This window comes from Plecotus auritus (assembly GCF_963455305.1).
Source record: "Plecotus auritus genome assembly, chromosome: X".
In the NCBI taxonomy this organism is placed as follows: Eukaryota; Metazoa; Chordata; class Mammalia; order Chiroptera; family Vespertilionidae; genus Plecotus; species Plecotus auritus.
In genome coordinates, this window is record NC_137784.1 from 59,128,864 (window position 1) to 59,200,952 (window position 72,089).

Sequence of the window (72,089 nt, forward strand, 5' to 3'; positions counted from 1 at the left end):
TTTTCCTAATATGGTTCGCTCGCGCAGTGAGGAAGTTCTACACCGGACCTTTCCCTATATGGGTTGTTTGTTACAGAGACAGCTCTGTAATGCCTCTGGCAGGTAGGGGAGTGGTGGTCAGGCAGAAACTATTTCTTTTATTTATGGAACGGGGAGTTCTATAGTGCCTGCGGGGGGTGACCTTTCCAAGTGGTTGTTTTAAATTTTTCTACTCTGACTCTAGACCCCGAGGTCTAGTCCCCTCCTGCCCTCCACACTGCATGTTAACAACGTCTGCCATGTTAACACTGCTGCTGGTGAAGGAGCAGAGGGGAGAACAAGAGAACCCTCCCCTCTTTCGGCTCCGCGGGCCGGATAGAACAGGCAAATGGGCCGGATCCTGCCCAAGGGCCATAGTTTGCCCACGGCTGCTCTAGACAAAAGAACTGCCCCAGCAATCAGCTTGGGTCCCTTCCCTGCATCAGGGAGCTTTTTGTAATAAAACTTTGCTTTCACTTATCTCTTTGTCCTTGGAACTCATTCTTCGATTTTGTGAGACAACAAACTTGGACCCAAACAGAAATTTTGGATATCAATTACAATTACCATTTAAAATTCCAGAAGCCAGGAGGACAGTAAGAGTTTCATGTTTTTATAGCCATTGTAGCTTCTATTGGAATTAATATAGTTAATAGTCTTTGTTGGACTAGGGGGTAAGCACATTATGATAATTAGGTTTTGGTGTTTATATATAAAACTAGAGGCCCGGTGCACAGATTCGTGCACATGGTAAGGAAATTAATTAGAAGAAATATTTTAGAGGCTGGGGAGAGACTGTAGGAGGACTCCAGGGCACGTCTGGCCTGTCTTCCCAGTCCTGATTGGCCGGACACCAGCAGCAAGCTAACCTACCTGTCGAAAGATCTGCCTCCTTGTGGTCAGTGCGTGTCACAGTGACTGGTCGAAAGGTTGAACGAATGGTGGAACACTTAGCATATTAGGCTTTTATTATATAGGATTCCTTTCTTTTCTTTCTTTCTTTTTTTTTTTTTAAATATATTTTATTGATTTTTTACAGAGAGAAAGGGAGAGAGATAGAGAGTTAGAAACATGGATGAGAGAGAAACATCGATCAGCTGCCTCCTGCACACCTCCCACTGGGGATGTGCCCGCAACCAAGGTACATGCCCTTGACTCGAATCAAACCCGGGACCCTTCAGTCCGCAGGCTGACGCTCTATCCACTGAGCCAAACCGGTTTCGGCAGGATTCCTTTCTTAACATTTCTTTTTTAGTAACTTTTTGCAATAACATTTTTCTAAAATATCAAGGAGAAACCATAAAGAATATTATTGATAATACAAAAAGTTATCTTATACATCTTCAATAATTATTAACAGTTGTACTATATACATAGGGTTTGAGAAAAGCCTAAAGAACAAACATAATAATAATTGTTAAGATTAGCAACAACATTAATTTGTAGGTATACAGGCCTTGTTGATGTCTCAGTATGGCTGTCTATTTCTGATGCTTGGGCTTTTCATCCTTGAAAAGTCTTTCATCTCTGTTGTAGACAGAGGTGAGTGTCAGAGACAAAGACAGATGTCCATTTGCACTTAGGCACCTGATAAGGTCCCTTCCAACAAGGTTGGACAGAGTCTTTAATTAATGTCTTTTTCAATGGACAAAAATCTCCTGGTTGTAAGTTGTGGTCATTGAACATTTTGCCTCCCGGGAGCACACTGTGAAATGAATGTTACTAATTTATCAGTCCCTATAAACTGGTTAATGAGCCATTGATAATAATGCAGAATGTCTCCTTTTAATTTTTCTTATATTTGGAAAACAAAAAAAAATTTTAAATCAGCAATACTTAAAACAGATTAATAAGAGAAACCAAGATGGCGGCATAGGTAAACACTTGAAATTGTTGCCTCTCACAACCACTTCAAAACTACAACTAAAAGACAAAACAGACATCATCCAGAACCACAGGAAGGCTGGCTGAGTGGAAATTCTACAACTAGAAGGAAAGAGAAAAGCACACTGAGACTCACAGAAGTAAAGTGAAGAGGTACGGAGGCACGCGCGCGTGTGAAAAGGGCTGCCAACTGAGGACACGGTTGTCTTTTTCAATCGGGAGGGAGACACAAGCTCCCGACTGCTCTGAACTCCAGTTCCGGGCGAGACTCTGGGGACCCAGACTCATATGGGGAGAAACTGGACTCTCTGGCTTCGGGCAAACTTGAGGGTGGCTTTCTCTTAGAGGTGCTTGCAGCGATTACTGCGGGATACTAAGACACTGGGGCATCTTAGGGCAGGGCTGAGGATCAGGCATAGCTGTTTGCTCCACCCTGTTGATTCCCTGAGACCCTGCCCCACCCAAGCTGTGGACAGAGGTTTTGCATATGAATGGCCTGGCCCTTTGCAATCTAAAATTACCTAACAAACTGCAGCTGGGTCAGAGAGACCCAGAACATCCAAAAGAAGGCCTAAGGCCCCATAGAAGCTTGCATTGCTTCACAGCTGGGCCTCATCTGGGCACCTCCAAACGCTAAACAAAGAAGAGAAATCTACAGATCTCTCCCGTAGCTCCTCCTGGGTGGCCTCAGACAGAGGCTAAATTTGCACCTCCTTGAAGATCAAAGAGCCAGTGTACCCAGGAGTCAGAGTGAGACCATCCAGATTACAACTCCTCAGATCCATAAGGGACACACTCAAGGGGCAGACTCAGTGAGCACCAAAGCCCCACTGAAGCAAGTCTTGCCCCATAAGGGTGTCTCCAGCACAGAAGTCCTCCCATCGTAGAGACAGCTGATCCTCACTGCCACTTGGCCTGGAGGTCAATTCCTCCCAGTGATATCAACAACAATCAAGGCCTAACTACAAGACTGTGCACACAGCCCACAAAGGGGTGCACCAAGAATGTCCACCTCAGGTAACTGGGGAGGTTGAGTCACTGGGCCCTATAGGACACCTAGCACGCAAAGCCATTCTATCAACACAGGGAAGCAGTCAAAATGTGGAGACAAAGAAACAGGTCACAAATGAAAGAAATGGAGGAAAGCAAACAACTGGATATAAAGTTCAAAACCACAGTTATAAGGTTTTTCAAGAATCTTCTAGAAACCGCCAATAAATTTAGTGAGATCTTCAAGGATATGAAAAAGGACCAACTAGAAATTAAGCATACACTAACTGAAATAAAAAATAATATACAGAGGTCCAAGAGCAGACTAGAGGATCACAAGAATCAAGTCAAAGATTTGAAATACGAAGAAGCAAAAAACACCCAACTGGAAGAGCAAAAAGAAAAAGAATCCAAAAATATGAAGATAGTGTAAGGAGCCTCTGGGACAACTTCAAGTGTACCAACATCCAAATTATGGGGGTGCCAGAAGAAGAGAGAGAACAAGATATTGAAAACCTATTTGAAGAAATAATGACTGCTGAAAACTTCCCCCACCTGGAGAAAGTAATAGACTTACAAGTCCAGGAAGCGTAGAGAACCCCAAACAAAAGGAATCCAAAGAGGACCACACCAAGGCACATCATAATTAAAATGCCAAGACCAAAAGACAAAGAGAGAATATTAAAAGCAGCAAGAGAAAAGAAGTTAGTTACCTGCAAGGGAGCACCCATACGATTGTCAGCTGATTTCTCAACAGAAACTATGCAGGCCAGATGGGAGTGGCAAGAAATATTCAAAGTGATGAATAGCAAGAACCTACAACCAAGATTACTCTACCCAGAAAAGTTATCATTCAGAATTGAAGGTCAGAGAAAGAGCTTCACAGATAAGAAAAAGCTAAAGGAGTTCATCACCGCCAAACCAGTATTATATGAAATGCTAAAAGGTATTCTTTAAGAAGAGGAAGAAGAAGAAAAAGGTAAAGATAAAAATTATGAACAACAAATACATATCTATCAACAAGTGAATGTAAAAATCAATTGAATAAAAAATCTGATGAACAGAATAAACTGGTGAATATAATAGAATCAGGGGCATAGAAAGGGAGTGGACTGACAATCCTCGGGGGAAAGGGGTGTGGGGAGTTCGGGAAAAGATTGGACAAAAATTGTACACCTATGGATGAGGACAGTGTGGGGGAGGTAAGGGCAGAGGGTGGGGTGGGAACGGGGTGGAGGGGAGCTATGGGGGGAAAAAAGAGGAACAATTGTAATAATCTGAACAATAAAGATTTATAAAAAATAAAAACTAAAAACAAATAAAAATCACACAATGCCTCACAAAAAAACCAGAGTAGTAATAATAATAATCCTTAGTTCATTTAGTCCCATAACCATTTTTTGTTTATCCTGTTATTTGCCAGTATTTTCATGAATTCACTTATTCCTTAGAGTTCTACAAATCTTCATTTAGTTCAAAGATATGACTTGCTTGGAAACCTATAATTTAGAATAATTCAGAGTCCTTTTCATGGATCTTGCTAAAGATATGACATATTTGCAAATGTATTAGAGTAAAACAATGACTATCAATAAATGAAAAAAACTGCCCTAGCCAGTTTGGCTCAGTGGATAGAACACTGGCCTGGGTCCCGGGTTTGATTCCAGTCAGTCAGGTACCTCAGTTGCAGGCTCAATTCTCAGCCCCGGTCAGGGTGAGTGCTGGAGGCAATCAATTGATGTGTCTCTCTCACATCAATGTTTCTCTCTGTTTCTCCCCCTTCCACTCTCTCTGAAAATAAATAAATACATGAAAAAACTTAAAGTGGCATAGTTAGAGATTTGCTTATTTTGCAATTGGTAAAAAAACATTACTTTTCTGTAAGATATAACATTCCAAGAAAACAATTTATTGATAAATAATAATTACTGTAAAATGACAGAGTGTTAAGGGCAGAAATAGAATATTTGGGGACCAGCTATAATTATAAGAAATATTAATCAGGCCGAAACCGGTTTGGCTCAGTGGATGGAGCGTCGGCCTGTGGACTGAAGGGTCCCGGGTTCGATTCCGGTCAAGGGCATGTACCTTGGTTGCGGGCACATCCCCAGTGGGAGGTGTGCAGGAGGCAGCTGATCGATGTTTCTAGCTTTCTATCCCTCTCCTTTCTTCTCTGTAAAATATCAATAAAATATATTTTTAAAAAAAGAAAGAAATATTAATCATGCTTGCTTTGTTCTGATTAAAGAAAGCACATTCTAACCTGGCTGGGAAGTGTAAGCCCTGGGATCTGGGAGCTCACCTGGAAATGTGGCCCATCCTCCTCACCCAAGAACTGCCTATTATTGTTGCAGAAGACCAAAGAAAACCAAGGATGCTTCTGAGAAAAAAAGGAGGGACACTGTTTAATACGCCGGCGGACTCAGGGAACAGCCTTCCAAATCTGAGTGAAGGAACACGCATGGGGCCCTCCTTATATCTCCCTCCCTGTGGTCTTTGTCCCACAAACATGGATTATGCTTCCCGTCCTTTTCACGGGCCTTGTAAGAAGGCACCCAGGTGTTGGGTGATCTCCAGGCCATATCTGATGGTCTGGCCTGGCGCTAGCGTTAATAACCCTCCCTCCTGGGCAGTGCACTGTTCACAGTAACAGGTTCTGCAAGACCAGTATCTGGGAAGGAGAGAGGGACTTAATTATAGGTTATCAGGAAAGTACACTGAGCTTGCTGGCTTGGATTCAGGTCACTAGCTCCGAATATCAGGGTTACATTGGAATTAGTCCTTTTAGCCTTCTCATTATCATGGGAAGATTAACAACCTTATTGCCCAAACTATAGAGTCCAGCCTGCATTGCCTGTAGTCTGTAACCATTATACCCATTTTTATTCCTTTTGCCTACTTCTCCTATAATCTTTGTCCTACCCAAAGAACAGCTGGCTTATGCCGGGGGGCGGGGGGGGGGGCGCAGGAGGTGTGTACAGAGAAGATTTTCATGGGATGACCTGATGCTCTCCCATACTGCAGTCAATATGGGAATAAACACTCATATATGATTTAACCCTAACTCTGCTAAATTGGCTCAAGTAGTGACAGGCAGCATGGACCCACTGGTTGTCTGCTTTCATATTCTGGTTACTCTGGTGGGACTGACAAGCCGCAAACTCCTCTGAAGTGAGTAGTGGGGATCTCCTTGCTGTTTGGACTAGGGGTTCCGGGGCTGAGGCCTGGACTCTTTTATTTGCAGTGCTGCCAGGAATTTTTCTGTTTTGAGTCCCAGCCGCAACCTCAGCAATCCCTGTCATCTCACCTAAGACCTAAAGTGAATCAACTGTTTTTGTATGACAGGCGAAAGCATTTGCTGCCTCTCGTCTGGCCTTCTTTGTAAGGCATGGGAAGCATTTACTGTGTATGGAAAGGAAGGCATTTACTGCCTCTCATCTGGGGGAGCCTGATGAGTTCTGGGTGGCAAGAGACCTCCAGTGGTCTTTACCTCTGGGACAAGAGACATTGCTCTGCTTCAGTGTTTTTTGTTTGTTTGTTTTCGTTTTTTTAATGCAGGGCATTCTGAGGTTTCAGTGGCTGGACAGATAAGAAGCATGGTGTTGTTGCAGAAGACCAAAGAAATACCAAGCACGCTTCCTAGAGAAAGGGAGGGACCCCGTTTATTAACACTAGTGGACTCCGGGAATAATTTCCAAATCAGAGTGAAGAAACACGCAGAGGGCTTCACTTTTTATAACCTTCTGGGGTCTTTGTCTTGCAGATATGGTTCCGCCTCCTTTTGTGGGCTTACAGGAAGACCCCCAGGTGTTGGGGGTCTCCAGGCCATATCCGATGATCTGTCCTGGGGCCAGCGATAACGACCCTCCTCCCCCCCCACACAGGGCAGTGCATTGTTCACAGTTTTTATGGCCTGACATGCCTTGCAAGACCAGTTTCTTCCTCAGCTTGATGCTCTTGCCCGAGGGTTGTGCATGCCTGTAAATATTGGATATGAGTGTCTCTGTTGATAGTTGTTTTATGACTCTGTTCTTTGGTTCAATTTGTTTAAAGATGGTCATATCCCACTTTGCTTGGGGAACCCAGCTTCTTGTGGCAGACTGAATCCCTGGCAGGGATTGCAGAAACTTCCCAGCAGCTGCCAAAAATTCAAATCTTGGGTGCCCCGGCCCGCGGGGCAGCAACGAGGGCACGCAGGAACCACCTAAGAGAATGAAACAAACAAGGAACGCGAAGAACGGAGGCAAGACAAGGTTCTGATCAAGCCTCGTTTTTTTATTCGAGTGTTGCGGTATATAAGCACTCAGGAGGGGAGGGGTAGGATAAGGAGTTGCCATGGGATGATTGGTTGGGGACTGGGTATCTGTCCTAGCTGATCGGTTATTCTGATGTGGGGGGTTCTTCTGGCCCTTGGGCGCGCGGGCTTTCTTTGTCCTTGCTCTTTGTCCTTGCTCAATCAGGAAGTAGGGCTGACCAGGAAGTAAGACCAAATTCTTCTTTTATGGCTCCCGGCACTTGGGGACCCTTTCTACTCTCCCTCAAGGCATCAGCCTCCTGAAACACTTCAGCTAGTGAGAGTTTTGTCTGTAATGTAACTTTGGTTACAGATGTTCTTTGCTTGCTTTTTTATCTTTTGGGGACTTAGTTTTATGAATGCAGGGAATCCTCTGTCTGCTGCTGTTTGAGCTTTGTGCCACTCAGAACTGAAGGTCATTTGCTGTGCTGGGTTAGTGTGAGATAAGATTCTAAGGATAATGTCCCAGTCCCTCCTTTTGAGAGTACTCATTTATTTAATTTATGGGTTGTTTTGTTTCTGTTTTGAAATAGGATAAGATCTCTTCTTATATGCAAGATTTCGTGTTGTTACAGTCTACTCAGAAAGAAAAATATGGGAAATAAAACCTAAACACCCCAAATCTTTCCTCTAGGAGGGCCAGATCTGCAGAAGTGCCTTGAGCAGGGACCACTTTCTTTTTTAAAGAAAAAAAAAATAGTAAAGTCTTTGGTAACTTAAAACTTTGGAGTTATGCTGGATTAAATAGTGAAAAATTATTAAGTATCTAGGTATTTTGAAATAACAGGATACTGAAATATTAATTTGAGTTTGCCTACTTTTGGCTTCTTATTACAGAGTATCGGGATGCATTTGAATTTGTTAATGAATATGACTTGCATTTTATTTCAAGTATCTCTTTTTAAAAATTTTATGTTTTTATTGATTTCAGAGAGGAAGGGAGCGGGAGAGAGAGATAGAAACATCAATGATGAGAGAGAGTCATGGACCAACTGCCTCCTGCATGCCCCCTACTGGAGATTAAACCTGCAACCTGGGCATGTGTCCTGACTGAGAGTCAGCCATGACTTCCTGGTTTATGGGTTGGCATTCAACCACTGAGCAACACTGGCTGGGGCTGAAATATATCTCTTAAAAAATGTGAATGTGGGTGGCTGTTACTCGGACAGGCATGGAGGAATGCGCATGCCTCTGCGGCTTGGGCCCTTCTCAAGGATGTCGCTGTCGCCAGCAGTGTCGGGGCACAGCTGAGAGGACAGCAGCTAGCTGGCCTGGCCCTGGCCCTGGCCCTGGAAGAGGAGCACGTCGAGGCGGACATGGTGGTGAGGTGGCTAGGTGCCCTGTGGAGAGCGGCGGGATTGAGCCCCACGCCGCCTCCACAGGCCCCGCACTGCTTGGTGCAGGACCTGCCTCCCCAGCTGCTGCTGCTGCTGGTGGAGATCTTCACCTCGCTCCCCAGCACTGGCACCGACCTGCCCAGCCTGGCCCATGCCTGCACCAAGTTCCACTGCATCCTGCACACCGACAACTGTTGGAGACGGCGCTGCCGGGAGGAGTAAGGCTTTTATGAAAACTTGTAGAACCTGGAGATCATGGGTGTGTCTTGTCGGGAAGTCTATACGAAGCTGCTGTACCCAGGCAGACACATTTTGGGATTGTGGCAGCCAGATATTGGGCCCTATGAAGGACTGCTGAATGTAGTGGTGGATGGCTTGTGCATTATTGGTTGGACGTACCTGCCTCCCCATGACCCCCATGTGGATGACCCAATGCAATTGAAGCCCTCGTTTAGAATTCACCTGATGGAGAGGAAATCGGCCATGGTGGAGTGCATGTACGGCCAGAGAGGGCACCACAGGGGCCACATCCAGATTAGGAAGGATAAGTTCTCCACCAAGTGCAACCAGACAGACCACCACAAGATGTCTGGTGGGAGCAGAGAGGAATTATGAACATGGCTGAATGAAGAATGGGGGCAGACCCTGGAGGACATTTTCCAGGAGTACAGGCTGCAGTTCATCCTGATGAAGTTCATCTACCATCTGTATGACAACTGCCTGACCTACCTCCGCATCTACCTCCTGCCCAGCTACCTGGATGACCTCATCAGGCCAGGGCTCTTCAAAGGCACCTACGATGCCTACGGCCTAAAGATGGGAAGCATGCCAGCGCCACCAAGATCACGGGAGACCCCAACATCCCTGCCGGGCAGTAGACAATAAAGATTGACCTCATGCACCGCATCCAGCTGCCAGTTTAGATTTTCCGCAACTTCAACAAGCTCTCCCGCATTGTCCAGGAGGTTTGCGAGCAGGTGATCCAGGAGCAGTAGCAGCAGCAGCAAGAAGACATGACTGAGAACTGCAAGGGCCATGGCTGGCAGAGCCCTGCCCAACCCAATGTCAGGGAGTCTGGGACTGCAGCTTTGGAGGAGCAGCCTATCCAGTTTGTTCTGCCTGTGGGCGTGAGCTCAATAACCAGGACTACACCCAAACCTTCAGGATGTGTTTCTATGGCATGGGCATTCTTGCTGGCCATGGCTTCACCAACCCCAAGCGCATCCCTGTAGTCATCATCCTGTTCGATGAGGACCACTTCGGGTTCATCTGGCTGGAACTGAAATGCTTTAGCCTGTACAGTACAGCAGAGTCCAGGTCACCTTCCAGAATGATGATGCACCATCCACACAGCCCTTCGAGGAGATGCTCAACATGCTCTGTCCCCACCTCCTGATGGCCCTTCCCCTGCCCAGGGGTGGACAGCAGGGAGAAGCAGCTCCAGATGGAGAGCAGCAGCATGCACTTTGGAGATTTGACCTTCTGATCAGATTACCCACCTTCTTCTTTGTTTTTTTAATCCTCACCCTAGGATATTTTTTCATTGACTTTCAGAGAGAATAGGAGAGAGAAAGACAGAGAGAAATATCGATGTGAGACAGACACATTGATTGGTTGCCTCCTGCACCTGGGCCCAGGCTGGGGAGGAGCCTGCAATGGAGGTACGTGCCCTTGACAGAAATGGAACCTGGGACCCTTAAGTCTGCAGGCCAATGCTCTATCCACTGAGTCAAACTGGCTAGGGCATACCCACCTTCTTCTTCTTTTTTTTTTTTTTTTTTTAATATATATATTGATTTCAGAGAGGAAGGGAGAGGGAAAGAGAGATAGAAACATCAATGATGAAAGAGAATCATTGTTTGGTTGTCTCCTGCATGCTCCCTACTGGGGATAGAGACTGCAACCCAGGCATGTGTCCTTGACTGGAATTGAACCTGGGATCATTTAGTCTGCAGGCCGACGCTCTTATCTACTGAGCTAAACCAGCTAGGGCCATACCCACCTTCTTGTAGGTGTCTCGGCCCAGCCACCTGATATACTTTCTATGGAGTGTGCAACATATACTGCATATTTGTCAGTAGCTGCTGAAAAGCTGAGCAGGGTATGTCTTTTTTTTTTTTTAATCCTCACCTGATGATATTTTTCCATTCATTTTTAGAGAGAGTGTAAGAGACATGAAAAGACAGAAACATTGATGTGTTGATTGATTGCCTACTGCATGTGCCCCGACCAGGGCCCAGGCCAGGTAGGAGCGTGCAACTGAGGTAGAATTGAACTCAAGACCCTTCAGTACGCAGGCCGAGGCTCTATCCACTGAGCCAAATCAGCTAAGGATGAGCATGTCTTTTTAAAAAGAAAGAAAAAGAAAAGGTCCTAAAATTAGATAGTGGTGATTATTAGATTGTACATCTCTGAATGCAATAAAAACCACTGAATTGTACATTTTAAAAGGGTGGATTTTATAGTATGTGAATTATTCTATACTAGAGGCCCAGTGCACAAAATTCGTGCACTTGGGGGGGGGGTCCCTCAGCCTGGCCTGTGCCCTCTCGCAGTCTGGGAGCCCTGGGGGGATGTCCCACTGACGGCTTAGTGGGCCTAAGCCGTCAGTTGGACATCCTTAGCATTGTCATGGATGTGGGAGAGGCTCCCACCACTGCCAATGTGATCGCCAGCCTTGAGCCCGGCTTCTGGCTGAGCAGCGCTCCCCCTGTGGGAGGACACTGACTACCAGGGGCAGTTCCTGTGTTGAGTTTCTGCCCCCGGTGGTCAGCATGCATCATAGTGACCTGTCATTCCACCATTCGGTCATTTGCATATTAACCTTTTATTATGTAGGATATGCTGTAGATGAGGCCCCCTAGAACCATAAGAAATGCAAAAAATTCACTGTTAACTCATTCTCGAATTGCCCCCATTTAAAATCAAATTGCCTCCCCTTTGGGGCATGTGCTGCACCTTGGGAACCTCTGGGCTTGACACTTTTCCTCTCTGAGCTTCATTTCTGAATACATACTCATATACCATGGGAATTGTAATCCCTTCTCCGCCTACCTCACTGGGTTGTCATGAGGAGGTTCTGAGCTAATAAACCTAGAAATGTTTCATCAAGTAAGTGGTGTCTAAATGGGAAGGGATTGTTATTTTTAAGCTCACCGGTACCCTCGCAGGTAGCAGGTGCTGATTAGGGAGGAGGGCATGATTGTTTCCTGGGACTGTAGCTATGGAAGCTTTGCAGAAGGTTCCACAGGCCTCAAAGGGGCGGGCTCTGGCCAGCAGCCCTGTAGCGGTGGTCATTCCTGGAGGGGCTGGCGGGGGGCAGGGTGATAGGGGGGCGTGAGGCCAAAGGGGGAGTGACTGTCAAACCTTCCCACTTGGTGCCATTTTTTAAATTGTATGTGGCTGTTTCGCAGCTGTACCTGCTCAGGGCAGGGCTCCAATCACCTGGAGTGGGGTGGGGCCTGGGCCAGGGCAGAGCCAGGCAGGCTAGGAGGGTTGGTTTAGCCATGCCCCCAGCGAGGTTCAGCGCACTTCAGCTGCAGAGATGGCGCTGCTGCTGTGGGGGCAGGGGGAAGAGTCTGACCCTGGGGGGCTGCTCAGGCCTGCCTCCACACGGGTCTGGAGTTGTAGGGAGGAGAGGTGTGCCTGGCTCCAGAGGAAGGGGCCTGGCAGCAGCGGGCCACAGGCCCTGGGTGCCTCAGGGGCGCTGACGGGTGGTTGCCAGTGTGCTATTGTTGTGGGCACCCCAGGCGGGGGTGGCGGGGGAAGAGATCAGGAGTTGGAGGTGCGGGCTGCAGCTACCCCTGAGGCTGGGTCTTCTCCCCATCTGATCAGCCTCCCCGTCCCCCAGGGATGCGGGGGCTGGGGTAGGGTGTCCATGCAGGAGGATTGGAAGAGCTCCCCATGTCTGCTTCCTCTTCCTTCTTTGCAGTCCGGGCTCCTGTCAGGCACTCTCCTCAGACCCCCAGGGAACTTGGCTCAGGCCACCCGCCCCCTGCTGTGCCCACAGCTGGTCTGTCAATATGCAAATTGGTTGTTACTGGGACAATGTAATGGACAATTAGGCTATTACCTCTTTATTTTTTTAAATTTTTTTATTAAGGTATTATATGTGTACATATCTTACCATTGCCCCCCCCCCACCCCACTCCCATACATGCATGCTCTCACCCCCCATTGTTTTGCATCCGTTGGTTACTCTTATATGCATGCATATAAGTCCTTCAGTTGATCTCTTATTTCCCCTACCTCTCCCTAACCTTCCCGCTGTAATTTGACAGTCTGTTTGATGCTTTACTGCCTCTGTATCTATCTTTTTGTTCATCAGTTTATACTGTTTTTCATTATCCCCAAATGAGTGAGATCATGTGGTATTTTTCTTTCATTGACTGGCTTACTTCACTTAGCATAATGTTCTCTAATTCCATACATGTGCCTACAAATGGTAATAATTCCTTCTTTTTTATGGCAGCATAGTATTCCATTGTGTACATGTACCATAGTTTTCTAATCCAGTCATCTGCTGATGGGCACCTAGGCTGTTTCCAAATCTTAGCTATTGCAAATTGTGCTGCTATGAACATGGGGGTGCATATATCCTTTCTGATTGGTGTTTCTGGTTTCTTAGGATATATTCCTAGGAGTGGGATTACTGGGTCAAATAGGAGTTCCATTTTCAGTTTTTTGAGGAAACTCCATACTGTTCTCCACAGTGGCTGCACCAGTCTGCATTCCCACCAGCAGTGCACGAGGGTTCCTTTTTCTCCACATCCTCGCCAACACTTGTCGTTTGTTGATTTGTTGATGATAGCCATTCTGACAGGTGTGAGATGATATCACATTGTCGTTTTGATTTGCATCTCTCCGATAATTAGTGACTTTGAGCATGTTTTCATGTGTCTTTTGGCCTTCCTTCTGTCTTCTTTAGAAAAGATTCTATTTAGGTCCGTTGCCCATTTATTTATTGGATCATTTATCTTCCTTTTATTAAGTTGTATAAGCTGCCTGTAGATGTTGGAGATTAAACCTTTATCAGTGATAACATCTGCAAATACGTTCTCCCATACAGTGGGATTTCTTGTTGTTTTGTTGATGGTTTCTTTTGCTGTGAAAAAGCTTTTTATTTTGATGTAGTCCCATTTGTTTATTTTCTCTTTGGCTTCCGTTGCCCTAGGGGCAGTATCAGTGAAGAAGTTCTTTTGGCATATGTCTGAGATTTTGCTGCCTGTGGATTCCTCTAGTATTTTTATGGTTTCCCGTCTTATATTTAAGTCCTGTATCCATTTTGAGTGTATTTTTGTGTATGGTGTAAGTTCGTGATCTAGTTTCATTTTTTTGCATGTATCTGTCCAATTTTCCCAACACCATTTATTGAAGAGACTGTCTTGACTCCATTGTATGTTCATGCCTCCTTTGTAAAATATTAGTTGCGCATAGTGGTTTGGGTTGATATCTGGATTCTCTATTCTATTCCACTGATCTATATGTCTGTTCTTGTGCCAGTACCAGGCTGTTTTGAGGACAGTGGCTTTGTAATACAGCTTGAAATCTGGTATTGAGATCCCTCCTACTTTATTCTTCTTTCTCAGGATTGCTGTGGATATTCGGGGTCTTTTTTCATTCAAGATGAATTTTTGGAGAGTTCTTTCTAGGTCTGTGAAATATGCCGTTGGTATTTTAATGGGGAGTGCATTGAATCTATAGATTGCTTTGGGTAGTATGGACATTTTAATGATGTTGATTCTACCAATCCATGAACATGCTATGTTCTTCCATCTGTTTATATCTTCCTCTATCTCTTTTTTCAGTGTCCTATAGTTTTCCGTGTATAGGTCTTTTACCTCCTTGGTTAGGTTTATTCCTAAGTATCTTAATTTTTTTGGTGCGGTGGTAAATGGGATTGCTTTTTTAGTCTCTCTTTCTGTAAGTTCACTATTGGTGTATAGAAATGCCATAGATTTCTTGGCGTTAATTTTGTATCCTGCTACATTGCCGAATTCATTTATTAAGTCTGTTAGATTTTTGATGGAGTCTTTCAGATTTTTTATGTACAATATCATGTCATCTGCAAATAAGGACAGCTTTACTTCTTTTCCAATTTGGATGCCTTTTATTTCTTCTTGTCTAATTGCAATGGCTAATACTTCCAGTACTATGTCAAACAGGAGTGGTGAGAGTGGACATCCCTATCTTGTTCCTGTTCTTAGGGGAAATGGTTTTAGTTTTTGCCCATTGAGTATGATGTTAGCTGTGGGTTTATCATATATAGCTTTTATTATGTTGAGGTATAATCCTTCTATTCCCACCTTGTTGAGAGTTTTTATCAAAAAAAAGTTGTTGGATTTTGTCAAATGCTTTTTCTGCATCAATTGATATCACTATGTGATTTTTATCTCTCAATTTGTTTATGTGATGTATTACATTTATTGATTTGCGGATATTGTACCATCCTTGCATTCCTGGTATAAACCCTACTTGGTCATGGTGTATGATCTTTCTGATGTACTGCTGGATCCAATTTGCTAGAATTTTGTTGAGGATTTTGGCATCTACGTTTATGAGAGATATTGGCCTGTAATTCTCCTTCATTGTGTTGTCTTTATCTGGTTTTGGTATTAGGGTGATTCTGGCTTCATAGAAGGAGCTTGGAAGTGTTCCTTCCTCTTGAATTTTTTGGAATAGTCTGGGGAGGATAGGTTTTAGTGCTTCCTTGAATGTTTGGTAAAACTCTCCTGTGAAGCCGTCTGGCCCCGGGCTTTTGTTTGCCGGAAGCTCTTTGATGACTGCTTCAATTTCTTCCATAGTTACTGGCATATTGAGCTGTTTAGATTCTTCCTGATTGAGTTTTGGAAGGTTATATTTTTCTAGGAATCTCTCCAGTTCCTCCAGTTTGTCCAGTTTGTTGGAATAGAGTTGTTCGTAGTATTTTTTAACAATCCTTTGTATTTCGGCGGGATCTGTTGTTATTTCACCTCTTTCATTTCTGATTTTGTTTATTTGTGTCCTCTCTTTTTGCTTCTTGGTGAGCCTGGCTAGAGGTTCATCAATCTTGTTTATCCTTTCAAAGAACCAGCTCTTGTTTTTGTTGATCTTTTGTATTGTTTCTTTAGTCTCTAGGTCGTTTATCTCTGCTCTGATCTTTATTATTTCCTTCCTTCTGCTTACACTGGGCTTTTCTTGTTGCTTTCCTTCTAACTCTTTGAGTTGTTGGGTTAGGTAATTTATTACCATTGTTTCTTGTTTTTTGCAGTAGGCTTTTAGAGTTATGAACTTCCCTCTCAAGACTGTTTCGCTGTGTCCCATAGATTTTGGATTGTAGTGTTTTCATTGTCATTTGTTGCCATGATGTTTTTTATTTCTTCCTTGATCTCTCTGGTAACCCAATCATTGTTTAATAGCATGCTGTTTAGTCTCCATGTGCTTGATTTCTTTGTTGTTTTTATTGTAGTTGATTTCCAGTTTTATGCCACTGTGGTCTGAGAAGATGCTAGATACGATTTTTATCTTTTGGAATTTGAAGAGACTTTGCCTATGTCCCAATATATGGTCTATCTTTGAAAATGACCCATGTGCACTTGAGAAGAATGTATATTCTGTGGCTTTGGGGTGAAATGTTCTGAAGGTGTCAATTAATTCCATCTGGTCTAGTGAGTCATTTAGGATTGATGTTTCTTTGCTGATTTTTTGTTTAGAGGATTTGTCCAATGGTGACAGTGGGGTATTAAAGTCTCCTACTATGATTGTATTGCTGTCAATCTCTCCCTTGATATCATCCAGGAGTTTATTTATGTATTTGGGTGCTCCTGTATTGGGTGCATATATGTTTACCAGAGTTATTTCTTCTTGTTGGATTGCTCCCTTTAGTATTATGAAGTGGCCTTCCTTATCTCTTGTTATGTCCTTCACTTTGAGATCTAATTTGTCAGATATAAGTATTGCTACCCCAGCTTTTTTTTCATTTCCATTTGCCTGGAAAACCTTTTTCCATCCCTTCACCATCAGTCTGTGTGCGTCTTTGTTTTTTGAGGTGGGTTTCTTGTAGATAGCAAATATATGGGTCTTGTTTTCTTATCCAATCCGTTACCCTATGTCTTTTGATTGGGGCATTTAATCCATTTACATTTAAAGTTATTATTGATAGGTACTTATTTGTCGCCATTTTTATTCTTTACCCCTGTGTTCCTTCTTCACTTCCTATTTCTTTTTTTCTTTTTTTACAGCAGACCCTTTAGCATTTCTTGCATTGCTGGTTTGGTGGTAATAAATTCCCTTAGTCCTTTTTTGTCCATGAAGCTCCTGATTTCACCTTCAATTTTGATTGATAGCCTTGCTGGGTACAGTATTCTTGGATTCAGACCCTTCCTTTGCATTACTTTGTATATTTAATTCCATTCCCTTCTGGCCTGATGAGTTTCTGTTGAGAAATCAGTTGCTAGTCTGATGGGGGTTCCTTTGTATGTAACTTTCTGTCTCTCTCTGGCTGCTTTTAAGATTCTTACTTTGTCGTTGGTGTTTGTCAATTTAATTATGATGTGCCTTGGCGTCAGTCTTTTGGGGTTCATTTTGCTTGGGACTCTGTGAGCTTTTTGGATTTGTGTGGGTTTTTTCTTCCCTATATCAGGGAAATTTTCTGTCATTATTTCTTAAAACAGGTTTTCTATTCCTTGCTCAGCTTCCTTTTCTTCTGGAACCCCTATTATGCGGATGTTGTTTTGTTTCGCGTTGTCCCAAAGTGCCCCTAGGCTCTCCTCCTGCCTTTTAATTTTTTTTTCTAGAAGTTTCTCTACTTGGGTATTTTTCCCCATCTTGTCTTCTAGCTCATTGATGCGGTCCTCTGCTTCTTCTAGTCTACCCTTGATGCTTTCTATTGAGTTCTTTACAGCAGCGATGTCATTTTTTATTTCTTCTTGGTTCTTCTTCATTTCCTCTTGGTTCTTGCTCATATTGTCCAATTTGTCTTCCATTCTTTTCAGCCACCTTATGACCATTTCTCTGAATTCTTTCTCTGGAAGGTTGCTTGCCTCCATTTCGTTTACTTCCTTTTCTGGTGATGCCTGCTTTTCTTTCATATGCGGGCTGTTTCTTTGTCTTCCCATGGTCTCTCTTCTCTGCATGTCTGGTTATGTAGTTCTCTCTCTCCTTATCCCAGGCGAAATCTGACCTTTTCCTGGTGGAGTGTAGAGCTCCTCTGAATCCGCGTGTTTGCGCCAACTGGGGACCGGTGTTCTGGGGCTCGCAGCTGTTCCGTGGGTGCCGTATTTGTGGATCGGCTATTACCTCTTTATATGTATAGATAATAAAAGGCTAAAATGCAAATAGACCGAATGGCGGAACAACTGAACAACTGGTCGCTATGACATGTGCTGACCACTGGGGATGCACGCAGAACATGGCAGGCATCAGCAGCAGGCAGCAGAGGGCAGAACATGGCAGGTGTCGGCCGCAGCAGGATGGTGGAGTAGGAGAGTGGGACACCGGCATCTGTCATTGGGGTGAGCCTCTGGTGGTTACTGAGAATTCTTTGCTCCCGCAAACTGCAGTCCTGCCTGGTGTGTGCACCTGCTGCTGGTGCCAGCCCCACTTGCACCCGCTGCTGGCACTGGAGTCACCACTCGCACCAGTTGCCGGCACCAGTTGCTCAGTGCCATCAGCAGGTGTGAGCAGCGGCTACTGGCCTCGATCGCATGTGAGGGCTTCTCCACTTCCCTCTGCTCCTGAGGGGCGATCAGGGCAGCAGCTGCCACTCTCAACTGCTGATGGCGCCAGCCCCGCTGCTGGCACTGGCCCTAATCACTCCACGCTGTCAGCAGGTGCAAGTGGGGCCAGCGCCGTCAGCACGTGGGAGCAATCGTGGCAGGAGTGGGGCTGCCAGCAGACAGGGGGCCAAGGGCTAGGTGGGGGCATGGAGGATGAGCCGAGATCAGCCGCCTATGCTCACTGAAACCTTGTGACCCACAGTTCCTTTCAAGGTGCACAAATTCATGCACTAGGCCCCTAATATCTCAATAAAGCTGTTATTTAAAAAAATGTGAATGTATTGCTAACTTGAGGAATGCTAAGTCCTTATTTATCACATAAAAATTAAGGTTTTTAAGAGTTAACAATTCTAATTAAATTGGAAAGAAACTGTGTGGTTTTGGTAATAGAAGGCATGAGGTATGGACTTGCATTTTGTTGTTTTTTTTTAATGTTTATTGTTGAGAGTATTATAAATGTCCCCCTTTTTTCTCTCCATTACCCCCACCCCCAAAGTGTATCCCACCCTGCCCCAGGCCTTCACCACCCTATTGTCTATGTTATAGGTAATGCATACATGCATGTAAGTTTTTTGGTTCATTTCTACCCACCCCTCACCCTCTTCCCTCTGAGATTCTTAAGTCTGTTCCATGTTTCCATACATATGGTTCTATTTTATTCATCAGTTACTTTTGTTCATTAGATTCTTTGCTTTTTTATTTTCATTTTTAGATTCAATTGTTGATAGACATGTATTTACTGCCATTTTATTGTTCATGTTTTTCCTTTTTTAAAATTTCTTTATTGATTAAGGTATTACATATGTGTCCTTATTCCCCCATTGCTCCCCACCTCCCATTCATGCCCCCACCCCCCTGTTGTCTGTGTCCATTGATTAGGCTTACATGTATGCATATATGTCCTTTGGTTGATCTCTCCCCCTTACCCCCACCTTCCCCTACCTTCGCTGAGGTATGACGTTCTGATTTATGTTTCTCTGTCTCTGGATCTATTTTTGTTCATCAGTTTATGTTGTTCATTATATTCCACAAATGAGTGAAATCATGTGATATTTATCTTTCTCTGCCTGGCTTATTTCACTTAGCATAATGCTCTCCATCTCAATCCATGTTGTTACAAATGGTAAGAACTCCTTTTTTACCGCAGCGTAGTATTACATTGTGTAGATGTACCACAGTTTTTTAATCCACTCATCTGCTAATGGGCACTTAGGCTGTTTCCAAATCTTAGCTATGGTGAATTGTGCTGCTATGAACATAGGGGTGCATATATCTGTTCTGATTGGTATTTCTAGTTTCTTGGGATATATTCCTAGAAGTAGGATCACTGGATCAAATGGGAGTTTCATTTTTATTTTTTGAGGAAACTCCATACTGTTCTCCACAGTGGCTGCACCAGTCTGCAATCCCACCAGCAGTGCACGAGGGTTCCTTTTTCTCTGCATCCTCACCAGCACTTGTCATTTGTTGACTTGTTGATGATAGCCATTCTGACAGGTGTGAGATGATACCGCATTGTTGTTTGGATTTGCATCTCTCTGATGATTAGTGACTTTGAGCAGGTTTTCATATATCTCTTGGCCTTCCTTCTGTCTTCTTTCCAAAAGTGTCTATTTAGATCAGTTGCCCATTTTTTGATTGGGTTGTTTGTCTTCTTTTTGTTAAGCTCCATGAGTTCCTTGTAAATGTTGGAGATTAAACCCTTATCGTTGATATCATTGGCAAATATGTTCTCCCATGCAGTGGGATTTCTTGTTGTTTTATTGATGGTCTCCTTTGCTGTGCAAAAGCTTTTTATTTTGATGTAGTCCCATTTGTTTATTTTCTCGTTAGTTTCCATTGCCCTAGGAGCAGTATCAGTGAAGAAATTGTTTCTGCATAGGTCAGAGATTTTTCTGCCCGTGGATTCCTCTAGTATTATTATGGTTACCCTTCGTATGTTGAAGTCCTTGATCTATTTTGAGTTTATTTTTGTGTGTGGTGTAAGTTGGTGGTCTAGTTTCATTTTTTTGCATGTATCTGTCCAATTTTCCCAATAGCACTTATTGAAGAGACTGTCTTGACTGCATTGTATGTTCATGCCTCCTTCATCAATATTAATTGAGCGTAGTGATTTAGCTCGATTTCTGGGTTCTCTATTCTATTCCATTGATCTATATGTCTTTTCTTGTGCCAGTACCAGGCAGTTTTGAGAACAGGGCTTTTTAATACAGCTTGAAATCTGGTATTGAGATCCCCCCTTCTTTGTTCTTCTTTCTCAGGATTGCTGTGGCTATTCGGGGTCTTTTTTTTATTCCAGATGATTTTTTGGAAAGTTTTTTCTAGCTCTGTGAAATATGCCGTTGGTATTTTAATGGGGAGTGCATTGAATCTATAGATTGCTTTGGGTAGTATGGACATTTTGATGATGTTGATTCTCCAAATCCATTAACATGGTATGTTCTTCCATCTGTTTACGTCTTCCTCTATCTCTTTTTTCAGTGTCCTGTAGTTTTTTGCGTATAGGTCTTTTACCTCCTTAGTTAAGTTTATTCCTAGGTATCTTAATTTTTTTGGTGCGATGGTAAATGGGATTGCTTTTTTAGTCTTTTTTTTCTGTAAGTTCACTATTGGTGTATAGAAATGCCATAGATTTTTTGGCATTAATTTTGTATCCTGCTACATTGCCGAATTCACTTATTAAGTCTATTAGTTTTTTGATGGAGTCTTTCGGGTTTTTTATGTACAATATCATGTCATCTACAAATAAGGACAGCTTTACTTTTTCTTTCCAATTTGGATGCCTTTTATTTCTTCTTCTTGTCTAATTGCAATGGCTAATACGTCCAGTACTATGTCGAACAGGAGTGGTGAGAGTGGGCATCCCTGTCTTGTTCCTGTTCTTAGGGGAAATGGTTTTAGTTTTTGCCCATTGAGTATGATGTTAGCTGTGGGTTTATCATATATAGCTTTTATTATGTTGAGGTATGATCCTTCTATTCCCACCTTGTTGAGAGTTTTTATCAAGAAAGGGTGGTGGATTTTGTCAAATGTTTTTTCTGCATGAATTGATATTACTATGTGATTTTTATCTCTCAATTGTTTATGTTATGTATCACGTTTATTGATTTGTGGATATTGTACCATCCTTGCATCCCTGGGATAAATCCTACTTGATCATGGTGTATGATCTTTCTGATGTAGTGCTGTATCCGATTTGCTACAATTTTGTTGCGGATTTTGGCATCTATGTTCATGATGGATATTGGCCTGTAATTCTCTTTCATTGTGTTGTCTTTATCTGGTTTTGGTATTAGAGTGATGCTGGCTTCATAGAATGAGCTTGGAAGTGTTCCTTCCGCTTGAATTTTTTGGAATAGTCTAAAGAAGATAGGTTTTAGTTCTTCTTTGAATGTTTGGTAAAACTCCCCTGTGAAGTCATGTGGCCCTGGGTTTTTGTTTGCTGGAAGCTTTTTGAAGACTGCTTCAATTTCTTCCATAGTTATTGGCCTATTGAGATATTTAGATTCTTCCTGATTGAGTTTTGGAAGGTTATATTTTTCTAGGAATCTGTCCATTTCCTCCAGGTTGTCCATTTTGTTGGAATAGAGTGGTTCATAGTAATTTTTAACAATCCTTTGTATTTCAGTGGGGTCTGTTGTTATTTCACCTCTTTCATTTCTGATTTTGTTTATTTGGGTCCTTTCTCTTTGCTTCTTGTTGAGCATGGTTAGAAGTTCATTAATCTTGTTTATCCTTTCAAAGAACCAGCTCTTGTTTTTGTTGATCCTCTGTATTGTTTTTTTTGTTTCTATGTCGTTTATCTCCGCTCTGATCTTTATTATTTCCTTCCTTCTTCTTACACTGGGCTTTTCTTGTTGCTTTCTTTCTAACTCTTTGAGTTGTTGGTTTAGGTAATTTATTACCATTGTTTCTTGTTTTTTGCAGTAGGCTTGTAGAGCTATGAACTTCCCTCTCAAGACTGCTTTCGCTGTGTCCCATAGATTTTGGATTGTTGTGTTTTCATTGTCATTTGTTGCCATGATGTTTTTTATTTCTTCCTTGATCTCTCTGGTAACCCAGTCATTGTTTAATAGCATGCTGTTTAGTCTCCATGTGTTTTTTTTTTTTTTTTTTGATTGTTTTTATTGTAGTTGCTTTCCAGTTTTATGCCACTGTGATCTGTGAAGATGCTTGATATGATTTCTATCTTCTTGAATTTGAAGAGACTTTGCCTGTGACACAATATATGGTCTATCTTTGAAAATGACCCATGTGCACTTGAGAAGAATGTATATTCTGTGGCTCTTGGGTGAAATGTTCTGAAGATGTCAATTAATTCCATCTGGTCTAGTGAGTCATTTAGGATTGATGTTTCTTTGCTGATTTTTTGTTTAGAGGATTTGTCCAATGGTAATGGTGGGGTATTAATCTCTCCTACTATGATTGTATTGCTGTCAATCTCTCCCTTGATATCCTCCAGGAGTTTTTTTTATGTATTTGGGTGCTCCTGTATTGGGTGCGTATATGTTTACCAGAGTTATTTCTTCTTGCTGTATTGCTCCCTTTAGTATAATGAAGTGGCCTTCCTTATCTCTTTTTATATCCTTCACTTTGAGATCTAATTTGTCAGATATAAGTAATGCTACCCCTGCTTTTTTTTCATTTCCATTCATCTGAAAAACGTTTTTCCATTCCTTCACCATCAGTCTGTGTGCATCTTTTTTTCTGAGGTGGGTTTCCTATAGACAGCAGATATATGGGTCATGTTTTCTTATCCAATCTGTTAGCCTATGCCTTCTGATTGGGGCATTTAATCCAATTACATTTTAAGTTATTATTGATAGGTACTTGTTTGTCGCCATTTTTATTCTTTACCCCTGTGTTCCTTCTTCGCTTCCTCTTTCTTTCTTCTTTTTTTTTTTTTTACAGTAGACCCTTTAGCATTTCTTGCATTGATAGTTTGGGGGTAATAAATTCCTTTAGTCCTTTTTTGTCTGTGAAGCTCCTGATTTCACCCTCAATTTTGATTGATAGTGTTGCTGGGTACAGTATTCTTGGATTCAGACCTTTCCTTTGCATGACTTTGTATATTTCATTCCATTCCCTTCTGGCCTGATGTGTTTCTGTTGAGAAATCATTCACTAGTCCGATGGGGGATCCTTTGTAGGTAACTTTCTGTCTCTTTCTGGCTGCTTTTAATATTCTTACTTTGTCGTTGGTGTTTGTTTATTTTATTATAATGTTCCTTGGCGTCGGTCTTTTGGGGTTCATTTTGCTTGGGACTCTGTGAGCTTCTTGGATTTGTGTGGGTTTTTTCTTCCCTATATGAGGGAAGTTTTTTGCCATTATTTTTTTAAACAGGTTTTCTATTCCTTGCTCAGTTTCTTCTCCTTCTGTCACCCCTATTATGTGGATTTTGTTTTGTTTCGTGTTGTCCCAAAGTTCCCTTAGGCTCTCCTCCTGCTTTTTAATTTTTTTTTCTAGAAGCTGCTCTACTTGGGTATTTTTTCCTACCTTGTCTTCTAGCTCACTGATGCGGTCCTCTGCTTCTTCTAGTCTACCCTTGATGCTTTTTATTGAGTTCTTTACAGCAGCAATATCATTTTTCATTTCTTCTTGGTTTTTCTTCATTTCCTCTTGGTTCTTACACATATTGTTGAATTTGTCTTCCATTCTTTTCATCCACCTTATGATCATTTCTCTGAATTCTTTTCTGACAGGTTGGTTGCCTCCATTTCGTTTACTTCCTTTTCTGGTGATGCCTGCTTTTCTTTCATATGCGGCCTGTTTCTTTGTCTCCCCATGATCTCTCTTCTCTGGGTGTCTGGTTATGTAGTTCTCTCTCCTTTTTGTGAGGGAGTGTAGAGCTCCTCTGAATCCGCATGCTTGTGGCACTTGGGGACCAGTGTTCTCGGGTTCGCAGCTGTTCAGTTGGTGCTGTAGTTGTAGATTCCACAGGCTTCTCAGGTGTCCAATAACATCCACTTTCCCCTTCAAGATGGCACGGTCTCTGTGTCTGAGCGGGTCGTTCTGGGAGGGGACCCAGCAGCAGTGGGGCTGCCCGGTCAGGGGAGTCCCGTCTGACAGTCCCCTACAGTCTGCTGGAGTATAGCTGTCCCTCAACTCACCAACAAATACTCCCCATGCGACCACATACTCTCCCTTTGCTTTCTCACTCACACACTATCTTGCAGTCTGCCTTCCTGTCAGCAGCCATTTTGAACTCCCCCCCAGTAACTTTTTATACCATTTATCCATAATACTTCACAAACTAATTTCAGCCTTTTCAAAAAAAACATGTTTTTATTGCTTTTAGAGAGAGAGGCAGACAGGGAGAGAGAGAGGACATCTACCGGTTGCCTCCTGCACACATCCCCAAAACCTGGGTATGTGTCCTGACCCCTAATTGAATTAGCAACCCTTCCATGCATAGGTGCCACACTGATCAGGGTTCTTCTTCTTCTTTTTTAATGTTTTTGGAGCTGGCATCTAGATAGTGTATTTCCCTCATGGAGAGAGACCAAAAAAGATAAACGTGTTGATGAATACAGATGGTTCTTAGAAGAGTCAGGACGTGAACTGAGTCTAAAAGAACAGGAAGGGATTTTATGCTGGAGAACAGCATTCTAACACCTTTACAAAAACTCTTTCTATTGCAGAATCAATCAAGGAAGCAGCTTGTTTTGATTAAATTTTTGTCATTGACTTACAGTATGAAGTTAGGCTCAAATCTTCCGTATTTCTCTCTTCAGTTTTCCCATGTTTTCAGTTAGTTGGTTGAAGTAGACTGACATGAAAATAATTAGGTTCTTGTTTTTTCTTTTTATTTCTCAAAAAAAAAAGTATGGAATGCTTCACGAATTTGCGTGTCATCCTTGTACAGGGGCCACGCTAATCTTCTCTGTATCTTTCCAATTTTAGTATATGTGCTATCGAAGTGAGCATATTAGCTTCTTGTCTACTCCAATGCTAGCTGTTGCAGTTTTTGGGAAATTGCTTCATCTCTCTGGACCTTAGTTTTAGTAGTAGACTTTTCTCATATATAAAACAGAGAAAATCAATCCTCAGCTTACCTTATAATGTTGAAATACCTTGGTGAAATAACAGAAATACAGATTTATTATAAGATGCTGCACCCTTTGAGGTAAATGAAAGTTGAGAACAAGAGATAACTAGAAATGTGGAAAGAAGAAAAGAGTCAGGGAGAAGGTAAAAATATATTGGGGTTGGAAAAAGAAATGAAGGGAAAGAAAATAAGGAAGAACGAGGGAATTTCAATGGAGATAAAGGCTGCGAGAGGAAGTGCAAGCAGTCAGGAAAATTGGGGAGGGGCCGCAGGGCTGCTGGGTCACGTTGCCAGCGGAACCTTTTGGGTAGTACAGGGTGGTTGCGCGCAGGGCGTATTTGGCTGTAAAGCCCACCACAGGCTTTTGTTATTGTTTCACTTATGGCTTATCTAAGACCTAAGATGGCAGCGTTTGCTCCGTGCATAAATACTGCCTGCGTACCAGGTGTGGTAAGGCGGCCAAAGGACAAATTTACTAAGGGAAGTGCTGAAACTGGACAGTTTTTGTGTTGTGGTGAGTGCCGAACCGCAAATCGGTAGAAAAGCGGTCGTTAGCAAGGCTACACACTGGCGGATCGTGTTGCCTATCTGAATGAGGGGGAGGAGCCGGCCTGTATTTCATTTTTCTTGCTAGGCTCTCTTTAGAATATCAGACAATAATTTCTCTCTCCTTAATCACCTTACCACCACTAACGAGGCTATGTGATTGTGGACACTAGCTCTTAGGAGGGATTTTGGGATGTTTTCCTCTCGTCTTTCCTTGTTTAGATGGTTTTTGTTGATACCTTGCCGCCCCCAAATGAAAGATTCCATCTCCCCAGAGCGCTTTCAGGAATAACCTAACCCGCTGGGCCTACGCGTCTTATTTCTTACTTCGTGTTCTTTATTGTGTGCAGTCATAGTTTTGATAAACTAATCAGTTTGTAACATTATGAACTAGGTTAAATTTTTTTCCTATGCCTTTTATAGATACTACAGATGAGGACTTTTAAGCATATTAATACTTAATATTTGTTCTGGAAGCATCTCAGAGGTGTGTGTGTGTGTGTGTGTGTGTGTGTGTGTGTGTGTGTAAAGGTAATCTTTGGCGGGGAATTGCTATATTATTTTGTGGATTGTTGATTACTCAGTTTCTTGTGTTCAGATTTCTTGGTGAAAATAAATTTATGTTACACATAACATGTTTACTGTATGAAGAAGACAATAAAAAATTACATCTAATCTGATGTTAAATGCTTATGTGATTAAAATAAATTCCGGTTAAGAAGTGCCCATATCTCACTTTTGTTGCTGGAGAGAGTATGACTTGCCTACAGCCTTTTGAAAAAGTAATCTGGCAATGTTAAAGAGCCGGTCTGCACTTCATAAGCCAGATGTATGGGCTTGCTTGCTTTGCTTCTTTAATAAAGAGGTATACTTTAATTGCTTTAATAAATTGGCTTTACACAACACAATTAAGTCTCATATAAATTCATTTATATGAGAAGACAAGGTTTGAGGTTGGGGATAGCCCTTTCCCACTGACTCAGGGGGCTGTCCAGGAATACCTCTCTGGTGTCAATGAGAGGTGCCTCTCACAGGCAATATTTAGGGAAATAAAAAACTGGAACCAAATAGTCTGACTTTTAATAATCTGTCCTACTCGGCCCTGGCCGGGTACTCAGTGGATTAGAATATTGTTCTGATATGCCAAGATACGCCATAGTTTTGGGTTTGATCTCCAGTCAGGGCACACACAAGAAGCAATCAATGAATGCAGAATTAAGTGGAACAGCAAATGGATGTGTCTCTCCCTATCCCCCCCCCTTCTCAAATCAATAAATAAAAATTTAAAAAGAAAAGGAAAAAATAGAATCTATCCTATGGGGATAGAAGTACCAGTTTATTATTATAAAAGTATAAAAGTTATAAAAAATAATAAATATTTATTATTGAGAGGGAGAGAGAGATAGAAACATCAGTGATAAGAGAGAATCATCTGTAGGCTATCTCCTGCATGCCACACACTGGTGATCGAGCCTGAAACCTGGGCATGTGTCCCGACTGGGAATTGAACTGTAACCTCCTGGTTCATAGGTCGCTGCTCAGCCACTGAGCCATGCCAGTCGGGCAAAAGTACCAGTATAGGGTGCCTTTGCAGCTTTGTTTTTGTGACAAGTAACTGGAAGCAACCCATCTATTCATTAGTAGGAGAATGTTTTTCTTTTTTTTAATTTAAATTCTTTATTGTTTAAAGCAGCGGTCGCCAACTGGTGGTCTGCGGACCACTGGTGGTCTGTGAGGTACGAAAGGTTGGTGACCGCTAGTTTAAAGTATTACATATGTCTCCTTTTTCCCCCATTGACCTCTCCCCAGCTGCTCCCACCCCCCAGCACATGCCCTCACCCCCACACTGTCTGTGTCCATTGGTTATGCTTATATGAATGCATACAAGTCGTTTGGTTGATCTCTTTACCCCCTCCAATCTCCTATGCCTTCCCTCTGAGATTTAATGGTCTCTTTGATGCTTCTATGTCTCTGAGTCTATTTTTGTTCATCAGTTTATGTTCATTATATTCCAGAAATGAATGAGATCATGTGGTATTTATCTTTCTCTGACTGGCTTATTTTGCTTAGCATAATGCTCTCCATGTCCATCCATGCTGTTGCAAATGGTAAGAGTTCTTTCTTTTTTACAGCAGGGTAGTATTCCATTGTGTAGATACCACAGTTTTTTAATCCACTCATTGGCTGATGGGCACTTAGGCTGTTTCTAAATCTTAGCTATTGTAAATTGGGCTGCTATGAACATAGGGGTGCATATATTCTTTCTGATGGGTGTTTCTGATTTCTTGGGATATATTCCTAGAAGTGGGATTACTGGGTCAAATGGAAGTTCTATTTTTAATTTTTTGAGGAAACTCCGTACTGTTTTCCACAGTGGCTGCAGTAGGAGAATGTTTTAAGAAATTGTCGGACATTTGTATTATGACATATTTTGCAACTGTGGAAACATTTACCTCTTTATACTCTTGAGCTGACTAATGCTATAATGGATTGTTATGTGAGAAAAGTAAGTTGAATAATAATCCATCTAGTGTGATCTTGTGCTTTTGGTTGTGGTAGTGGAGGTGATGAAAGAATGTAAAATTAGCTTTCTTTTCTTTGTCTTTTTTTGAGGGGACTTTCTGTATGTGTTATGAAATACTTAAGGAATATACAGACACCAACCAAACATAAAAAATAAAACATTACCATTATAGTTGAAGTTCTCTGTGTACCCATCCCTGATTGCATCTCTCTTCTCTCATCCCTAGAAGTAAACATTGTTTTAAACAGTGATTATTTTTCCTATGCATTTCTTTTTTTCCACTTTTAGAAAGTTTCTTTTTCGTCAACCTTATTTCCATTCTCTTAAGAGTTTGTGGAAGAACAGCATAAGACCACTCAGTGGTTGTCCCTACCCATTCAGTGGCTTGAGTAGTGGGGGCTGCAGACCAGTCTTCAGTGGCAGACTGAGGGCTCCAGTCCTCAGAAGGAAACTGCTGAATAGGCACAGAAGACACCTGCACCTTCAGACCAGTCGGTGATCTCAGGCTGAGCAGCAGTGAACTCTGAAGCTGGAGCAATCCATTCACCCTGAAATTCCTCCTTGGTCACAAGCCTTTTCAACAGCAGTCTGCTCTTTTCAATCTCTTCAGGGTCTCTGTAAAAGTTAAGATCAGACATGACCTCCCATGGGTGTTCATGGGAGATGGTGCCATGCATGTGCAGTACTTTTGGGTGAACATTCACCACATTAGACCCACTGAGTAAGCTCCCATGTTGCTAGGGATGGCAGTGTCCACATAGTGCAGAGGAGAGTCTCTGTTACACAGAGCAATGGTAGGCAGGTTAACGTAAGATGCCTCTGTGAGAGGCTGGTGGTCAGTCCTGGGATCAGTAACCACCAGAAGTCTCAGTTCCTGAAAAGCTGCCTGGATCTGGTTAATGAAGGTTCTAGGAGTGAAGCAGCCAGCAATAGGAGTAGCTCCAATGGCAGCAGCAAACTTCAGCACAGGAGGGTTGTGAAAAGCCATGTCCTGCGTGGCTTTGGTTCAGGATCTGGAGAAGGGCTGCATACAAATGATGAGACTAGACAAGAAATATGAATTTGGAAACGGGGCCAGGCAGAGAGCCCAACTCTAGTGGGAGAGCTTCGCTGGTACCCAGGCCCTGCCAACCTTTTATTCAATTTTAGATACACATATTGCCCTTAGGCAGGCAATTGCGACAGCAGACAGACTATCTTAAAGGTCAGTAGATATTAGTAAAGATTTACTTTGAGACAATTTGGACAGGTAATTGCTTGAGCCACCATTGTCTCGACTAAACAATAGGTGCATAGCTTTGGCCCTTGCCAGAGCTCAAGGTCCACCAGCCTTCTGCGTTCCTTGTTTACACTTTTCTGATAGTGAAGAGAATGGGTAGCTTCCAACAAGGGTTTTCAATGTCAACAGTGTCATGAGCTGCCAGCAGAAGCTTCTCCTAGATTCTCTTCAGATTTATGATGTAGATGCCATCACTTTTACATTTGTAGATATACTATACTGTTCCATTTGGAAGTCAAAGTTGGTGCCAACTAAGTGGGTTCCTCCTGCAAGGAATTTGAGGACATCCTCCTCCTTCATTTGCTGGACATCAGGGGCTTCAGACATTATGAAATTTTCCCTTTAAGTTATGTGGGAACCCAGAGCAACACTGTATAGGCCCTTCTCTGGGTAGCTCCTATACATTTCTTAAACTTTTGTGGCATGTGGACTTTTTCTAGCATGTGTTTTTTGTTCATTTGTTTGTTTAGGACTTTCATTTATTGATTTTTTGAGAGAGAGGGAAATACCAATTTGTTGTTTCACTTATTTATGCATTCACTGGTTGATTCTTGTATGTGCCCTGACTGGTGGTCTGACTTGCAACCCTGGTATATTGGGATGATGCTCCAACCAACTGAGCTACCTGGCCAGGGCCTAGCATGTGTTATTTTTATATACTAGTATATTTTGAAGAGAAATTTTTAAAAAGTCAATTACAAAATATTGTTTTTAAGTGCCTGTTACCTAAATTACAGTAACAGGGTCAATTGAAGTTTCTTATTGAGGGTAGAATCTATTTTTTTTTTAAAGGAAATAAGTCTTGGAAAGAAGTAGAGAAATTGGAACCTTTGTACATTGCTGCTGAGATACATAATTGTATAGCAACTGTGGAAAATAGTTTGGTGTTTTCTCTTTAAGTTAAGGTTAGAATTACCATACTTCCTTGCCAACACTTGTTATTTCCTGTTTTTGGTTTTTAGAACAATAACAACCATCCTAGCATGATTTAAGCGTTATGTCATTGTGGTTTAGATTTGCATTTTCTGAATGACTAATTATTTTGGGTATCTTTTCAAGTACTTATTGGCCATTTGTGTATTTTCTTTCCAGAAATGTCTATTCAAGTACTTTGCCCATTTTAAAAATTTGGTTCTTATCTTTTTGTTGTTTTTGAGTTGTTAGAAGTCTTTATATATATTTTGGATAGTAGACTTATATATATGAGATTTGCAATTCTCCCCCCCCCCCATTCTGTATGATTTTTTTACACTTTTTGATAATGTCCTTTGGTGTACAAATTTGAAGCCTAATGTATCTATTTTTTTTTTTTTTTTTTTTGGTGGCTTGTGCTTTTGGTGTCATATATAAGAATTTCCTTTCCAAATCCAAGCTCTTGAACATTTATCCCCATATATTCCTCTTAAGTGTCATATGATCTTAGCTGTTACATTTATGTCATTGATCTGTTTTGAGTTAATTTCCTATATATTGTGTGGTCCAACTTCATTATTTTACATGTGCATAGACAGTTGTCCCAGCACCATTTTTTTAAAAAATGTTTTTATTGATTTCCTTTAGAGAGAGAGGAAGGGAGAGGGATAGAGAGACAGAAACATCAATGAAAGAGAAACATCAAAGATCAGCTGCCTCTTGCACGTCCCCTACTAGGGATGAAGCCAGTAATCGGGGCATGTGTCTTGACTGGGAATCGAATTGGTGACCTCCTGGTTCATGGGTCCACACTTGACCACTGAGCCAAACCAGCCAGGCACCATTTTTTGAAGAGGCTTTATTTCTCATTGAATGGTCTTGGCATCCTTTTTGAAATCAATTGGCCAAAGATATATGAATTTATTTCTGGTCTTTCAAATTCACTTCATTTGTCTCTGTGTCTATCCTTATGCCAGTACCATACTGTTTTGATTACTATAGATTGTATGTCATAAGTTTTAAAACTGGGAAAAGTCAGTCCTCCAACTTTGTTCTTTTTCAAAATTGTTTTGGCTATATAGGGCCGCTTGCAATTACATATGAATTTTAGGGTCATCCTGTCCATTGTTCTTTTTGCCATATAGAAAAGAAAGAAAAAGAGTTATAAACCAAAAATATAATACTGGCTTTTTACATTTACCTATGTAGTTACCTTTACCCATATTCTTTTTTTAAAAAAATATATTTTATTGACTTTTACAGAGAGGAAAGGAGAGGGATAGAGAGTTAGAAACATTGATGAGAGAGAAACATCAATCAGCTGCCTCCTGCACAACCCCTACTGCGGATGTGCCCGCAACCAAGGTACATGCCCTTGACCGGAATCGAACCTGGGACCCTTCAGTCCGCAGGCCGACGCTCTATCCACTGAGCCAAACCGGTTAGGGCTACCCATATTCTTTATTTCTTTTATGCTTTTGAGTTACTGTCTATTATCCTTCCATTTTAGCCTGAAGAACTCCCTTTGATAATTCTTTTTATTTAAAAAAAATGTATTTATTGATTTGAGAGAGAGAGAGAGAAAGAGAGAGAAAGACATCAATTTGTTCCACTTATTTGTGCATTGATTGATTGATTGTTATATGTGCCCTGACCTGGGGTTGAACCCACAGACTTTGTGTATTGGGATGACACTCTAACCAAGTGAGCTACCCGGCCAGGGCTATCTGAAAATGCCTTAATTTCTCCTTTCGGTTCTCTTTTGACATTTATTGAAATATAATTCACATACCATACAATTCACCCATTTAAAGTGTACAATTCAGTGGTTTTTAGTATATGGGTAGCCATCACCACAGTCAATTTTCATTACCTCAAGATGTTCATATTCATTAGCAGCTATAACCTTATACCTCCTTGAACCCCATCTACCCAGCTCTAAGCAACCACTAACCTACTTTTTTTTGTCTATAGATTTCCCAGTTATGAATATTTCATATGAATGGAATCACATAATAAAATACGTTGTCTTTTGTGATTTTTTTTTTAAAAATTTAAATTCTTTCTTGTTTAAAGTATTACATATGTCTCCTTTTTCCCCCATTGACCTCTCCCCGGCCATTCCCACCCCCCTGTCTTTTGTGATTGACTTCTTTCAGTTAGCATAATGCTTCAAGATTCATCCATGTTTTACTATGGATATTTGAGATTTTGTTTATTTGTTCATCAATGGACATTGGGATTGTTTCCATCTTGAGCTGATTAAGAATAATTCTGGGTGGGTGAAATAGGTGAATGTGATCAAGAGTTACAAACTTCCAGTTAAAAGATAGATATGGGGATGTGGTGTACAGCATGGTGACTATGGTCTATAATATTGTATTGCAAATTTGAAATTTTCTGAGAAAGTAAATCTTAAAAAGTTTCATCAAAGGAAAAAATGTGTTAACTTTGTGTGGTGACAGATGGTAAATAGCCTTAGTGTGGTGATCACTTTGCAGTGTATGTAAATGTCAATTATGAATTAGTCTATATAGTTTAGTTCCAGTTCAAAAGGATAATTCTGCTAAAACATGCATTACAATGTCTGTGTAGACATATTTTCATTTTTCTAGGTGTATACTTAAGAGTGTTATTGATGGGTCATATGATAACTCTGTGGTTCATTGTTTGAGAAACTGCCAGACTCTTTCCCAAAGTGGCTGCACTATTTTACACACCAGCAGTATGTGAGTGCTCAAATTGCCTACATTCTCACCAACATTTGTCAGTATCTGTCTTTATTCAATTCCAGCCATCCTAGTGGGTGTAAAGTGCTATGTCATTGTGATCTCTTTTCCTACCAGGTTAGTGCCCTGATGTTGCTCCACAGGGAGGTGCAATTTGAATATGCCCACAATCACCCTGGGGTGGCAGTGGTTTTGTTAGGGCTGTGTTTCTCTGATCACACCCAGCAGCCAAACTCCACTAACTGGAATGACTGTTTAATTGTTTTCCAAAATACCCTAGGGTATAGATTACTGAAAACTAATCCAATCAAACTATGGGTCCTTTGTGGGTATAATTTCTGAAATTAGTGATTGATGTTTTGACCCCAGGACTCCCAGTTGCCCTAGTTCTCTTGCAAACTAATTGACCTACAGTTTACTGTGTATTTTGAATCCTTTCCTAATTGCCTTTTCACTGAAACCTCATTCTCTTTTTCAGGGTTCTTTCACCATGCTATTGCAAATGAAGTGAGTTCCTTTGGGAAGAGATTAGGAGCTATCAATTTTAGTATCTGCTTTCTTCCTGGTATAAAAGCTCTCAGCCTGGTCTCTGGAGGTAGAGATAGGAACAATGGCAAGTTTCTCTCTGAGTGACAGTTCTGCTCTATTAGCTGAGTGTTTGGTGAAAGGAAGGCACAGCCAAAAATCTTTTCAGTTTGCCTCTCCTCACAACCCAAGAGCCCAGTCTTTTTAATGCACCACACCCAGTTAAAGTCTACATTCAATCAGTGGGGCTAGGTGGCAGAAGAGAACCTCTGCCTCTCAATCACAGTTGTCAAGGACTCAGCCCTAGCAAGAAGCAGCTGGGGGCTGGATGGGAAACTCTAATACTCCGTTTCTCCTTGGAGGAAAGCTCTCTGAATAGGATCTGAGGAGGAGAGGGTGCCCTGTGTTCTTGGCTGCAGGAGTCTTTGAGTGGAGTCTCCCCTTCCTTGAGCTGAGATGGGAGCTGGAGGGAGGGAGTAGACTTGGTTCAAATACTACAGACATACCTTTTTTAAGAATTTTTGAAGCTGTTCTTGAATAGGTGTCTCTTCATTTGCTAGCTTGTCCTTTGAACTGTTTCTAAAGGCTTTAAAAGGTTGTTGTTAAAAATAATTTTCATCAGTTTCAGTAGGGAGCAGGTCACTTGAGCTTCTCACACCGTCATGCTGTAAGTTGTTATCTTTATTTTGGAAAGATAGTTTTGTCACATACAGATTTGTTGGCTGACAGCTTTTTCCCTCTAGCACTTTAAACGTGCTATTTCATTGCTTCTTGGCCTTTTGGTTAAGATCAAATATAAATATGTAATAACACTACCTTCTAGCTTCTATGATTTCTCATGAGTTACTTTTGTTGCTTTTAAGATTCTCTCATTTTCTTGGGTTTCAGCAATTTGATTATACTTCATCTCAGTGTGACTCTTGAGTTTATTCTCTTTGGGGTTCATTGAATTTCTTAAGATATGTAGACTGGCCATTGCTTCTTCAAATATTCTTTATGCCCCCTTTTCTCCCTCCTTTTCTTCTGGACCTCTCATTTTGTGTGTATTGGTACCCTTGATGCTGTCTACAGGTCTCTTAGGCTGTTTTCATTTGTCTTTATTTATTTTCTCTTTTCTTTTTAAGTATTTTTATTGATTTCAGAGAGGAAAGGAGAGGGAGATTGAGATAGAAACATCAGTGATGAAAGAGAATCATTTATCGGCTACCTCCTGCACACCCCACACTAGGGATTGAGCCCTCAATCCAGGCATATGCCCTGACCAGGAATCAAACCGTGACCTCCTGATTCATAGATCGACGCTCAATCACTGAGCCAAGCCGGTTGGGCTAGTTGTTTTCTCTTTCTGCTCAGGCTAGATAATTTTACCTATCTTCATGGTCATTTATTCTTTTACCTATTAAAGTTTTATGTTAACCCCTCTAAAAATTCAGTGAAGTTTTCATTTTAGTTATTGTACTTTTCAGCTTTAGAAATTATATTTGACTAGAGGCCCAGTGCACAAGTAGGGTCCCTAGGCCTGGTCGGCGATCAGGGCCGATCAGGTTCCCTGCCTCCCCGCCTCCTCCTCCCCTTGTCACCCGCTCGCCACCCACCACCGCATGGTTCCCCCACCTCCTCCTTCCTTCACTCCCTCAGTGCCCCACTGCCGCTGGTCATCCCCCCTGGTGGTAAGCATACGTCATAGTGAGAGATTGAACTCCTGTTCTCCGGTTGAACTCCCGAGGGGACACTTTGCATATTAGCCTTTTATATGTATAGATTCTATTTTTGTGATATCTGTCTATATAATTGATATTTTCTATTTATTGATACACTTTTCTCCTCATTTTTTTTAGAGTTGCCTATGGTTTCTGTTAGCTCTTTGGCATATTTCTGACAGCTGAATTTTCTTTTTTCTTTTTTTTTTTAAATTTTCTAGTAAGTCTAATGTTTGGCTTCCTCAGGGACTCTGTTTTTGTTTCTTTCTTTCTGTGAATGGGCCATACATGTTTCTTTACATGCCTAATATTTTTTTGTTAAAAAGTAAGCATTTTGAGTTTTTTTAATATGGTGGCTCTGGGAATCACAGTATTCCCCCTCCCCAGGGTTTGCTGTTGTTGCTTTCAGTGGCTGCAATCATTCATTATTTAATGACTTCTAAACTATTTTTGCAAAGACTGTACTCCTTGTCATAGGTGGTCCTTAAAGTTTCCATTTCATTATTTCAGTTGTCGGTCAGTGACCTGATAAGATTTCTTTAAGTGACAAAATGTACAGCCCCCTTTTTTATTAAGCACTGTCCTGATTGTAGTATGTTTCTGATTAGGTTCTAGAGTTCTGAAAAAGTTGATTCTTACAGTTTTTGCCAGCTTCATCATTTCAGTGGCGGGATGGATCCTAGGCACTACCTAATTCACAATTTATTTTAAAGAATGATTTTAGGGGGGAGAAAAATGGCGGCGGAATAGACAGACGTGTTCCGAGCCTTGTCCCGGAGCAGAAAGAAAGAACAGCTGAGGGTCGCACTAGGAGTGTTTGTTGGCAAGTTGGGGGACAGCTGAACTCCAGAAGAAGGTGGGAGACTGCTATACAGGGTTCCCCTGACCTGGCAGCTCCCACTGCGGCTGGGTCCCCTCCCGGAGCTGCGGGCTTGGACGCGGAGTCGCCGCCATCTGGAACCGGAAAGTGGAGCTTATCGGAAGCCTGAGAATCCACAACTGCGGCACCCACGGAACAGCTGCGAGCCCCAGAACAATGCTCCCCAATTGGCGCAAACACACGGGTTCAGAGGAGCTCTACACTCCACCACGGAAAGGTCAGATTTCGCCTAGGATAAGGTGAGGTCTCTGGTCCCAGCGGGAGAGAGGAACGCGCGTTTTGCTGGAGCTGGAGGACCAGGGAAGTCTGTGCCTAGAAAAATCGGAGGCTGCTGGGGCTGACGTGATCTGTGAATGTGGAAGGGGGTCCTCAGAGCTGCTAACAGAAGGGCTCTCTAAAAAGCAACCCATTTTGATCTGAAGTGCAGGGACACCCTAAGAATTTCAGGGGTGTGCTAGACTTACGCGCAGCCACGGAGTGCGCACACTTGGGCTTTTTCCTCTTGAAATTCTTGCTTCTGATTACTAAGCCCAATTCATAGGTTCACCCAGTTGGGGACACCGTGGGAGACTGCAGGGGAAAGTTGTTTTTCTGGAACCTGGGGATCGGAGCGGGGAGTGACCATCCGAGAGCCAGCTCTGAGGCAGCCCACTCCCACAAACCAGTAGTGAGTGCCACAGGGAAAGAAGGCTCTAACACTCCCTAGAGAGGCCATAGATAAACCCGGAAGTCAATCCAGAAACACTGCCACCCAGGGGCTGAATCACAAATTGACTCTTGTGTAATCAAAAATAAAGGAATACGAATTAAGACACACCGCCTGCTTAAAATCAGGACTGGCTTACATCACTGAAGAGCAGTGGAATGCAGGGAACTGCAATACTGTCCGGACTGAGAAACAGGCGTGCCAAACAGAACAACAGAGGAAGTGAATGACCTTCACTACTCCACATTTTATTTTTATTTTTTATTTTTTTATTTTCATTTTTTGCATCTTTTACTCAAGAAACTAATTTTTTTCCTCACTTGATTTTACCTTTTTAATTACTACATTTTTATTTTCAATCCGTATTATTACTACTGCTATTTTATCTTTTTTTTTTTTAAGTGTCATTTTATTTTCTCTTCATTTTGTTTTGGGATTAATGTTCTACATTCTATTTTTATCTTTCCTTTAGCATCATTTTACTCTATCTCAAATCTACCTTTATGCCATCACTCTCTTCCTCACTTTTCCCTTTTCAGTGTCCTGTTTATCTTACCCCTTTCCTGCTTTAGATTTTCCCTATTCTTTCTGTTTACCCCCTTTTAAAATTTCACCCTACTTATATATCTAATCTCCAATCCCCTGCTCCAAGTCCATACACACCTCTCTCTTCGCTGTCTTAACTATCCAAAAAAATTGTTCTTCTCTCTGTCCTTTTGTTGTTGTTCGTTTGAATGTAGATTATATCGAATTTTTATGCTTTTTTGTGAGATTATTTTGCTTATTCTTCTTTTGTTTATTTTTTTTGTTTGTTTAGTGCTTCTGTTTTCCCTTGCCTCACTCAATATTAGTTGGTGTTGTAGTTTGTATTAATCCCCAGGTACTTGTTGCTGGTATTTGCTGGGATAAGTGATTGTTCTATTGGAGTTTTATCCCCAATATATATAGTCTGTTTCCCTTTCTCCTTAGTCTCTTTCTTATCTCTCTTACCTTTTTTTCTTCTTTTTTTCCCTTTTCCCAATTTCATTTTGACACCCCCCCCTTTTTTTTCTTCTTTCTTTCTTTCTTTTTCCTCTTCTTCTTTCTCTACTATCCCCTGATTTGCCTTTCTCTGGTGGTCACCTTTATTGGAGGTTGTTAATATCGTGAATATATTTCTGTTCAGTGCCTTGTGTGTTGTACCTGGTAGTGCTGTATTTTGTGCCTTTCAATCGACGCAGGAGAGAGAGAACTACATAACCAGACACCCAGAGAAGAGAGACCATGGGGAGACAAAGACACAGCCCGCATATGAAAGAAAAGCAGGCATCACCAGAAAAGGAAGTAAACGAAATGGAAGCAAGCAACCTTCCAGAAAAAGAATTCAGAGAAATGGTCATAAGGTGGCTGAAAAGAATGGAAGACAAATTCGACAATATGAGCAAGAACCAAGAGGAAATAAAGAAGAACCAAGAAGAAATGAAAAATGACATCGCTGCTGTAAAGAACTCAATAGAAAGCATCAAGAGTAGACTAGAAGAAGCAGAGGACCGCATCAGTGAGCTAGAAGAAAAGATGGGAAAAAATACCCAAGTAGAGCAACTTCTAGAAAAAAAAAATTAAAAGGCAGGAGGAGAGCCTAAGGGAACTTTGGGACAACACGAAACAAAACAACATCCACATAATAGGGATTCCAGAAGGAAAGGAAGCTGAGCAAGGAATAGAAAACCTATTTGAAGAAATAATGACAGAAAATTTCCCTGATATAGAGAAGAAAAAACCCACACAAATCCAAGAAGCTCACAGAGTCCCAAGCAAAATGAACCCCAAAAGACCGACGCCAAGGCACATTATAATTAAATTGGCAAACACCAACGACAAAGTAAGAATCTTAAAAGCGGCCAGAGAGAGACAGAAAGTTACATACAAAGGAACCCCCATCAGACTAGCAACTGATTTCTCAACAGAAACTCATCAGGCCAGAAGGGAATGGAATGAAATATACAAAGTCATGCAAAGGAAGGGTCTGAATCCAAGAATACTGTACCCAGCAAGGCTGTCAATCAAAATTGAAGGTGAAATCAGGAGCTTCACAGACAAAAAAGGACTAAGGGAATTTATTACCACCAAACCAGCAATGCAAGAAATGCTAAAGGGTCTGCTGTAAAAAAAAAAAAAAAAAAAAAAAGAAATAGGAAGCGAAGAAGGAACACAGGTGTAAAGAATAGGAATGGCGACAAATAAGTACCTATTAATAATAACTTTAAATGTAAACGGATTAAATGCCCCAATCAAAAGACATAGGGTAATGGATTGGATAAGAAAACATGACCCATATATCTGCTGTCTACAAGAAACCCACCTCAGAAAAAAAGACGCACACAGACTGAAGGTGAAGGGATGGAAAAAGGTTTTCCAGGCAAATGGAACTGAAAAAAAAGCTGGGGTAGCAATACTTATATCTGACAAATTAGATCTCAAACTGAAGGACATAACAAGAGATAAGGAAGGCCACTTCATAATACTAAAGGGAGCAATCCAACAAGAAGAAACAACTCTGGTAAACATATATGCACCCAATACAGGAGCACCCAAATACATACAAAAACTCCTGGAGGATATCAAGGGAGAGATTGACAGCAATACAATCATAGTAGGAGACTTTAATACCCCACTATCACCATTGGACAAATCCTCTAAACAAAAAATCAGCAAAGAAACATCAATCCTAAATGACTCACTAGACCAGATGGAATTAATTGACATCTTCAGAACATTTCACCCCAGAGCCACAGAATATACATTCTTCTCAAGTGCACATGGGTCATTTTCAAAGATAGACCATATGTTGGGACATAGGCAAAGTCTCTTCAAATTCAAGAAGTTAGAAATCATATCAAGCATCTTCTCAGACCACAGTGGCATAAAACTGGAAATCAACTACAATAAAAACAACCCAAAGAAATCAAACACATGGAGAGTAAACAGCATGCTATTAAACCATGACTGGGTTACCAGAGAGATCAAAGAAGAAATAAAAAACATCATGACAACAAATGACAATGAAAACACTACAATCCAAAATCTATGGGACACAGCGAAAGCAGTCTTGAGAGGGAAGTTCATAGCTCTACAAGCCTACTGCAAAAAACAAGAAACAGGGGTAATAAATTACCTAACAAAACAAATCAAAGAGTTAGAAAAAGAGCAACAAGAAAAGCCCAGTGTAAGCAGAAGGAAGGAAATAATAAAGATCAGAGCACAGATAAACGAAATAGAGACCAAAGAAACAATACAAAAGATCAACAAAACCAAGAGCTGGTTCTTTGAAAGGATAAACAAGATTGATGAACCTCTAGCCAGGCTCACCAAGAAGCAAAGAGAGAGGACCCAAATAAACAAAATCAGAAATGAAAGAGGTGAAATAACAACAGATCCCGCCGAAATACAAAGGATTGTTAAAAAATACTACGAACAACTTTATTCCAACAAACTGGACAACCTGGAGGAAATGTACATATTCCTAGAAAAATATAACCTTCCAAAACTCAATCAGGAAGAATCTAAACAGCTCAACATGCCAGTAACTATGGAAGAAATTGAAGCAGTCATCAAAGAGCTTCCGGCAAACAAAAGCCCGGGGCCAGACGGCTTCACAGGAGAGTTTTACCAAACATTCAAGGAAGAACTAAAACCTATCCTCCTCAGACTATTCCAAAAAATTCAAGAGGAAGGAACACTTCCAAGCTCCTTCTATGAAGTCAGCATCACCCTAATACCAAAACCAGATAAAGACAACACAATAAAAGAGAATTACAGGCCAATATCCCTCATGAATGTAGATGCCAAAATCCTCAACAAAATTCTAGCAAATCGGATCCAGCAGTACATCAGAAAGATCATACACCATGACCAAGTAGGGTTTATCCCAGGAATGCAAGGATGGTTCAATATCCGAAAATCAATAAATGTGATACATCACATAAACAAATTGAAAGATAAAAATCACATAGTCATATCAATTGATGCAGAAAAAGCATTTGACAAAATCCAACACCCTTTCTTGATAAAAACTCTCAACAAGGTGGGAATAGAAGGATCATACCTCAACATAATAAAAGCTATATATGATAAACCCACAGCTAACATCATACTCAATGGGCAAAAACTAAAACCATTTCCCCTAAGAACAGGAACAAGACAGGGTTGCCCACTCTGACCACTCCTGTTTGACATAGTACTGGAAGTATTAGCCACTGAAATTAGACAAGAAGAAGAAATAAAAGGCATCCAAATTGGAAAAGAAGAAGTAAAGCTGTCCTTATTTGCAGATGACATGATATTGTACATAAAAAACCCGAAAGACTCTATCAAAAAACTAACAGACTTAATAAATGAATTCGGCAAGGTAGCAGGATACAAAATTAACGCCAAGAAATCTATGGCATTTCTATACACCAACAGTGAACTTACAGAAAGAGAGACTAAAAAAGCAATCCCATTTTCCATCGCACCAAAAAAATTAAGATACTTAGGAATAAACCTAACCAAGGAGGTAAAAGACCTATATGTGGAAAACTACAGGACACTGAAAAAAGAGATAGAGGAAGATGTAAACAGATGGAAAAACATACCATGTTCATGGATTGGTAGAATCAACATCATCAAAATGTCCATACTACCAAAAGCAATCTATAGATTCAATGCACTCCCCATTAAAATACCAACAGCATATTTCACAGACCTAGAAAGAACTCATCAAAAATTCATCTGGAATAAAAAAAAGACACCGAATAGCCACAGCAATCCTGAGAAAGAAGAATAAAGTAGGAGGGATCTCAATACTAGATTTCAAGCTGTATTACAAAGCCACTGTCCTCAAAACAGCTTGGTACTGGCACAAGAACAGACATATAGATCAATGGAATATAATAGAGAATCCAGATATCGACCCAAACCAATATGCACAATTAATATTTGACAAAGGAGGCATGAGCATACAATGGAGTCAAGACAGTCTCTTCAATAAATGGTGTTGGGAAAATTAAACAGATACATGCAAAAAAATGAAACTAGATCACCAACTTACACCATACACAAAAATAAACTCAAAATAGAAACAGGACTTAAATATAAGACGGGAAACCATTAAAATACTAGAGGAATCCTCAGGCAGCAAAATCTCAGACATATGCCAAAAGAACTTTTTCAGTGATACTGCCCCTAGGGAAATGGAAGCCAAAGAGAAAATAAACAAATGGGACTACATCAAAATAAAAAGCTTTTGCACAGCAAAAGAAACCATCAACAAAACAACAAGAAACCCCACTGTATGGGAGAACATATTTGCAAATGGTATCACTGATAAAGGTTTAATTTCCAACATCTACAGGCAGCTTATACAACTTAATAAAAGGAAGATAAAGGATCCAATAAAAAAATGGGCAACGGACCTAAATAGAATCTTTTCGAAAGAAGACAGAAGGAAGGCCAAGAGAAACATGAAAACATGCTCAAAGTCACTTATTATCCGAGAGATGCAAATCAAAACGACAATGCGATACCATCTCACACCTGTCAGAATGGCTATCATCAACAAATCAACAAACGACAAGTGTTGGCGAGGATGCGGAGAAAAAGGAACCCTCGTGCACTGCTGGTGGGAATGCAGACTGGTGCAGCCACTGTGGAGAACAGTATGGAGTTTCCTCAAAAAACTGAAAATGGAACTCCCATTTGACCCAGTAATCCCACTCCTAGGAATATATCCTAAGAAACCAGAAACACCAATCTGAAAGGATATATGCACCCCTATGTTCATAGCAGCACAATTTACAATAGCTAAGATTTGGAAACAGCCTAGGTGCCCGTCAGCAGATGACTGGATCAGAAAACTATGGTACATCTACACAATGGAATACTATGCTGCCATAAAAAAGAAGGAATTACTACCATTTGTAGACACCTGGATGGAATTAGAGAACATTATGCTAAGTGAAATAAGCCAGTCAATGAAAGAAAAATACCACATGATCTCACTCATTTAGGGATAATGAAAAACATTATAAACTGATGAACCAAAAGATAGTTACAGAGGCAGTAAAGCATCAAACAGAGTGTCTAATTACAGCGGTAAGGTTAGGGATAGGTGGGGGAAATAAGAGATCAACTGAAGGACTTGTATGCATGCATATAAGAGTAACCAACGGATGCAAAACATTGGGGGGTGAGGGCAGGTATGGGAGTGGGGGGGGCAATGGTAAGATATGTACACATATAATACCTTAATAAAAAATTTGAAAAAAAAGAAAAATAAATAAAGAATGATTTCAGATTTACAGCAAACTCGAGAAGAAGGTTAGAGGTTCCCCCCTATACCTTCTATCTCCGATTGGAGTGGTACATTTGGTACCTCTGGTGAACCTACACTGGCACATCATTATCACCCAAAGTCCATAGGTAACATTTTTTTTTTCCCATTGTTTTTTATTTTTTTATTTTATTATTATTTTTTAAATTTAATCTTTATTGTTCAGATAATTACAATTGTTTCTCCTTTTTCCCCCCATAGCTCCCTTCCACCCGGTTCCCACCCTACCCTCTGCCATTACCTCCCCCTCACTGTCCTCATCCATAGGTGTACGATTTTTGTCCAGTCTCTTCCTGCACCCCCCATACCCTTTCCCCATGAGAATTATCAGTCCACTCCCTTTCTATGCTCCTAATTCTATTATATTCACCAGTTTATTTTGTTTCTCAGATTTTTAATTCACTTGATTTTTAGGTTCACTTGTTGATACATATGTATTTGTTGTTCATAATTTTTATCTTTACTTTGTTCTTCTTCCTCTTCTTAAAGAATACCTTTCAGCATCTTCACTAATAAAAGAGAAACATGCAAATTAACCATCACTCCGCTATGCCAAGACACGCCCACCAGCCAATCAGAACGAGTATGCAAATTAATCCATCAAAGATGGCGGGTAAACTTGCATACGCAGGCCGGAGGGCAAAGCCATGGCCCACCCCTGGGGGTCCAGGTCCATTGGGGTGGGGGAGGCCTGGCGGCAGTGCTGGCAAGGTACCAGTCCATCGGGGCCCTGGAAGGCGGGGTGGGCAGCACCAGACACCACTCCTGGGGTCTGGGTCCATCGCAGGCCCCGGGAGGGGCAGCAGCCTGCCTAGCCACGCCCGCGGGGCCCTGGGAACATCGCGACCCGGGGAGGAGCTGCTGGGCCTGCTTCGCCACTCCCATGGGGCTCCGGGAACATGGCAGCCCCGGGGAAGTATGGCCGACCCACCTAGCCACTCCCGTGGGGCTCCCAGAACATCACAGCCCAGGGGAGGCATGGCCGGCCTGCCTAGCCACTCCCGTGGGGCTCCCAGAACATCGCAGCCCAGGGGAAGTATGGCCGGCCCGCCTAGCCACTCCCATGGGGCTCTGGGAACATCGCAGGCATGGGTTTGCTAGACCCAGACAGTGCCTCTGGCCACAGATTCACAGCTTCACGGAGACCGATTCTACCAGGCAGCCCGGTGGCCATGTGGCTGGGCTACAGGGTGCCCGTTCAAGATGTGACACAGAGAGGAGGTGCGGGAGGAAATCCAGAGAATGGGATGTGAGGGTTCAAGACTCACTTCCATTGGGCTTTGTCCTTCTTGGTTTTGGTTCTTTTCTTTCGGGCCTGGAGCCCAAGCACTGCAGGAGAGAGGGATGGATGAAGGCTGAATGTGGAAGAAGAGTAGGAGGCCCGACTGGGGGGCTGCCTGAGGGGCGGCTCCAGGGAGAGTGCCACAACTTTGGCAAAGCGGCTGGCCAGGAGGCGGGTGTTCCAAGGGGCGCTGAGCAGCTCCTCAGCATCCCTCTATCTATGAGGACACCCCACACAGGCGCTGCCTTCACCAACAGGCTCTGGGAGACATCTGCAAATGCTACTGCAACCTCTAGCATTCTGGGCAAAGAACTGACCCTGTGCCCCTCTGGTTACCAGGCTTGCTAGGAGTGTGCTGTCGCCAATGCCATAGATCAAAGGCAAAAACCTGACAAGGCAGGGTGCACCAGAGGGGGCTGGGGCTGGGGCAGGGGACCGGCAGGCAGGGATCTGCCTCCCTGCAGAGAGAGAGGTTCTGCAGTGGCCCCAAGACGCGGGTGGGCCCGCCCAGGGATCAAGGGGCATGGAAGGACACCGGGGCGGAGGGTCAAGGACCCGCAGCCCTGAGGCGGGGGTTGAGGGGCGGTGCCACCTCAGTGGAGGGGAGCTGCACTGCAGGGTACCGGACTGACTGACGTGATTCAGAGAAGCTCCCAGTGCTAACCGGCATGTCCCAGTGCCTTCACTGAGCTTTGATGACCAGTTGAGATACTATATAAGGAAAATGAGGGAAGAAGTGAGAAAGAAAAGGAAAGGCAAACAACACAAAAGAAAGACTGGAAGGAACCTGTAAACCCATTGTCACTTAAATAAGGAATATAGTCAATAGTGTTGTAATGATGGTGTGATGCCAGGTAGGTACTGGAAATATGGGGAACACTTTGTAAAGTACATGATTGTCTAACCACTATTCTGTAACTAATATAAAACCTGAAACCAATACAAAATAATATTGAATGTAAAGAAATGAAAATTGGAGTGAAATTTTTATAAATTTCAAAGTTTAAATAAAGGCTGTAAAGGAAGGAAGGGGGAGAATAAAAATAGTGTTTTTCATTTTACCACTTTATTGTCTTTTCAGTACATAAAAAAGACAGTTGTCTTTATATGGTGCTTTTATACTTTTCTAAGTCATTATCTCATTTTAATTTCAGGTCAACTTAAAGACAAGGTAATTATTCCCTCCACTATTCAAAGAAAGGAAATCTTGGTGTCTGGTCCCAATGATTCAATCATCAAGACCTTATTGTAAAGCAGGGTTAGTAAAATTTTCTGTGAAGGGTCATATCTATACCAGTAAAAGCCTTCGGGGCAATCAGGCTGGAAGAGGAGCAGTTAGGGGGCAATCAGGTTGGCAAAGGAGCAGTTAGGGGGCAATCAGGCAGGCAGGCGAGCGGTTAGGAGCCAGTGGTCCCGGATTGTGAGAGGGATGCCCGACTGCAGGTTTAGGCCCGATCCCTGGTATCAGGCCTAAACCTGCAGTCGGACATCCCCCAAGGGGTCCCAGATTGGAGAGGGTGCAGGCTGAGCTGAGGGACACCTCCCCAGTGCACGAATTTTGTGCACCGGGCCTCTAGTTTCATATAATACTGGTTTGGTGGTGATGAACTCCTTTTTTTTTTTTTAATAAATCTTTATTCAGATTATTACAATTGTTTCTCCTTTTTCCCCCCATAGCTCCCCTCCACCCAGTTCCCACCCCACCTTCTGCCCTTACCTCCCCCGCACTGTCCTCATCCATAGGTGTATGATTTTTGTCCAGTCTCTTCATGAACCCCCCATACCCCTTTCCCCCTGAGAATTATCAGTCCACTCCCTTTCTATGCCCCTGATTCTATTATATTCACCAGATTATTCTGTTCCTCAGGTTTTTAATTCACTTGATTTTTAGGTTCACTTGTTGATAGATATGTATTTGTTGTTCATAATTTTAATCTTTACTTTTTTCTTCTTCCTCTTCTTTAAGAATACCTTTCAGCATTTCATATAATACTGGTTTGGTGGTGATGAACTCCTTTAGCTTTTTCTTATCTGTGAAGCTCTTTATCTGACCTTCAATTCTGAATGATAGCTTTGCTGGGTAGAGTAATCTTGGTTGTAGGTTCTTGCTATTCATCACATTGAAAATTTCTTGCCACTCCCATCTGGCCTGCATAGTTTCTGTTGAGAAATCAGCTGACAGTCGTATGGGTGCTCCCTTGTAGGTAATTAACTCTTTTTCTCTTGCTGCTTTTAATATTCTCTCTTTGTCTTTTGCTCTTGGCATTTTAATTATGATGTGTCTTGGTGTGGTCCTCTTTGGATTCTTTTGTTTGGGGTTCTGTGCGCTTCCTGGACTTGTAAGTCTATTTCTTTCACCAGGTGGGGGAAGTTTTCTGTCATTATTTCTTCAAATAGGTTTTCAGTATCTTGCTCTCTCTCTTCTTCTGGCACCCCCATAATTCTGATGATGGTATGCTTGAAGTTGTCCCCGAGGCTTCTTACACTATCTTCAACTTTTTGGATTTATTTTTTTCTTTTTGGTTTTTCGGTTGAGTGTTTTTTGCTTCGTTGTATTTCAATTCTTTGACTTGATTCTTGTGTTCCTCTAGTCTGTTGTTGGGTCTCTGTATAATATTTTTTATTTTAGTCAGTGTATGTTTATTTTCTAGTTGGTCCTTTTTCATATCTTCGAGGGTCTCGTTATATTTATTGGCCTTTTCTAGGATATTCTTGAAAAGCCTTATAACCGTGGTTTTGAATTCTATATCCAGTTGTTTGTTTCTTTCGTTTGTGATCTGTTTCTTTGACGCCACATTTTCACTGATTCCCTGAGTTGGTAGGGTAGATTTGTGTGCTAGGTTTCCTATATGGCCCAGTGGGTCGGCCTCCCTAGTTAACCTGAGGTGGACACCCTTGGTTCACCCCTTTGTGGACTGTGTGTACAGCCTTGTTGTAATTAAGTTTGATTGTTGTTGGTATCACTGGGAGGAATTGACCTCCAGGCCAGTTGGCTGTAAGGATCAGTTGTGTCTATGCTGGGAGAAGTTCGGTGCTGGAGACAGCCTTATAGTATTAGACTTCCCAAATTGCAATAGCCTCTGTGCTCAGCTTGTATGGGGTGGAGTCTCAGGGTGGAGCAGACAGTCTTGGCTTCCCGTCAGCCTTGCCCTTGCGTGCATGCTCCCGCCTTCAGACCTCTGCCTTACCCGGCTCCAGAGTCTCCGCCCGAGAGTCCAGACTCCCCCCACAAGAGTGTGGGTCCCCAGGGGCTCGCCTGGAACTGGGGTTTAGTGCAGTCAGAACTGGGGCTCAGTGCAGTAAGGTGCAGAGAGCCGTCTGGGAAGGCACATGGATACTTTTTTAATTCTTATCAGCTGAGCCCGATGGCACTGGCAGAATCCTGTTATCAGTACCCATGTACTTGGAATGAGGAACAAAAAGAACCTTGACCCACCCAAAATAAGGAGCTTACTCAGATCCTGATGAATAGGATTTGGGCACACCCGAAACTCCTTTTGATCATAAAATCCCTTTTGGAAACCAATAAATATGCTGTGTTGTCTGAGGTGAGTGTGACTGTCCCTCTATCAGAGGACAGGAAGCCACCTGGCACCCAGCTTGAATCTATTTCTGTCTCTTGTCCCTTTCTTTCTCTAATTTCTTAATCCCCAGCTCCTCCCCTCAGGAACCTGTCTTTCTCCCTTTCTGTGCGGGAGGCGGAAAAGGAAGAAACACCGCACCACATTTGGCCCCCGAACAGGGACCTGAGTACAGAGGGAAAATAGGCGAGGGGGTCACTTCCACGACGTGCGCGCAGATTAAGGTAAGTTTTTGGGAAGTGTATTGTGTATTGTGAATTGTGAATTCACTTGAATAACCGGGTATAAACATGGGTAATTCAGAGTCTCGGAAAGGAGATTCTTCCTCCTCCTCCTCCTCCTCCTCCTCCTCCTCCTTTTCCTTACCCCCACCTTCCCCCCCCTTCACCTGCTGCCACTCCTGCCGCTGCTCTTAAGAGTCGGCCTAACAAGTATTTACCTCTTAAATATAAGTGGAAGCCAGAGATTGAGAAAAGGAGATACAAACATTACCATGAGCGAGATGATTTAGATGATGAGGAAGATCTTGCTCACAGTTTTGAAAAAACGACCCTAACCCCCCGGCCTTTACGGCCAGAAACTGGCACACAGCCAAATATGAAAGTAACTACAACTGCTTTGCAGCCGGTACTATCCCCTTTACAGCTGACCTTACAGGAGGCAAGACGAGCTGGAGAGGATATTACAGGATTTTCAATGTATCCTATCCTAGAAAGGCCAGACCCTACCAACCCAGGGCAGATACTGAGAGTGCACGAGGCCATTCCTTTTAAAACACTCAAGGAGAGAGAGATCCAAGATGGCGGCGTAGGTAAACACCTAAACTGCTGCCTCGCACAACAATTTCAAAACTACAACTAAAAGACAAAACGTCTATCACCCAGAACCATGGGAAAGCTGGCTGAGTGGAAGTTCTACAACTAGAAGGAAAGAGCAAACAGCATTGAGGGGTGCACAAGCGCTGAAAAGCTGAGGTACGGAGACGCGCGAATCGGGCTGACGACGGGTGACTGGGAGCGCTGCTTTTTTCAACCCGAAGGGAGATAAGCTCCCGATTACTCCAAACTCGTATCTGGGGAGACGCAGGGGACCCAAACTCCTATGGGGAGAAGCTGGACTGTCAGCCGTGGGCTCGGAAAGTGAGGGAGGCTTGCTTGCAGGGCTGTGCACAGGAACAATTATTTATTGTGCTGGGGCGCGGGACGTGGGGACACGGTCGGAGATGCAGAGCCGGCTTACTGGCAGCCATCACTGTTTGCCATGCCCTAGCCTAGTCACGCCCTGAGAGCCTGCCCAGCACAATCTACGAACCCACCCAAGCTCCAAGCAGCGGCTTTAGCATATGAATGGCCTGCCCTATCTCAGCTTAACCTAGCAAACTTGCAGCCCGGGTCAGACAGCTTCAAAACCTCCAAACCCCAAGCAAAGAGGAGAAAACTGTAGTTCTTGCTGTAGCTCCTGTTGGGTGGCCTCAGACAGTAGCTGACCTGCACCCCATTGGAGATCCAGAAGCCAGTGTACCTAGTGGTCAGTGTGAGACACCAGATTTCAACTCCTCACATCCATAAGTGATACATTCAAGAGGCAGACTCAGTGAGCGCCAAAGCCCCACTGAAACAAGTCCTGCACCATAAGCGTGTCTCCAGTGCAGCAGCTCTTCCATTATAGACACAGCGGGTCCTCACAGCCAATTGGCCTGGAGCTCAATTCCTCCCAGTGTACCAACAGCAATCAAGGCTTAACTACACCAAGACTTTGCACTCAGCCCACAAAGGGGTGTACCAAAGGCGTTCACCTCAGGTGATTGGGGAGGCTGAACTACTGGCCCCTATAGGTCACCTACCACACAAAGCCACTCCATCAACACAAGGAAGCAGCAAAATGCGGAGACAAAGAAACATGTCACGAATGAGAGAAATGGAGGAAAGCAAACTAATGGACGACATAGAGTTCAGAACCACATTTATAAGCTTACTCAAGAATCTTCTAAAAACCGCCGAGAAACTTGATGAGACCTCCAAGGAGCTTAGTGAGACCTTCAAGGACCTTAATGAGAATGCCAAAAAAATGGAAAAGGACCAGTCAGAAATTAAGCATACACTGTCTGAAATAAAGAATATATAGAAACTCAACTGTAGATCAACGTACCCCAAGAATCAAACCAAAGATCTGAAATATGAGGAAACAAAAAACACCTAACCAGAAAAACAAAAAGAAAAAACCCAAAAATATGAAGATAGTGTAAGGAGCCTCTGGGACAACTTTAAGCGTACCAACATCCGAATTTTTGGGGTGCCAGAAGAAGAGAAAGAGCAAAATATTGAAAACCTATTAGAAGAAATAATGAAGAAAACTTTCCCTACCTGGTGAAAGAAATAGACTTACAAGTGCAGGAAGCACACAGAACCCCATACAAGAGGAATCCAAAGAGGACCACACCAAGACACATCATAATTAAAATGCCAAGGGCAAAAGACAAAGAGAGAATCTTGAAATCAGCAAGAGAAAAATGGTTAGTTACCTACAAGGGAGCACCCATACGACTGTCAGCTGATTTCTCGGCAGAAACTATGCAGGCCAGACAGGAGTGGCAAGAAATATTCAAAGTGATGAATAGCAAGAACCTACAACCAAGATTACTCTACCCAGCAAAGCTATCATTCAGAGTTGAAGATCAGATCAAGAGCTTCACAGACAAGAAAAAGCTAAAGGAGTTCATTACCACCAAACCAGGATTACATGAAATGCTAAAGGGTGTTCTTTAAGAAGAGGAAGAAGAAGAAAAAGGTAAAGATAAAAATTATGAACAACAAAATGACATCAAATACATACCTACCAACAAGTGAATCTAAAAATCAAGTGAATAAAAAATCTGAAGAACAGAATGGACTGGTGAATATAATAGAATCAGGGACATAGAAAGGGAGTGGACTGACAATTCTCAGGGAGGAGGGGGTGTGAGGGGTTCGGGAAGAGACTGGACAAAAAGCTTACACCTATGGATGAAGACAGTGGCGGGGGGTAAGGGCATGGGGTGGGGTGGGGAATCAGGTGGAGGGGAGCTAGGGGGAAAAAAAGAGGAACACCTGTAATAATCTGAACAATAAAGATTTATTTAAAAAAAAAAAAAGAAAACTGCTTTTAGCCAGTCACAGATGTTGGGACCATCCAGCACATAGTCCAGCATTAGTATGTATGTCATGAGGAGATCCTTTTGTCAATATGTTTTAGAGTCCCACTTATATCTATGTAATCTTCAATTAATATTTTTTTAAAATATATTTTATTGATTTTTTACAGAGAGGAAAGGAGAGGGATAGAGAGGTAGAAACATCGATGAGAGAGAAATATCGATCAGCTGCCTCCTGCACACCTCCCACTGTTGATGTGCCCGCAACCAAGTTACGTGCCCCCGACCGGAATCGAACCCGGGACCTTTCAGTCCTCAGGCCGACGCTCTATCCACTGAGCCAAACCGGTTTTTGCTCAATTAATATTTTGGTACTAATCCCAATATTATCTTTTGGTTTCTCAGACTCATATATACAGAGAACATTTTGAGTGATGCCAGAGGGGTGGAGAATTGGAGGGTTGGGTGAAAAAAGGTGAAGGGATAAAAAAGCACAAGTTGGTAGGTACAAAATAGTCACAGGGATAAAAAGTGAAGTATAGGAAATATAGTCAATAATACTGTAATAACTATGTATGGTGCCAGATGGGTATTAGATTTATTGGGTGATTACTTCATAAGTTATAGGAATGTCTAATCCCTGGGTTGTACACCTGAAACTAATATATATTGTATATCAACTGTAATTGAAAAATAAAAAAATTATTAAAGAAAAATAAATAAATAAAATAAAATAAAACCCTCAAGGAGTTTAAAACCTCTGTCTCTACGTATGGCCCCACTTCTCCATTTTCATGAGTTTGATTGACACTGTAATTAGTGAAGCTCTGCCTCCTCAAGACTGGCAAACATTGGCTAAGGCATGTCTTTCCCCTGGAGATTATTTACTGTGGAAATCCAATTGGACTGAAATTAGTGAAAAACAGGCAACTAAAAATCAACAACAAGGTGTGCCTATCACTCTCGAAATGTTAATAGGAACTGGAGCATGTAGCAGCTTACAGGCTCAGATGATGTTCCCTTTGTAAGCTTATCAGCAGATAAATATTTGTGGCACTAAGGCTTGGAGGGAGTTGCCCACTAAGGGAGAAAAAATCGTGGACGTTACAAAAATTATACAGGGGCCAGAGGAGCCCTATCAGGACTTTGTGGCACGGTTACTTCAGGCAGTAGACAGAGTGGTTGGAGATTCCAATACAGGATCCCTGTTAGTGAAGCAACTGGCTTTTGAGAATGCCAATAGAACATGTCAGGAGGCTCTACGCCCCTCAGAAAAAGGGGGTCAATTTCTGAGTTCATCCGTATTTGTGTTGATATTGGGCCATCCTATGTTCAGGGAGTGACTTTGGCTGCTGCATTGAAGGAGTCTCTGCAAAGGGACCATTTAGGGAGCAAAGAAAAACGGACTTGTTTCACTTGCGGAAGGCCAGGCCATATTGCAAAGAATTGCTGGCAACAGGTTGCCTCAAGGGGACAAGGAAGTTCAGCTCCTAGTCTCCCTGCTCCACAGTTGGGGTTTTGTCCTTGCTGCGGCAGGGGAAGACACTGGGCCAATAACTGCTGCTCCCAGAGAGGCATTGATGGCCAGCCTCTAGACCCACATCAGGGAAACGGCAAATGGGGCCGGCCCTGGCCCCAGCCCCGCCAAACAGTGGGGGCACTGTTGTACCATACCGTCCTGCCTACAACCGGTCCACTATCAGGGAACTCTACTGCACCACCCCAGGAAGTGCAGGATTGGACCTCTGTCCCACCGCCAAATATGTACTAACTCCCGATATGGGTCCACAAGCAATCCCTACAAGGATTTATGGACCATTACCTAAGGGCACCATGGGACTTATTTTAGGAAGAAGTAGCTTATCTATGAAAGGATTTCAAGTTTTACCAGGTGTGATAGATCAAGACTATACTGGTGAAATTAAAATTATAGCACAGATAACAAGTACCATAATTCAAATTTCTCCAGAAACTAGGATAGCCCAGATTGTAATCTTGCCCTATTGTACGGCTGGGAAACTTCTCTCCACAGAGCTTCGGGGAGAAAGAGGATTTGGATCCTCTAATCAAATGTACTGGGCACAGCTAGTTAAACAAGGGCACCCAGAGCTAGAGTTAAAATTAAATGGGAAATTTTTTCAAGGAACAATAGATACCGAGGCAGATGTTTCCGTGATTGCCTCCAGGCACTGGCCCCCTGCATGGCCTCTTAATACAGCTACTGCCAATCTACAAGGCATTGGCCAAGTCTCTCAGCCTCAACAGAGTGTGCAGCTTATCAAATGGGAAGATTTAGAAGGAAATACGGGATGTTTTACACCTTATGTGCTTGATCATTTACCTATTAACCTCTGGGGAAGGGACGTTTTAGAGGGAGTATTACTAATGAGTCCCAATGCTGTGGTTACAACTCAAACGTTAAATCAAGGATGTTATCCCTTTAAAGGATCAGGCAAAAGGTGGCAAGGCAGCCTATCCCCTATCCCCACGTCTACCCAGCCCGGGGGAAGAGGGTTAGGATACAGTGAGCTGAAGCTTTTTCATTAGGGGCCTTGGTCATCTCTCCAACCCAGAAGACTGCTGCAAAGATTACATGGCTCTCTAACGACCCTGTTTGGGTTGATCAATGGCCCTTAACTGGAGAGAAGCTTCAAGCAGCACAACTTCTAGTACAAGAACAGCTTGAAACTGGTCATATTGAACCTACTTCAATGAGATTACTTAAAAGTTTTCTTTAAAATTCATAAAATAATCCGCAGGAAGATTCTGATCTTGGCCAAATTGGGTGTTAGTTATAAAGAAAAAATTTGAGATCTGTCTTTTAAGCATGAAAAAATGTGGCCAGATCTGTTGCAAAAACTTCCCCTAAAGTAAGCAGGATGAAGGGGAAGGGAGAGACGCATGGCGATCCAATATAGACACCGCTCCCCAAGAAAGCCACCATAAGAGGCCTCATATTCGCCATCTTTCCTTTTTCCAGCTAATGAATTAAAGTTTTTACAAATTCATAAATGCATTGGGGATTTCTGTGCTCATGTAAAGCGAAAAGGCCAGTTTAAAAACGAGTGCGCATAGTTTTTGAGCTGGGCTTGACACTTTTCTGTGTACAGAATAAAAACCCTAGAGATTTTAGCTTTGAAGATGGCTAAGATGAACTGGGAGACAAATTAAAGCTAGTTTCCCAAGGCCTTTTAAGCAGCCCCTTTTGAAATTCCTGCCCTGAGGCAAGTAACCAGCAGGAAGTAGATAACCAGTTTGCATATGAATGGCGGATGCAAAAACTAGTAAATCATATATGAATATAAATATTTGTTTGATGGTTTTTTTCCATGTTAAAATTTCAAGGCCTTAACAGAGATGATTCTTGTAAAGCTCCAAGGGCCCAGAGTAATACAAGAAAATTATTCTCTCTTCTTAAAAGAAATCCTTTTAAAACATCTAATATACTTGAAATTGCATGGTATTATTCTACAATGTCATAATTTTTGATATTTTACAAACAGCATATTGTACAATTAATCCAAACAAACTTAAAAATCTAAATTTTTTTTTAATGTTTGGCAGTAATTTAAAAGGGACATGAAAGGATTCAATTCCTTCCACTGTGTGAAAGGCCCCTTGGGAAGGTACTTGAGCATTCTATATTGGCCCTTTTTGTCAAAAGGAACCCTCTTCTCACAATTCAATTGCTCACAGCTGTTGCTTCAGTTTTCAGTTCATTCTGAGGTTGAAACCTCATGTTGGATGGTACCATAGATCTGTCTGTCGCACAATGGTGTGAGCTGGGCCCTCCCTGGAGAAGAAACCTGGGTTCCCCAAGATATATGATCAATGCCGGGGCCCCCCACCAGTGGGAGGATCCCAAGGCAGGTGCTGGGCATGGAGGCCATAAGGGGCATAGGCTACCAAGGAGACAGAACTGAACCTTACATCACCCTGCTTGGCCCTGGAGGATGGCTGGTTAGTCAATGACGGGTAAGACTCCTCAAGGGAGGGGCAAACTAAGACAGGCACAGTCGCAGGGGGCCATCTGGAGAGAACTTGGGGGTCAACAGAGGTGTGGCACAGATTCTCACCCCCCCCAACATTACAGGGGCTTGAACACTCGCCCCTTCTGAGGGAGGTCTCCTGCCCCATGGCTGCTTCGTGCTTCCCATGCCCAGCTCAAATTGGGACCCAGGCAACAAACAGATTTGGCCCAGCTAAGACTGAGACCCAGTTAAAACAAGAGACTTGGCCCAGCTAAGACTGAGACCCAGGCAACAGAGAAGTGGTTGATGGCAGCTGCCCTATATCTAAATCTAGCCTAAATCCAGGAGTGCTCAGAGCTTTCTCAAGGATGCATATAATCCTTTCCATTAACTAAAATTGTTGTTAAAGTATTAAATTTGACAGTAAAATAGTCAAGTTTTCAGATTAATTTAAATTGGCTAAATGAAATAAGGGAATATTCAAGAAAATCTAATTGTACAAAAGGCTGTTCCTAAAGTATTAACCAAAATTTCTATTGGTAGTTCATTTCATGTTAAAATTGCTTATCATGCAATGAACCCTAAAGCAGTCATAATTTTGGGCAAAAAATTAAAAGGATCCCAAGTAAAATTCATAAAAAAGATTTCTTTATTAACCTTTGGACGAGAATATGTTTATATTTCCAAAAACTCCAAGACCATGTAGATTCCTGCAACAGAGAGGAATTAGCAGGAAATAATTCAGCCATGAAGACAAGAGGAGAAACAGTCCAGATATGGAAGATGCTGACGACACCTTTCCATGCTAGCAGTCAGCAGCTGTCACTGCAGGTTGCCCAGGACCAAACCAGAGGTCAAACCTGCATTGCCACCATTTTTCCACCATCCAGATGTCATTGCTGACTTGTACACTTGGAACTTTTGGACATTGAAACTTGGACTCAGAACTGTTGGACATTAAAATTTGGACTCGGAACTTTTGAACATTGAAATTGGGACCTAAACATTTTTTGTTCTTATATGTTTATTTCTTGTCTGTAAATGCAAGATTTCTTTTAAAAAATTAAAATGGGGGAGATGTAGAGAGCCGTCTGGGAAGGCACATGGATACTTTTTTAATTCTTATCAGCTGAGCCCGATGGCACTGGCAGAATCCTGTTATCAGTACCCATGTACTTGGAATGAGGAACAAAAAGGACCTTGACCCACCCAAAATAAGGAGCTTACTCAGATCCTGATGAATAGGATTTGGGCACACCCAAAACTCCTTTTGATCATAAAATCCCTTTTGGAAACCAATAAATATGCTGTGTTGTCTGAGGTGAGTGTGACTGTCTCTCTATCAGAGGACAGGGAGCCACCTGGCACCCAGCTTGAATCTATTTCTGTCTCTTGTCTCTTTCTTTCTCTAATTTCTTAATCCCCAGCTCCTCCCCTCAGGAACCTGTCTTTCTCCCTTTCCATGTGGGAAGCGGAAAAGGAAGAAACACCGCAAACCAGTCAGGAGCCTCTGACTCCCTTCCACTAGGGAAAGCCTGTGGCAACCTCCGCAGCCTTTGTGCACACTGGCACACGCACACCTTCAGACCTCCGCCTTCCCTGGCTCCCGAGTCTCCACCCGAGAGTCCAGATTCCCCCCACAAGAGCATGGGTCCCCAGGGGCTTGCCCAGAACTGGGGTTCAGTGCAGTCAGAACTGAGGTTCAGTGCGGTTGGGGGCTTCCTTCCCGCTTCCGCCAGAGAAAGTCAGCCAGGCTCTCAGCCGCCCTTCCTCTCTGCGCGCACAAAGACCCTTTACTGTACCTCCAATTCTCTGTGAGCTTTTCTCTTTCCTTCTAGTTGTAGAATTTTCACTCAGCCAGCTTTCCTGTGGTTCTGGATGGTGTCCGTTCTGTCTTTTAGTTGTAGTTTTGAAATTGTTGTGCAAGGCAGCAGTTTAGGTGCTTACCTATGCCGCCATGTTGGTTTCTCTCCTGGACTGTGCATTTTTTTAAAGCCAGGATTCTAGTCCTTATTTTTCCATTTACTAACTGTGAGATCTCAGGTAACATGGGCTTCAGTTTCTCTGCTGTCAAATGAGAAGCTTTATAGTGATTTTTCTAGTTCATCTTGGTTTCTCTGGTTTGGTGGTGATGAACTCCTTTAGCTTTTTCTTATCTGTGAAGCTCTTTATCTGACCTTCCATTCTGAATGATAACTTTGCTGGGTAGAGTAATCTTGGTTGTAGGTTCTTGCTGTTCATCACTTTGAATATTTCTTGCCACTCCCGTCTGGCCTGCATAGTTTCTGTTGAGAAATCAGCTGACAATCGTATGGGTGCTCCCTTGTAGGTAATTAACTGTTTTTCTCTTGCTGCTTTTAATATTCTCTCTTTGTCTTTTGCTCTTGGCATTTTAATTATGATGTGTCTTGGTGTGCTCCTCTTTGGATTCCTTTTGTTTGGGGTTCTGTGGGCTTCCTGGACTTGTAAGTCTATTTCTTTCACCAGGTGGGGGAAGTTTTCTGTCATTATTTCTTCAAATAGGTTTTCAGTATCTTGCTCTCTCTCTTCTTCTGGCATCCCCATAATTCTGATGTTGTTATGCCTGAAGTTGTCCCAGAGGCTTCCTACACTATCTTCAATTTTTTGGATTCTTTTTTCTTTTTGCTTTTCCGGTTGAGTGTTTTTTGCTTCTTAGTATTTCAAATCTTTGACTTGATTCTTGCATTCCTCTAGTCTGCTGTTGGGTCTCTGTATAATATTTTTTTATTTCAGTTAGTGTATGTTTAATTTCTAGTTGGTCCTTTTTCATATCTTCGAGGGTCTCGTTATATTTATCAGCCTTTTCTAGGATATTCTTGAAAAGCCTTATAACCGTGGTTTTGAATTCTATATCCAGTCGTTTGTTTTTCTCCATTTCTTTTGTTTGTGATCTGTTTCTTTGCCTCGGCATTTTTGCTGCTTCCCTGAGTTGGTATGGTAGCTTTGTGTTCTAGGTGTCCTATATGGCCCAGTGGGTCGGCCTCCCCAGTTAACCTGAGGTGGACACTCTTGGTGCACCCCTTTGTGCACTGTGTGTACAGCCTTGTTCTAGTTAAGTCTTGATTGTTGTTGGTATCACTGGGAGGAATAGACCTCCAGGCCAGTTGGCTGTGAGGATCAGCTGTGTCTATGCTGGGAGAAGTTCGGTGCTGGAGACAGCCTTATAGGATTAGACTTGCAAACTTGCATAAGCCTCTGTGCTCAGCTTGGATGGGGTGGAGTCTCAGGGCGGAGCAGACAGTCTTGGCTTCCTGTCAGCCCTGCCCTTGCGCGCGCCTCCAGACATCTGCCTTCCGCGACTCCCCTGAGTTTCCTCCTGACAGTTCAGATTCCCCCTGTAAGAGCATGGGTCCCCAGGGGCTCGCCCAGAACAGGGGTTCAGTGCAGTGGGAACTAGGGTTCAGTGCAGTCAGGAGCTTCCGACTCCCTTCCGCTAGGGAATGCCTGCGGCAGCCTCCACATTCAGCTTTCTGTGCGAGCACTCACATGCGCGAGCACACCTCCAGCCCCACCGCAGCTCCCCCGGGTCTCCGAGTCTCTGTGTGCCTTTCTCTCTACCTGACAGTCCAGACTCCCCCTGTATGAGCCTGGGTCCACGGGGTTTTGCCCGGAACTGGGTTTCATTGCTGTCAGAACTGGGGTTCAGTGCAGTCGGAGGTTTCCTTCCCCCTCCCGCCAGAGAAAGTCAGCCAGGCACTCAGCCGCCCTTCCTCTCTGCGCGTGTCTCCGTACCTCAGCCCTCCTTTGCCGCTCCTCTGATTCTCCGTGAGCTTTCCTCTTTCCTTCTAGTTGTAGAATTTCCACTCAGCCAGCCTTCCTGTGGTTCTGGATGGTGTCCGTTCTGTCTTTTAGTTGTAGTTTTGAAATTGTTGTGCGAGGTAGCAGTTTAGGTGCTTACCTATGCCGCCATCTTGGTTTCTCCCAGGGCTCACTCTTGTTGGGTTTGGACAAATGTATAATGAGATGTATCCACTATTATAGTATCATATATAGTATTTTCACTGCCCTAAAAATCCTCTGTGCCTCACCTATATTTTCCTTCATTCCACCCTCCTTTCTAAGCCCGATCAATCACTGACCTTTTTACTCTTTCCATATTTTTGCCTTTTCTAGAATGTCTTATAGTTGGAATCATACAGTACATAGCTTTTTATATTGGCTTTTTTCACTTAGTAATATGTATTTTCAAGTCTCCATCGTGCATTTCTTTTTTAATGCTGAGTAATACTTGATTGCTGAGATGTACCACCATTTATTTAATGATTCACTGAGGAATGCCTTGGTTTCCCCCCAAGTTTTAGCAATTATAACTAAAGCTGCTATAACATCTGTGTATAAGTGTTTATGTGACATCCTTTCTCATCTTATTTGGGTAAATGTCAAGGAGCTCGATTGCTGCATCATAATGTAAGAGTGTTTAATTTTATAAGTTGACAAACTGTTTTTCAAAGTGGCTGTACCATTTTGCATTTTGACCAGCAATGAATGAGAGTTCCTGTTTCTTCTCATCAGCATTTGGTGTTGTTAGTATTCTGGATTTAGGCTATTCTAATAGGTATGGGGTGGAGGGATTTTTTATTAAGACATTAAAACATTTTTCTTTATTTTTATTGTTATTAAAATTTTTTTTTCAATTACAATTTACATTCAATACTATTTTGTACTAGTTTCAGGTATACAGCTTAGTGGTCAATCATATAACCTACAAAGTGCTCCCCCTCATATCCCAAGAAGCTGGGTGGCACTATACGTATTCATCACAATGCCATTGATTGTATTGCCCATTTTATACTTTACAACCTCATGTCTATTATGCAATTACCCATATGTACTTCTCCCCCAACTTTGATTGATTGATAGAGAGAGAGGGGGAGAATCACTTATGTGAGAGAAACATCGATTGCCTCTTGCCTGGGCCCTTACTGGGGATCTAACCCACAAATTGGCTATATGCTCTAACTGGGAATCGAACCTTCCACCTTCTGGTGTGTGGGACGACACTCCAACAAACTGAGCTTTACTGGCCAGGGTATGCATTTGCACTTTATATTTTTTTCAGAGAGAGGAAGGGAGAGAGGAATGGAAACATCAATAATGGGAGAGAATCATTGATCAGCTACCTCCTGCATGCCCCACACTGGGGATCGAGCCTGCAACTCGGGCGTGAGCCCCAACTGGGAATTGAATCCTGACCTCCTGGTTCATAGGTCAACACTCAACCACAGCCACGCTGGCTAGGCCCCATTTGTACTTTTTAATTCCTTCAACTTTTTCGTGCAGTCCCTCAAACCCCTCCCCTCAGTATATATATGAGTCTGTTTCAGTTTTGTTTGCTTGTTTATCCTGTTCTTTTTTAAAAAAAATATTTTTATTGATTTCGGAAAGGAAAGGAAAGGGAGAGAGAGATAGAAACATCAATGATGAGAGAATCATTGGTCAGCTGCCTCCTGCACACCCTACACTGGGGATTGAGCCTGCAACCCAGGCATGTGTCCTGACTGGGAATCCAACCCTGACCTCCTGGATCATAGGTTGACGCTCAACCACTGAGCCACACTGGCTGGGGCCCTGTGTCATCTGCGAATAATGACAGTTTTACTTCCTCCTTTCCAATTTGGGTGCCTTTTATCTCTTCTCTGATTGCTGTAGCTAGGACTTCCAGCAGTATGTTGAATAAGAGTGGTGAAAGCAGACGTCCTTGCCTTATTCCTGTTCTTGAGGGAAACACTTTTAGTTTTTGCCCATTGAGTTGTAGGTTTGTCATATATGGCCTTTATTATGTTGAGATATGATCCCTTTATTCCCACTGTACTGAGAGTTTTTGTCAAAAGAGGGTGCCTCCTGCACATGCCATGACCAGGGCCCAGGCTGAAGAGGAGCCTGCAACCGAGGTCCCTGTCCTTAATAGGAATTGAACTCAGGACCCTTTGGTCTGCAGGCTGACACTCTATCCACTGAGCCAAACTGGCTAGGGCCATCGTGTATGATTTTTTAAATATATTGCTGGATCCTATTTGCTAATATTTGGTTGAGGATTTTAGCATCAGCTTTCATCAGCGATATTGGCCCATAATTTTCTTTCTTTGTAGTGTCTTTATCTGGTTTTGGAATTAGGATAATGCTGCCTTCATAAAAAGCTTGGAGGTGTTCCTTCCTCTTGAGCTTTTTGGAATAGTTTGAGTAGGATAGGTGTTAGTGCTTCTTTGAATGTTTGGTAAAACTCCCCTGTGAAGCCGTTGGGATCAGGGCTTTTGTTTGCTGGGAGTTTTTTGATTACTGCTTCAATTTCATCAGTTGTTTTTGGCCTACTCAGTTTTTCTGATTCTTCCTGATTGAGTTTTGGAAGATTGTATGTTTCTAGGAATTTATCCATTTTGCTGAGGCTGTCCAGTTTGTTGGCATATAGTTGTTCATAGTATTTGCTTACAGTTATTTTTATTTCTTTTTTGAAAGATGTTTTTTAAAAAAAATTATTGATTTCATAGATGAAGGGAGAGGGGAGAGAGATGTAGAAACATCAATGATGAGAGAAAATCATCGATCGACTGCCCCCTGCATGTCCCCTACTGGGGATCGAGCCCGCAACCCGGGCATGTGCTCTTGACCAGGAATCAAACTGTGACCTGGTTTATGGGTTGAGGTTCAACCACTGAGCCACATTGGCTGGGCCATTTAATTCTTTTCTAAAGCTTAATTATATTCTATTGTATACATGTACCACATATTTTTTATCCATTAGTCTATTGATGGGCACTTAGTTTGCTTCCATATCTTAGCTATTATACACAACGCTGCAGTGAATATAGGGGTGCATGTATCCTTTTGAATCAGTGTTTTGGATTTCTTCAGATAAATACCTAGAGGTGGAAATGCTGGGACATATGGTAGTTTTATTTTTTGAGGAACCGGCATACAGTTTTCCAAGTGTCTTTACCAATTTACAATCCCACCACCAGTGCATGAGGGTTCTTTTTTTCTCTACATCTTCGCCATACCTTTTTGTTGACTTATTGATGTAGCCCTTCTAATACTTATGAGGTGATAGCTCATGGTTTTGATTTTTATTTCCCTGATTATTAGAGTTGTTGAGTCATTTTTCATATGTCTGTTGACATCTGAATGTTCTCTTTGGAGAAATGTCTGTTCATGTCCTCTGCCCATTTTCAATTGGATTGTTTTTTTTTGGTGATAAGTTATATGAATTCCTTATATTTTGGGTATTAGCCCTTATTGGATGTATTATTGGCAAATATCTTCTATTCAGCAGGTTGTCTTAATTGTTTTGTCAATGGTTTTCTTCACTGTGCAAAAACTGTTTGATGTAATCCCATGTGTTTATTAATTTTTTGTTTTCCTTGTCTGAGGAGACGTATCAAGAAAAATATTGCTAAGAGTGATGTCAAAGTTTTTACTGCCAATGTTTTCTTCTAGGCATTTTATGGGTTCTGTTTTTATATTTAAGTCTTTAATCTATTCTCTGTTTATTTTTATATATAGTGCAAGAAAGTGCTCTAGTTTCAATTTTTTTCTGTCTAGTTTGCCAACACCGCTTATTGAAGAAACTGTCTTTACTCCATTGTATATTCTTGCCTCCTTTCTCATAGATTCATTGAACATATAGATGTGTGTTTATTTGTGAGCTCTCTATTCTGTTCTGTTGATCCATATGATATGACCGGTTTTATGCCAGTACCATCCTGTTTTGATTACTGTAGCCTTGTAGTATAGTTTGATATCAGATATTGTTATACCTTCAAATTTGTTCTTTTTTCAGTACTCCTTTGGCTATTCAGGGTCTTTTGTGATTTCATATAAATTTTAGGATTGTTCTAGTTCTGTGAAAAATGCCATTGATATTATTATTGCATTTAATTTGTAGATTGCTTTGGGTAGTATGGAGATTTTAACAATACTAACTCTTCCTGTCCATGAGCAAGGTATATGCTTCCATTCATTTGTATCTTTCTTCACTTTCTTTCTTTGATATCTTGTAGTTTTCCAAGTACATTTCATTTATCTCATTGCTTACATTTTTTCCAACATATTTTATTCTTTTTTATGCAATTAAATTGTATTAAATATGTTTTTATTGATTTTAGAGAGACAGAAACATCATTGTGAGAGTAGCACATAGATTGGCTGCCTCCTACATGCCCCCCCAAGGGGGATCAAGCCTGCAACCCAGGCATGTGCCCTGACTGGGAATTGAACTAGTGGTCTTTTGGTGCATGGGAGGACACTCAACCAACTGAGCTACACAGAGCAAGGCTCTTTGTTATGAAGTTTTAAGTAGGATTGTCTTAATTTGTCTTTCAGATAGTTTGTTATTGGTGTGTTAAAATACAACTAATTTTTGAATATTAATTTTGTATACTGCTCATTTTGGCTGACTCTTTGTGTTTGTTCCTATGTTTTAGGTAGATCTGCTATGTATCACAGTCTTGGCTGAGGGACCTTATGTACAGTGGTTTAATCTCCTTGGTTTCCTGAGCTGGGTGGTCCGGGGCATCTCCTGAGTGGCTTGTGTGTGCCCTCTTGTTGTAGTTGGGCCTTGATTGCTGTTGGCACATCAGTCAGTTGGATTCACCTTCAGGCTGACTGACTGAGGGCTGGCATTGACTACAGCAAATGATCTGTTGTTCGGGGTCTGACCTCTGCCCCCCACGAGTCACTTTATCGTGGTTCTGGTGCCAGCTAAGTCTGCTTTTTGGGTTTGTTTGTGGAGCTGGTTGAGTGGTGCTCTGGTGTTGAGTGGTGCTCTGAAGCTGGCCACCAGATGTGTTGGTTCTGGAGCCTCTTGGGAGTAATTCTAGTGTAGGCTAAGGTCAGCTGCCACTTGTGTTGGGCTTGGGATCTCTTGGCAGAAGCTACAAAGTCTGTGTTTTGTTGCCACTTGTGCTTGACTTGGAGGCACTTGGGAGAGACAGTGTTTTGAACTGAGGCTGGCTCATACTTGTGCTGGCTTGGAAGTCCCTTTCTGGCCACCACGATGTGAACTGAGGCCTGTTGTCACTTGTATTGGGCTTCTGACTGCTTAGTTGTTGCTATGTTCCAGGCCAAGACTGGCTGCCAGTTGTGTCAGCCTTGTGGTCATCTGTTGGGAGTTACAATGCAAGTTGAGACTTGCTGCTGTGCTTAGGACACTTTTGTAAGAGCTACAAGGTACACCAAGGTAGTGTTGTAGTGTAACTCCCATCTTACAAAGGACGCCTCAAAAAAAGGTCGAATTATGGAGTCATTTATTAAAACCCCGCGGCATACGAGGGTGGAAAAGCACTCCAGACCTCGCAGCCCCGAACAGCTTGCCACTTCTGGCTTATATGCAGAATATCACAAAAGTATCAATTACATCTTTGGGTCTGGAATGAGGAACCTGTTTCACGAAAAAACATTTTTACAGAAGCAGAATTTGAGCAACTTAGTAATCTAAAGTATCTACGAATCACTGAATCAACAGAAACGCATTATCTGGAACCACCTGGACAATTTAGAATAATTGTGCTGTCCAGATTCTGGGACCACTGAGTCAACCGAAATTCAGTTATCTGTAGCTACTGAGACAATTTAGGATCACTATCTGTCCTGGGTCCCAGAGGAATGTGCTTCGATGACCAGTGAGATCACAATCAATGGGATATTCAAACCGCCATCAAGGGAGTATTCAATCATACATAAGTTCAGAAAATCAAAATAACTTTTAAATGAGTACAGAACCCAAAACAGCAAGGTTAAAATATTAAACAGCAATTTTTACCCAAGTATGGTTGCTACCATACTTCATTCCCCACTGGTTTTATGTGCATGAGTCAAATCATGGACTCATCCTTATTAGTTAGGGGATTGTACTGCCCCCTAACTTCAAGTAGTTTGACTGCATTAATTTTTCTAAACTACCTGCTTGGCACAATTAGTTTTCTATTTACTCACCCCACCTCCTTCAAGGGCATTCTCTGTTCTGTTCCTGCTCTCCTGTCCCCTAGCACATCTAGCCCTACTTGGCCCTGGACTTTCTCACTGGCTAGCAAAAATGTTCTTAAAGTTCCCAAGGCCCCTAGTACCATGGTCCCCATTAGTACTGTCCTCACTGAAGTCCAGTTCCCTTCCTGCAGGTGTCGAGTCTCCTCCTGGCCTGCGTGAAGCCCAGGCTAGGGATCTCACGGGTGAGGCTGCTGGTTGCCAGGATCCAGGCTGTTTCCTGGTGCAGGAGCTGGGAGTGGTGTAGCCAGGTCTGGACGCCATCTACTTCAACAGCCGTGGGCGTGCTCAGGATAACAGTGTAGTGTCCCTTTCAGGTTGGGGTGAGTCTTTGGGCAGTGAACTTCTTTACCCACACCGAGTCCCCGGGCTGGAAGGGATGTACAGGGTCCGCGGTGGGCACTAGCAGTGCGTTTCAAACAAGCTTATGGGTGGCTCTCTGGGTATACTGCAGAGCCTGTAAGGACTTGAGCAAGGAATGGTTATGAATTCCAGCTTTCAGTTTCTCCCTGACCCTGGGAAGGATGGGGGAAGGTCTACTATACATGATCTCAAAAAAGGGGGGGACCCCTCCCGGTAGAGGGTACACCTGGCCCATAAGAGGGCGAAGGGCAGGAGGTTGGTCCAGTTTTCACCGGTTTCTAGGACAAATTTAGTTAAAGTCCTTTTTAGAGTCCTGCTCATGCCTATCATGAACTTTGTGGCCCGTATGCACAATGGAGTTTCTAATTTATGCCTAAGGCTTGAGCTATACTTTGAGATCTACAAAGGCGGGCCGTTATCTAATCCTATGACTACTGGCAGCCTGAATCTAGGTATAACCTCCTGGAGTAATTTCTTGACTACTATAGAGGCAGTTTCTGTCCTAGTGAGGTATGCTTCAACCCAACCCGAGAAGGTGTCTGAGAGAACTAGCAAGTACTTGTACCTTGACACTGGTGGCTTAATCTCTGTGAAATCCACCTCCCAATGCTCTCCGGGGGAATTTCCCCCAGGCCCGAATTCCCAGGGGGGCCCTCTTACCTTGCTTAGCAGTGCACAGACAGTACTTCTAGTGACTATGCTTTTAATTATCTTATCTAAGCTTGGTATGTAGTACCTGCCTCGCAGAAGTTACCTCACTCATGTAGAGGTGGAAGGGCTTCATGACGTCTGGCAAGGCTAGGGCAAGTGCTGAGACGAGAGCCTTCTTTAGCTCCTCAAAGGCCTGTTCCACTTCGGTCCAGTTCAGCGGCTGCGTTCCCCCAGTACTTGAGTATCCACAGGCGGCAGTAGCCAACTGCCCTTAGGAATTCCCGAACCTGCTTCTTGTTTGTAGGCGCAGGGATTCGTAAGATTGCTTTTATTCAACTGAGGGAGAGGGTCCATCTGCCTTTGCTAATGTTGTACCCCAGCTATGTGACGTCAGAGGAGCATAACTGTGCCTTCTTGGCTGACACCGGGTAACCTAATGCTTGTAGGGTGCCTAACAGGCCCTCAGTGGCTTGTCGGAAATTTTCCTCAGTATGTGCTGCCAACAGAAGATCATCTACATACTGGAGTAGGGTGCATTCCAGATGCTCCTGCCTAAAGGCAAGTAGGTCTGAGCTCAAGACTTCATCAAAAGGGTGGGAGAGTTTTTGAAACCTTGAGGCAGTCTAGTCCAGGTCAGTTGTTCTGAGAATCCACCCTCTGGGTCATTCCACTCAAATGCAAAGATAGGCTGGCTAACCGGGGCCAGGGGTATGGTGAAGAAGGCATCCTTTAGATCAAAGACCGTGTAGAATTGTCTCTCTGGAGGCAGAAGACTTAGCAGAGTGTAAGGGTTTGGGACCGTGGGATGTATAGTCTCAACCCTCTTGTTCACCTCCCTTAGGTCTTGTACTGGCCTGTAGTCTTTAGTCCCAGGCTTTAAAACTGGAAACAAGGGGGTATTCCAGGGGACTGGCACGGAATTAGAATTCCCGCTTTCTGCAGCCAGCAAATGTGTTTAGCAATTTCCTTCTTTGCTTCTAAACTCAGGGGGTATTGCCTTACCCGGGATGGAGTGGCAGTGGCTTGTAATTAGACTGCTACAGGAGTTTGATGACTTGCCAATCCCGGGGGGTTTTTTTCTTCCCAGACCATGGGATAGAGAAGTTGTAACTCCTCCAAGTAGGTAGAGGGCTTATGCTTTTCCCCTGGCACTGCTTTTTCCGTTTCCTGCAAGAGATATTCCTCTGAGAGAGGACAGGTTAAAAGAATAAAGGGCAGGAGAGGATGCAACTGAACCTGGGTTCCTTGGATCCACAATGAGGTGTGCTCCGTCCCCCTCAAAGGATATGGTGGCTTGTAGCTTCTGTAAGAGGTCACGTCCAAGCAGGGGGTATGGGCATTCTGGCATGACCAGAAATGAATGCGTTACTGTGTTCCTTCCGAGGTCCACAGTCCTTTTTGATGTCCAAGGAAAACAGGCGGTTTGTCCAGTGGTTCCCTGGACTGATGTCTTCTTAGAGGTTACGGGTCCCATCGGCTCTGTCAAGACTGAATAGACTGCCCCAGTGTCCACCAGGAAACTAACAGGTTTGCCCCCACTTGTAAGGTTACCCTGGGCTCCTGGGGACTTAATGGAAAGGAGCCCCGGCCCCAACAGTCCTCTTCCTCTAAGTTAAAGATCCTTGGAGTCTGAGTCTCCCCTTTTGCTTCCCTGGCTAACCTGCCAGGACATTCTCTCTTTCAGTGCCCCTGCTTCCTACAATAGGCATACTAATTCCTTCCTATTTGCTACTGGCCTTTTCTTTCTTTCTACATTTCTCTTTTCCTTCTCCTCACATATACAAACCTTCACAAATCTCACAATTTCAAATTAGCCTTTAAACCTTCTTTCTATGTCCTTCAAAAATGCATAACCATGCCTCAAACCTTCCATTAAGTATTTCTAAACATGTCTAGCAAAGAAAAGGCAGGGGGGAGGAGGGAGCAGGCCCATCAGCATGTTCCCAGGCCTCTAGGCGCTAGAATTTTTCCTAGAGATAAAGATCTCAGTTTCTGATAAGCCTGAAAAGAAGAATGGGGAAATTTCTAGCTGCCGCCTTTAAGCCCCCTAACAGAACACGATGAAAGTGTCCAAGGAGTCGCCGGGGGTCCTTGGGTCTCATTGGGGTGCAGGGAGTCACAAGGGAATTTCCCTCCTTGCCGCTGGCTCCAGCTATTCAAAACAACCTCTGGAGGGGATGGGCACCGGGTGGGCAGAGGCAGGGAGCGTGGCACGGGTCCCAGGTAGCGAATGGAGGTGCTCCCACCAAGGAGAAGGCGTTTTCATCTGGCAGTCCTCTCTCTGTTCCCACTGGGAAAAGCGCTTGCCTCCTGCCAACGAATGTGGCGTGGGGGAACCGGTGACCCCTACACTGCAATCAGACTCCCTGACCTCTCTGAAAAGCCCTTCTGCTTGAGTGTGTTTCCATTAAAAAGTACTGATTTTAAAACTAAAAACTTAAGAGCTGCCACACACACAAAAAAAGACCAAGTGGCCCACAAAATACTTTCCTTTTCTTCTAAAGGTTTTACAATGTATGTAATCATTAACCATATTAAACTCAAATGGCCAATTGAGACAAACAGTTCTGAGACCGTTCCTCCACCACTGATTAAGACTGGGTGGCGGCAGGTGTCAGAAATAAGATTCATTTAGTTTTTGCTTTTTTTAATGTTAATAATTCTTTACTCAGATTATTACAATTGTTTCTCCTTTTTCCCCCCATAGCTCCCCTCCACCCAGTTCCCACCCCACCTTCTGCCCTTACCTCCCCCACACTGTCCTCATCCATAGGTGTATGATTTTTGTACAGTCTCTTCATGAACTCCCCATACCCCTTTCCCCCTGAGAATTATCAGTCCACTCCCTTTCTATGCCCCTGATTCTATTATATTCACCAGATTATTCTGTTCCTCAGGTTTTTAATTCACTTGATTTTTAGGTTCACTTGTTGAGAGATATGTATTTGTTGTTCATAATTTTTCTCTTTACTTTTTTTTTCTTTCTCTTCTTTAAGAATACCTTTCAGCATTTCATATAATACTGGTTTGGTGGTGATGAACTCCTTCAGCTTTTTCTTATCTGTGAAGCTCTTTATCTGACCTTCAATTCTGAATGATAGCTTTGCTGGGTAGAGTAATCTTGGTTGTAGGTTCTTGTTATTCATCACATTGAAAATTTCTTGCCACTCCCATCTGGCCTGCATAGTTTCTGTTGAGAAATCAGCTGACAGTCGTATGGGTGCTCCCTTGTAGGTAACTATCTGTTTTTCTCTTGCTGCTTTTAAGATTCTCTCTTTCTCTTTTGCTCTTGGCATTTTAATTATGATGTGTCTTGGTGTGGTCCTCTTTGGATTCCTTTTGTTTGGGGTTCTGTGGGCTTCCTGGACTTGTAAGTCTATTTCTTTCACCAGGTGGGGGAAGTTTTCAGCAGTCATTATTTCTTCAAATAGGTTTTCAGTATCTTGCTCTCTCTCTTCTTCTGGCACCCCCATAATTCTGATGTTGGTACGCTTGAAGTTGTCCCAGAGTCTTCTTACACTATCTTCAACTTTTTGGATTTTTTTTTTTTGCTTTTTGCTTTTTCGGTTGAGTGTTTTTTGCTTCTTTGTATTTCAATTCTTTGACTTGATTTTTGTGTTCTTCTTGTCTGTTTTTGGGTCTCTGTATAATATTTTTTATTTCAGTCAGTGTATGTTTAATTTCTAGTTGGTCCTTTTTCATATCTTCGAGGGTCTCGTTATATTTATCGGCCTTTTCTAGGATATTCTTGAAAAGCCTTATAACCGTGGTTTTGAAATCTATATCCAGTTGTTTGTTTTCCTCCATTTCTTTCGTTTGTGATCTGATTCTTTGACGCCGCATTTTCACTGCTTCCCTGAGTTGGTAAGGTAGATTTGTGTGCTAGGTTTCCAATATGGCCCAGTGGGTCGGCCTCCCCAGTTAACCTGAGGTGGACACTCTTGGTGCACCCCTTTGTGGACTGTGTGTACAGCCTTGTTGTAATTAAGTCTTTATTGTTGTTGGTATCACTGGGAAGAATTGACCTCCAGGCCAGTTGGCTGTAAGGATCAGTTGTGTCTATGCTGGGAGAAGTTCGGTGCTGGAGACAGCCTTATAGGATTAGACTTGCCAAATTGCAATACTCAGCTTGGATGGGGTGGAGTCTCAGTCTTGGCTTCCCGTCAGCCTTGCCTTTGCTCGCACGTGCACACCTTCAGACCTCTGCCTTCCCCAGCTCGAGTCTCCGCCTGAGAGTCCAGACTCCCCCCACAAGAGCGTGGGTCCCCAGGGGCTCGCCTCGAACCGGGGTTCACTGCAGTCAGAACTGGGGCACAGTGCCGTCAGGAGCCTCTGACTCCCCTCCACCAGGGAAAGCCCGCGGCAACCTCCGCAGCCCTAGTGCGCACCGGCGCGGGCGCGCTTTCAGTCCTCCGCCTTCCCTGGCTCCCGAGTCTCCGCCTGAGAGTCCAGACTCCCCCCACAAGAGCGTGGGTCCCCAGGGGCTCGCCTGGAACTGGGGTTCACTGCAGTCAGAACTGGGGCTCAGTGCAGTCAGACTCCTCTGACTCCCCTCCACTAGGGAAAGCCTGTGGCAACCCCCGCAGCCTTTGTGTGCACCGGCGCGCACGCGCGCGTGTGCACTTTCAGTCCTCCGCCTTCCCCGGCTCCCGAGTCTCCGCCTGAGAGTCCAGACTCCCCCCACAAGAGCGTGGGTCCCCAGGGGTTCGCCTGGAACTGGGGTTCAGTGCAGTCAGGACTGGGGTTCAGTGCGGTCGGAGGCTTCCTTCCCCCTTCCGCCAGAGGAAGTCAGCCAGGCTCTCAGCTGCCCTTCCTCTCTGCGCGCACAAAGCCCCTTTGCCGTACCTCCAATTCTCTGTGAGCTTTTCTCCTTCCTTCTAGTTGTAGAATTTTCACTCAGCCTGCTTTCCTGTGGTTCTGGATGGTGTCCGTTCTGTCTTTTAGTTGTAGTTTTGAAATTGTTGTGCGAGGCAGCAGTTTAGGTGTTTACCTATGCCGCCATCTTGGTTTCTCCCTTGCCATCCCTTTTATTCAGGTTTGGGATACACCCATTGCTCTTAGGCAGGTAATTCCAGTAACAGGCAGATTATCTGATTATTTGGTGGGGAAGTTGCTTCAACTACCATTGTCTCAATGAGATAGGGAGTGGTTGGCTCTGACCTTTCAGAACTTCAAGGTTGACCAGCCTTCCAAGGTCCACACCTTTCTAATTAGTGAGACAATGATCGGTTTCAGGCACCCTGCCTCCACACATATATTACCTTCCCCATTATCAATATTTCCCACCCAAGTGGCATTTGTTACTGATGAACCTACATTGACATATCAGCATAAATTCCATAATTTACATCCGGGTTTGGACAAATGTATAATGACATGTATCCATCATTAAATATCATACGGAGTCTCTGCTCTAAAAGTTCTCATTTGTGAGTGTTGGAGAGAAACCAAGATGGTGGCATAGGTAAGCACCTAAACTGCTGCCTCGCACAACAATTTCAAAACTACAACTAAAAGATAGAACGGACACCATCCAGAACCACAGGAAAGCTGGCTGAGTGGAAATTCTACAACTAGAAGGAAAGAGGAAATCTCACGGAGAAGGAGCGGCAAAGAGCTGAGGTACGGAGACACGCGCG

The 72,089-nt window shown here is 42.8% G+C and overlaps 2 pseudogenes across 2 annotated transcripts; one reads left to right on the forward strand and one right to left on the reverse strand.

Moving 5' to 3' along the window:
• The first annotated feature begins 8,357 nt into the window (after nucleotides 1–8,357).
• LOC308240134 (F-box only protein 31-like) lies at nucleotides 8,358–26,318 on the forward strand (annotated as a pseudogene). Its single transcript has 3 exons — nucleotides 8,358–8,741; nucleotides 8,829–9,904; nucleotides 26,296–26,318. The product of its transcript is annotated as an F-box only protein 31-like (transcript).
• A 2,244-nt stretch (nucleotides 26,319–28,562) lies between these two features.
• Nucleotides 28,563–30,002, reverse strand: LOC308240135 (small ribosomal subunit protein uS2-like; annotated as a pseudogene). Its single transcript has 2 exons — nucleotides 29,749–30,002; nucleotides 28,563–29,387 (listed from the first exon to the last, which is right to left on the reverse strand). The product of its transcript is annotated as a small ribosomal subunit protein uS2-like (transcript).
• Between the last annotated feature and the right edge of the window lie 42,087 nt (nucleotides 30,003–72,089).